At 40.1% G+C, this 72,089-nt stretch overlaps 2 protein-coding genes across 6 annotated transcripts; one reads left to right on the top strand and one right to left on the bottom strand.

Annotated features, from left to right (window-relative positions):
- Positions 1–16,040: 16,040 nt before the first annotated feature.
- Positions 16,041–27,495, bottom strand: LOC136755467 (uncharacterized). Of its 4 annotated transcripts, none has more exons than XM_066712099.1 (14): positions 27,401–27,495; positions 23,813–23,925; positions 22,487–22,638; positions 21,657–21,784; positions 19,628–19,751; positions 19,418–19,539; positions 18,967–19,053; positions 18,748–18,837; positions 18,483–18,571; positions 18,057–18,291; positions 17,599–17,721; positions 17,313–17,478; positions 16,695–16,804; positions 16,041–16,352 (listed from the first exon to the last, which is right to left on the bottom strand). In XM_066712099.1, the coding sequence occupies exons 2-14, from the start codon at positions 23,921–23,923 to the stop codon at positions 16,276–16,278; spliced, it is 1,614 nt and encodes a 537-aa protein (XP_066568196.1). In that variant the 5' UTR covers positions 23,924–23,925; positions 27,401–27,495; the 3' UTR covers positions 16,041–16,275. The 4 variants fall into 4 exon arrangements, with proteins under 4 accessions (XP_066568196.1, XP_066568179.1, XP_066568188.1 ...); XM_066712082.1 differs by lacking the exon at positions 27,401–27,495 and adding an exon at positions 26,964–27,094; XM_066712091.1 differs by lacking the exon at positions 27,401–27,495 and adding an exon at positions 24,629–26,828.
- LOC136755427 (zinc finger protein 384) lies at positions 27,481–57,791 on the top strand. 2 transcript variants are annotated; one of them, XM_066712011.1, is made up of 11 exons: positions 27,481–27,609; positions 33,008–33,075; positions 36,471–36,756; positions 37,223–37,348; positions 37,542–37,729; positions 40,503–40,579; positions 45,764–45,988; positions 50,602–50,769; positions 55,093–55,171; positions 56,641–56,799; positions 57,176–57,791. In XM_066712011.1, the coding sequence occupies exons 2-11, from the start codon at positions 33,010–33,012 to the stop codon at positions 57,611–57,613; spliced, it is 1,812 nt and encodes a 603-aa protein (XP_066568108.1). In that variant the 5' UTR covers positions 27,481–27,609; positions 33,008–33,009; the 3' UTR covers positions 57,614–57,791. The 2 variants fall into 2 exon arrangements, with proteins under 2 accessions (XP_066568108.1, XP_066568102.1); XM_066712005.1 differs by having other exon boundaries at positions 36,471–36,765.
- The last annotated feature ends 14,298 nt before the right edge of the window (positions 57,792–72,089 follow it).

Here is a 72,089-nt window from a genome sequence, read left to right as displayed (position 1 = left end):
TCCCGTCTACAGCTGCAGCACCGCGCTCTCTCACACCACAGATGCACCTTCATTTCACTGTCCTGCTCTTATGGACAAACGTACAGGAGCCGGGAAAATAAATGCACCATAGCATGGACGACACACCACGATGCAGAAGCAAACACCGAGGTATGTGTTCTTCCTCTTCTTCTTATGATGATGAAGATGTGAGGTTTAGAGAAATGGGGCGAATAAAAAATGAAACATTTTCATTTTAATCGAACTCACCTGTACCTGCTTTAGAGCGAACAATATGAAATCAAAGATAACATTGTCCTCGTCGTCCTCAAACGAAAAATTAAATAAAAGACTTATCAGCCTGTCACTGAGAAGTACAAAGTACGACTGAATAGGGCACACGTGATCCCTACAGTGACAGATAAAATAACTGACACAACTTGTTTCTATAAGTTCTACGTTTTGGTTGACTACAATATTACAAAAGCCTCTGTCCAGAGAATTGGAGAGAGAAAGAAAGTTCAGTATTGAGTAACTGATGTACTACACTAGCACTCAGTACAGTACTGCATAGTACACTAGTGTAGTATTGTATAGTACAGTATAGAGTGTAATATACTATTGTATAGTAAAATACTGTATTGGTATATTGTATTTTATATTACTGTAGTGCATTCTGCTGTACTTAAATGTATTTATATACTTTCTGCAGTACAGCGCCAATGCAATACTGCTGTATAATTCCATACAGTACATAACAATCCAATAGAGTATAGTACAGCAGAGTACAGTGCAGTACAATTCAACACGCTAGTAAAGGGAAAAGTAGCTGCATTTAATACTGAACCATTCCTAGTTCCTAATGACTGAACTTGCTAATTGCTAATTAATCAATAATTGATACATAATTAACCGGTGTTTGTAGTCTTTAAAAATCAGAAAATTATGAGAATAATATGATCTAGTCATAGATCATAACTACCCTGCAGCACAGACAAGTTATGTTAACCACAGTGAATTTTTATTTTTCATCCTAGACCCTTGTTTTCCTGATATAGCCCAATTCACAGTGTCACAGTACAGAGGAGCTGCAGTGTACCTGGGGATACTGTGCACTGTTCTCATCCTCTCCAATGTGTTACTGGCCATCTATTGTGAGTATATTTTGATTGATTGATAGATAGATAGATTGCTGCCTAACTGCCTGTCATTTTAACTCAATGCTCTGTCTTCCTGTTATCCTCAGTGTTTCAAGTCTGCAGCAGCTTCCAGTCCCAAAATGCAGCACTGAAACTGGAGTGCACACTGACAGCAAATAAGTATGTGTCTCTGAATCACACCTACACCCAGCTGTTCTTCAGATACCCCATTCTTAATAAGTACTGTCCTGTGACAAACATTAGCTCAAACAGTGAGTATTATTACTATTATTACTTCTTATAACATACCAAAATCCAGCACAAATTTACTTCTGTCACAAAGTATATAGAGGGCACCCCAAAAAATACAAAAGAGAACATTATATTAAAAAGGTCCAAATTAAAGCCATTTAATTGCAGATCATGATATGCAGGTCCTTCAGCAGTATCCACATAAATGTGATGCACTTACATCACTACTACAAACAATGGGCTCAGAGCAGGCATATTGGCCAAAATGTAGCTTTTATAAATGTGATTGAAGTACAGATAAAATATACAGTTTGGATATTTGGACAGTGACACAATTGTCATCATTTTGGCTCTGTACGCCACCACAATGGATTTGAAAGGAAACAATCAATATGTTATTTAAGTGTAGACTTTCATCTTGAATTTGAGGGTAGCTATATCCAAATTGAGTGAACGGTGTAGGAATTACACCCATTTGTAAATGTGGTCCCCCCAGTTTTAGGGGCTCAAAAGTATTTGGACAAACTTGGTTGAAGTGTGGGTTTCTTCCCTGGTGATGCTCTGCCAGGTCTGTACTGCAGCTGTCTTTAGTTCCTGCTTGTTCCTGGGACGTTTTGCCTTCAGTTTTGCCTTAGAAATCAAAACCAACCAATCAGAGAGATAACAAAAACATGAGGTGTTGCCAAATCAACTATTTGCTACATTCTTAAAAAGAAAGAACGCACTGGTGAACACCAAAAGGCCTGGAAGACCACGGAAAACAACTGTGGTGGATGACAGAAGGATTCTTTCCCTGGTGAAGAAAAACCCCTTCACAACAGTTGGCCAGATCAAGAACACCCTCCAGGAGGTAGGCGTATCTGTGTCTAAGTCAACAATCAAGAGAAGACTTCACCAGAGTAAATACAGAGGGTTTACCACAAGATGCAAACAGGAAACAGGAAGACCAGATTAGAGTTTGCCAAATAACATCTAAAGAACCCTGTACAGTTCTGGAACAACATCCTGTAGACAGATCACCCTGGATAAGGGTGTCTGCCAATAAATAAATAAATAAATAATAATAAAAAAATAATAATAACAGATGAGACAAAGATGAACTTGTACCAGAATGATGGGAAGAGAAGAGTATGTAGAAGGGAAGGAACTGCTCATGATCTTAAGCATACCACCTCATCTGTGAAGCATGGTGGAGGTAGTGTTATGTAATAGGCATGTATGGCTGCCAATGGAACTGGTTCCCTTGCATTTATTGATGATGTGACTGCTGACAAAACAGCAGGATGAATTCTGGAGTGTTTAGGGCTATATTATCTGCTCAGATTCAGTCAAATGCTTCAAAACTCATTGGACGGCGCTTCACAGTGCAGATGGACGATGACCCGAAGCATACTGCGAAAGCAACCCAATACTATTTTAAGGTGAAGAAGTGGAATGTTCTGCAATGGCCAAGTCAATCACCTGACCTGAATCCAATTGAGCAGCCTTTCACTTGCTGAAGGCAAACCTAAAGGCAAAACGCCCCAAGAACAAGCAGGAACTAAAGACAGCTGCAGTGCAGGCCTGGCAGAGCATCACCAGGGAAGAAACCCAACATCTGTTGATGTCTATGGGTTCCAGACTTCAGGCAGTCATTGACTGCAAAGGATTTGCAACCAAGTATTGAAACTCATAATTTAATTCATGATGATGCTAATTTGTCCCAATACTTTTGAGCCCCTAAAATTGGGGGGACCACATATACAAATAGGTGTAATTTCTACACCATTCACCCAATGTGGATGTACCTACCCTCAAATTAAGGATGAAAGTCTACACTTAAATAACATCTTGATTCTTTCCCTTCAAATCTATTGTGGTGGTGTACAGAGCCAAAATGATGACAATTGTGTCACTGTCCAAATATGTATGGACCTAACTGTATATAGAGATCCATATGATGCACTTGTTTATGAACTAATTTTTTCTCAACAGGGAGAGTCTGTAAAAACTGCCTGGAGAAGTGGGAGAGCTTTGGACGCAAATGTTACTTATTCTCCAAAGAGCGCCTCAGCTGGAGAGCCAGCAAGGACTGGTGTACAGCAGAGTCGGGGCACCTTGCTAGTGTAGAGAGCAAGGAGGAGCAGGTGGGAGTGATTGGGTCAGATACAGGGCTGGGAGAGAAGACTAGGTTAATTACTGCCAAATGTTATGTTAAGTGACCAACTTAAAGGGATAGTCCTGTCATTTCTAAAATCATGCTTTTATCCATCTTGTTGTGTTGATATTATTATTATATTTCTTATTAAACATCCTTATCCAGGTGACTTACAATTCATCACACACTGATATGTATATATTTGGGCTGGGCGGTATACCGTAAAAAAACGATATACTGGTATTCATTTACGGACTTTTTACTATACCTTCATATCGGTATTTTAAAGTTTTCTATGCTAAATTGAATACTTTACTAATTACCGTGTCATTCAGTAATAGCATTTAGCTACCAATAAACTGGATTGTGTTCGCGTATCCCACAACTTGCTGCGCCGGCTGCTTGATCCTGCGCTGTCTGACATGTGACGCATCTGATCAAAGAACGCCGACAGTGTTCGCGTAACGCATATTTCCACAGATCTGCGGAGATCTGCACAGCTCCACCAATGGGATCGGCGTCACGCAGAAACACTCCAAGAACGCGCGTCTTTCTGCACAGAACTGCGCTTCTCAGCGCAACCATTGTTTTGGAATGAATGCTGCCAAATATCGAAAATAAACTCCATGTGTATTGCGTGTTGACATAAACAAACAAACGTGATGAATGCACAATGAATGAAGACGAGATGGAGGACAGTAGTGTGGGTGAAACTTCACAGCAAAGTGACCCCAGTGAAGCTGTTCTGAAGAAAGGTGCGTCGTTGATAGTGTGGACATGATTTGGTTTCAAGACAACGGAGACAGAATAGGGAAACGTAATTGAATGTCAGTTGTGTCCTATTGTTTTTGCTTTACGAACAGTATAAAATACCATCATACCGTCATACCATCAAAAATTTGAAAAATACAGTGATAATGTATTTTGGCCATACCGCCCAGCCCTAATATATATATATATATATATATATATATATATATATATATATATATATATATATATATATATATATATATATACTACCATTCAAAAGTTTGGGGTCACTTAGAAATGTCCTTGTTTTCCATGAAAACATACATGAAATGAGTTTAGGAAATATAGCGAAATTAATAGGAAATCTAGTCATTGACAAGGTTAGAAATAATGATTTTTAATTGAAATAATAATTGTGTCCTTTCGTCAAAGAATCCTCCATTTGCAGCAATTAAAGCCTTGCAAACCTTTGGCATTCTAGTTGTCAATTTGCTGAGGTAATCTGAAGAGATTTCACCCCATGCTTCCTGAAGCACCTCCCACAAGTTGGATTGGTTGATGGGCATTTCTTATGTACCATACGGTCAAGCTGCTCCCACAACAGCTCAATAAGGTTGAGATCCGGTGACTGTGCTGGGCACTCCATTATAGACAGAATACCAGCTGACTGCTTCTTCCCTAAATAGTTCTTGCATAGTTTGGAGCTGTGCTTTGGGTCATTGTCCTGTTGTAGGAGGAAACTGGCAATAAAGTACCGTCCACAGGGTATGTCATGTCATTGCAAAATGGAGTGATAGCCTTCCTTCTTCAAGATCCATTTTACCCTGTACAAATCTCCCACTTTACCACTGTTTCCCAAACTGGACACTTAGTCAAGTCTTAGTCTTAGACTTAGTCTTAGTCATTAATTTTAGTCACATTTTAGTCATGCTATTTAATTTTGTTATACTGACCTAAACCTGCATACATTTAATTCAGTTTTAGTCATTGGAATATTAAACAAATTATGTTAATTTACATTTTTAACTTTATAATTAAGACACTTCTAATTTCTTAGCATTTAAATCCATACAATAATTGTGTGGCTACTTATTTCTTAACAAAACAATTTAAGCAATCAACAAATTAATAAAACGGATAAGGAATCTTAACTATTACTCAAAGAATATATAAGAATCACGGACAGACTTATATTTAAAATGCTTTAACATGCTTGTCTAAGAAATAAACACATGAACACACTCTTCACGTCACTTTAAATTCACAGTACTTTTCCACATTCGGTTTTGTTCCTGCAGTTAATATCTTACAAGACGTTTTCTTCATTTTCTCATTGTATTTGAAGTGCTGCCAGACTGTGGAATTCTTTTTCAAGTGGTGAATGAATGGTTACTCGCAATTTAGGAACTAACCAGTTGACTTGACCATGCTCAGTAGCCTAGCTACTATTTCTTAGTCATGTTGTGTATCATGATGATAATAATAACAGTAACATTATAACTTAACTAGCTTTTATCAGTGTCTTTTTGATCAAATATTTGTATTTATTTAGGAGGAATTGATCGCACTCTCAAAACTATTGGGTTAGATTCGTGTTGCGCAGATTTCCGCAGATCTGCACTGCTCCACCAATGGGATCGTTGGAATTCTGCATATCTGCACAGAACTGCAGACATCTATGCTACAAGAACACAACCTTGATTCTCCTGAATTCCCGTTGCTCCGCCTTCACCAGGCCGTGCTGTAGATCCCAATTCAGTTCAGCCCATTATAACCTGCACTGCATGGCAGCAGCAGTCACGCTGCTGGGATTAGGACATAAGAACATAAGAAAGTTTACAAACGAGAGGAGGCCATTCGACCCACTGTGCTCGTTTGGTGTCCATTAATAACTGAGTGATCCAAGGATCCTATCCAGTCTATTTTTAAATGTTCCCAAATTTTCAGCTTCAACCACATCGCTGGGGAGTTTGTTCAGATTGTGACGACTCTCTGTGTGAAGTGTCTCCTGTTTTCCGTCTTGAATGCCTTGAAGCCCAATTTCCATTTGTGTCCCCGGGTCCATATGTCCCGGGTCCATGTGTCCCTGTTGATCTGGAAAAGCTCCTCTGGTTTGATGTGGTCGATGCCTTTCATGATTTTGAAGACTTGGATCAAGTCCCCACGTAGTCTCCTCTGTTCCAGTGTGAAAAGGTTCAGTTCCCTCAGTCTCTCAGTAGGACATTCCCTTCAGACCTGGAATAAGTCTGTTTGCGCTCCTCTGAACTGCCTCTAGAGCAGCGATATCCTTCTTGAAGTGTGGAGCCCAGAACTGGCCACAGTATCCAGATGAGCTCTAACTAGTGCATTGTACAGTCTGAACATCACTGCCTTTGTTCTAAATTCTACATTTTTGACAATATACCCTAACACTCTGTTTGCCTTTTTTATTGCTTCCCCACATTGTTTGGATGGAGAAAGTGAAAAGTCCACATAGACTCCTAGGTTTTTCTCTAATGCGTTACTTCATCTAGATCTGTACCTCCCATAGTGTAATTATAGTGGACATTTTTGTTACCTGCATGTATTACCTTGCACTTGTCCACATTGAATTTCTTCTTCCAGGTGTCAGTCCACAACTGAATATTATCTAAGTCCCTCTGAATAGCCTGTGCTGCCAAGATTGTATCTGCTGAGCCACCTATTTTACTATCATCTGCACATTTGACAAGTTTGCTAACTATCCCAGAGTCCAGATCATTAATATAGATTAGAAAAAGCAAAGGCCCTAATACTGATCCCTGTGGAACTCCACTAACAACCTCACTCCAGTTAGAAGTGACTCCTCTAATCGACACCCTCTGTTTCCTATACATCAGCCAGTTCATAATCCATCTACTTACATTACCCTGAATGCCTACAGCTTCCAATTTGAGGATCAGTCTTTGGTGTGGAACCTTATCAAAAGCTTTTTGGAAATCTAAGTATATCATATCATATGCTTTCACGTGATCTATAGCTGCAGTTACATGTTCAAAAAATTCTAATAAATTAGTAAGACATGATCTGCCTCGTCTAAACCCATGTTGACTATCTTCAAGAATATGGTTTTCATTAAGATGCTCCTCTATTTTCTGTCTAATAACTTTTTCCAACATTTTACAAGTGATGCAGGTGAGACTGATTGGTCTGTAATTTCCTGGCTCAGTTTTGTCCCCTTTCTTGTGGATTGGTATGACATTTGTTGTCTTCCAGTCAGTTGACACATCCCCTGTTCTAAGTGTCATTTGGAATATTTGAGTTAGCGGCCTATAAATAATTTCCCTCATTTCTTTAAGTACTGTTGGAAATATACCATCTTTTTGATGATTTGTTTGTTTTTAATTCTGCTAGTCCCTTTAGTACCTCCTCCTCATTTATCCTGATCTCTCTTTGGGTTTGACTGGAGTGGTTGTTAACCTGTGGCATGTTAACTGTTTTTTCTTTTGTGAAAACCTCTGTGAAATACTCATTTAGAACATTTGCCACATCTTGTTTGTTTTCCAAGATACTTCAATTTTTGTCCTTTATCCGTTTCACTTCCTCCTTTATTGACCTCTTGCTGTTGTAGTAATGAAAAAAGCTCTTTGCATTAGTTTTAGCTCCAAGAGCTATATTTCTTCCTATTTCTCCATGGTTGGTTCCCTGACAAATTGAGTTAGAAAGCAGTCATTTATCATCTCAATAATTTCTATTTCTGTTTCTGTAGTCCCAACTGGGCATTCCCAGTCTATGTTTGGGAAATTGAAGTCCCCCATTATAACAGCCATATCCTTGTTACATGCTGTCCTGATTACACTGTACAATGCAACACCTTGCTGAATATCTGAGTTGAATATCTGAGTTGGGTGGTCTATAACACACTCCTACCACCAATCCTCTGGATCTTGTATTCAAAACTTTGACCCACAAAGATTCTGTTCTGTTACTGGGATGTACAGTAATTTGAGTTCTTCTGCCTCAATGTCATTTTTCACATATAATGCTACCCCACCCCCTCTTCGATTTTGCCTGTCTCTCCTAAACTGTGTGTATCCTTTCAACTTGTATTCATCCCCATCATTTTCTGTAAGCCATGTTTCTGTCACTCCTACAACATCATAGTCACATGCTAGCACTGTGGCTTCCAAGTCTAACATCTTGTTACTTATACTCCTAGCATTGAGGTACAAACATTTCAGGACTTTCCTACTAGCAGGTTCCCTTTGTTTTCTTTCCTTAGAGGAACATCTCCCATTGTCAGAGCTCCCTGCCCCCCTGGTCCCTAGTTTAAATGATTCTCAATTTCTCTGCACATACGCTCTCCCAATGCATTAGCCCCCCTTCTGTTTAGATGTAGACCGTCCGGTTTGTACAGGTCCCATCTATCCCAGAAGAAAGACCAATGCTCCATAAACCTAAACCCCTCTTCCCTACACCAAGATTTCAACCATGTGTTAAACTTTCTAATCTTTGCCTGTCTCCCTGGCCATGCACGTGGTACCGGAAGTATTTCAGAGAAAACTACCGTGGAGGTTCTGCTCTTTAGTTTTGTTCCTAACTCTTTAAATTTGTCTTGCAGAACCTCTGTCCTTCCTTTTCCTATGTCATTGGTTCCAATGTGGACCATGACCAGTGGATTACCCCAGGCTTTGGCCAGTAGCCTGTCTACTAGTTTAGGGAGATCTGCAACCTGAGCATCAGGCAGGCAAGATACCATGCGGGTCTCCTTATCACTAGAGCACACTGTGTGATCTACACCTCTAAGAATTGAGTGTCCTACCATAACTACCTCCCTCTTCTGGGGGGGAGTGGGAACCATGGTGCTCTGGTGCTCAACTGCCCTCCCATCACCCTCTGAGCTGTTACTGTCCAACTCAGTGTCCAGCAGTTGGAACCTGTTGTGCAATTCTAGCTCTTGTGGTGTCTCTAGGGGTTGTGCGCAACCTTTTCTGCGGTTACAACCTACTGTAACCCAGCAGTTCTTTACACTTTCCTGCTCTATGGTCTCAACTCTTCTAGGTTTTGGCGTGCACACTATCTCTCTCATGGGCTGATTGACCAATTCTTTTATTTCACTAATACAGCGCAGATCGACAAGCTGAGCCTCAAGATCACGAACCTTTATCTCTAGGATTTCAACCTGCCGACAACGTTCACAAATGAAATCTTCCAGTTGAGTTCATCCAGGAAGGCAATAATTCTGCAAACCTGACACTGTAGTGGCCACATGCTTCTTTTCCTAAGTCTCTTGGTTTCAGATCCCTAGTCAACTGCTTAACTTTTTGTGACTGAGAAACAGCGCAGCTAACTGGCCCCATCTGGCTCCTCCTGCAACAGAATTCCTGATAGTCCTAGACAAAATCTCCCTTCTACAACCTGTTTACTTTCGCCAACTCAGCAGCTGAACTGAATTGACTTCAATTTTGGCAAACTACAGACAATGCTAACGTCAATTAAGGCAATCTTAAACAAAATGAGCAATGCTAAGACTGGTCTGAAACTAGTCAAACAACAAGATGGCTGCCTCTCACCTGTACTTTCCTGTGTCTCTCTGTGGTAACTTGTAAATACTTCTGTTTCTGTTTGGCTGCTATTTGACAGACATGCAGGCGGTAAAATTGCAAACAGTGAGTTATGAGTTTTAGTCAAATTGACGATTTCATCTCGTCGTATTTTCTCAAACGAAAATGCAAAAACATTTAGTCGTTATCGTCATTTTCGATCATTTTAGTCAGATTTTCATCCTTGTTAACTAAAATGAAACCAGTTAGTTGACAAACATTTTTGTCATCAATTTTTTCAAAGAAATTAACACTGCATGTAAGCAGCTTTAAAAAAATGTACAATTGTTCACTGCCTGACACATCCAGAGAGACAGAGTCAGGGGCCATAGGGGGAGCAGGAGCGGGAGCTCTCTGATTCCGAGCTCTCATGTCCAAGCACAATGCACGCCTCTGGCCCGCTGCAGTCTGTCCTCCAGTGTGCTCGTGCGAAAACCAGAACTGATCTGGCAAGAGGCCGGATTGCACACTGCCACAGCCGCTGGACCTAAACACGACACACAGAATTCGTGTGGATCCTGTGATGGCAGTTGGTTGGTGCTGTCAGCTGTGAGCCTGTGTCAGCAATTGCTCTGGCACTGGCAGCACCTTAGCAGGTTCCAATGTGAAAAATGGAAACTCTGCCTTCATAGGCTATGTATAGTAAATATAAGCCAAGTGCAACACAAACCTTCACGCTAAACGAGCCCGTTCGATGGCAGTTGACAATGGTTCAGTGCTTTTTCAAGTTGAGTTTTATCCAGTTTACTGAGACACTGCAAGCTCAGGAACACTTCTGCTGATGGAAGCTTTGTCGACTCGATGCAGTCCGACTACAGAACAGTCAACAAAACTCAACGCTGTCGACAGAGGGTGGAGACGTCAGTCTGGGCTTGGTGGAATTCGAGTTAGTCGAGCTTGCAGAGTGTTGGTGGAGATAAGTTATTGTGGAGGTCGAGTGAAAAGACTGTCGACGTGTATGGAGACCGTGAGAGCATGGCTACCAGCACCCGATTGACAGTGCCTGACGTGTGTGTGTGTGTGTGTGTGTGTGTGTGTGTGTGTGTGTGTGTGTGTGTCCTTTCTCTTGCTGCATTAATAGTTGCTGTTGTTAAAAATATTTATTATTAGATCTTCTATGGGAAAGGACGAAGTATCTGAGTAACACAGATTCATACTGGATTGGGCAGCTGCACAAAGTGAAAGAAGAAGATTGGAACTGGGTGAACAGAGCAGCACGGGGAGACAATGGCAGGTAAAATGTCTATTCATTGTCTGAACTGTGCTACAATGTGGTTGTATTACTGTACTGCATTGTACTCTACTGCAATGCACTGCCCTCCCCACTCACCTTTCAGGCAGCTGCCCTTGCTCTATTCCCCTTCATCTCCTCCATCCTCAGCACCTCCCTCCTATCCCAAGTATGTATTGCTGCAGACCCGGAGACATTGGAATGTGGTAGGGGTAACTGTCAATCATTTTGTATGCAGCCAATCACTTTACCGGAAATGCTTGTCAATCACTTTATGCGGCCAATCATCTGCAGAAGATATTTGTCAATCATTTTTGGTGTGAGAAGATACTTGTCAGTCATTTTTTATGCAGCTGATTGTCTTTCTAATTTATAAAACTAGGCGGGAGAAAAAGAGAAGATTCTTGTCAGTCATTTTTTATGCAGCCAATCACCTCTCTCATAATTAAAAGTAAGGCGGGAGGAAAAATGAAGAGGAGGGAGGAAACAAATATGTCCTGGGCCCCATTCCTCCTACCTGGTTTAACTAATTCAGGCTAATCAGCCGGATTCAGTTAATATGATAATTTAAGTCAAGCTATCTCCTATGGTGATTTACTCAGCTGGACTTTAAACTTGCTTTGAGGAACGGAAAAAGACACTTACAAAGAAGTGAAGAAGGTGATTGTCTGCATAAAATGTGATTGACAAGCATTTTCTGCAAAGAGATTGGCTGCATAGAAAATGATTGACAGTTACTCCTCCCAAATTCCAATGTCTCTGGGTCTGCAGCAATACCCTTCTTTCCTATCTAGCTATTTCCCCCTGCCTTTAAACATGCCTCTGTGACTCCAGTTCTCAAAATAACTACCTTTGACCCCATCTCCTTCCAGAACTAATCTGTTATCTGCGCTGCTCATCTAATAGCTGTGAACTGACAGTTCACCGTCTGCTCTCTTCATTCCTATCTAACCACTATCTCCTGACCCTCTGCAGTCTGGTCCCCACTCTGCTCACTAAATGGAAACTGTCCTCCTATCTTAACTCTTAACTCTCACTTAACTCTGCTTGTATTGCTTCTGTTTCCAATGTCCTGTTCCTCTGTGATATCTCCACGGCTATTGACACTGTGGAACACTCTGTTCTCATTTCTTCCCTTGCTGACCTTGAAATCTCTGGCACTGCTCTTGCCTGGTTCTTCTACTTTCTCACTGCATGTACCTACCAGGTGACATGGCTTGGCTCATTGTCCACCCCTCAACCTCTCCTGAAAGGTGTACCCCAAGGAATTGTCCTGGGCTCTTTCTATACACCTGCCCTCAGATTCCCCTCATCGCATCCCATGGTTTCTCTTAGCATTCCTTTGCTGACAATCTCTTCCTATTTTTCCCCTTTTTCCCCTTTTTACCTCTCTACCTGTCTGTCTGCCATCTCCTCTTAATGCACTAATATAATCTCAAATGTAACCTTTCAAAATCATCTCTCTTCTTCTTCCCCTTCATCTTCTCCCCCTCTTTTGATCTCTCTAGCACGAATCGTCTGAAATTTTCGTGGAATCTAGAATCTTTGAGAAACCCTATACCCAGCACATCTCCACACACACACATTCCGCTTCTTCCTAAACAACATACGACTCACAATATGACCCTTCCTCACTAAGTTCTTGACAAGCTTCTCATCCAGGCCCTGGTACTTTCTAGCATAGACTACTGCAACATAATCCTGACTGGCCTCCCTGGATTTGCTGCCCATCTACTCATCCAAACTTTGCCTGTTCCATGTGCCTCGATTCTCCCATGCTATCCCATTACTGATCTCTCTCCACTGGCTTCCAGTTTCGGCTCACATCCAGTACCAGACCTTGGTTATTGCCTACTGTTGTCTTTATCAGACCACATCCAGCTACCTCCAGACTCTTAGATCTCCCGCCCAAAAGAGCACATTCTTTTTCCATCCTCATCCCTAGCTGTTGGGTTTACCTACCCACCGAGGTCAGCACACTCTAGGCCAGTGTTTCTCAACCGGTGTTCCGCGGAACAATGGTGTTCCGTACGATGGCTGCAGGTGTTCCATGAAAAAAACTGAAAATATTACAGCTAACGCTACATTTAAATTAAACCCCCATTCACGTTTGAAATAGTAAACTAAAGTTAGCTAATACAATGTTGCTCATAACTTATAACTCAATTGACAAACAGGGCTTATAAACCAATAAAACGTTTTCTAAAACCCTCTAAACCAATAGAAAATATTTTTTAAGCGGCCCTGCATTTCAGTGTGCTTCGGTTACTGTTCTCATAATCACGTTCATCTTAATTTTGGCACTGATCACCCTCCATAATAACAACACATGGCATTTAAATCCCTTTAATTATAAGTTGCTTGATCCGTGTATCTTCACAGATATAACAAAATAAACTGTAGTCTTTATAAGCATTTAACGGACTTACAATTTACAGAGAAGATACCTGTTTAAGTTTAAGAAAATGCCTTTCACGATATGATTATCAGAAAACAAACTAACGCCTGCATTAAAATGACGGTGCACAATACACTTAATTTGACACACATTATCGATGTCTGAATTAATACTTTGATTAATAATTTACAATGAATACAATGCTATATTAGCTCAGTTGTTTCATAGTATTTTTTCTCGATTGGAATAGGAGTGCATTGCAATGTTTAAGATGTCACTTGTTACATTTTAGTCAAAAACATGGATACATTGTTTATCTGTCCAGTCTGAACCTCAATTTGTTTCAGGCTGGCCATTGCAATTGCACTGATAAGTTTATAATGGTAGGCCTATTTTTGTCAGTAATTATCTGCCTGTTGGGAATGCATGGTGCACTGATTGCGTATATACAATTAGCAATATAAAAGCAATACAATCTGTGATTAAACTGCAGTTTTAAGATTATATAATGTGGTGTGCCTCAGGATAATTCCAAGTGCCTCGGTGTGCCTTCCCTAAAAAGGTTGAGAGCCACTGCTCTAGTCCATGACTACTTCTGCTCAGGACAAACCTATTCATACAGTACCTGTAATACCTCAGTCACCCCTACTGGACTTTATGCACTCTCTCATTTCACTATTATGCTTGCTTCTGCTAGCACTTTTAATCTTCTTACTGTAACTGCTTCTGCACAATGATAAAAATGTGTACTGCATTTGTTCCGGTTTTAGTTCAAATCTACTAGGACTTATGCCGCATATTGTCATATATTGCATTTGCACTTTGCATTGTATCATATTATATACAGGTAGTCCTTGAATAACGCAGTTTCAAAGAACCAGTTTTTGCCTTTACATGGTTTATACTTTACTACCCATTGTCCCAAAAACATTTTTGTAAGAATGCAGTTCATACATGGCTCCCAGTAGCATGGAGCAATACATGCTCCAAAACTGCTCTTTGTTCAGTTCCTTTTTGTCTTTGACATATGTCTTCCAGCGCTCTGATCACTGAGCTCTGGAGCAGGATGTCATCTGACACCTGCCTGATCAGCTGAGAGTCCCAGGGCTTTCAGAGGGTCTTTGGATTGGTTTGATATGACAGACCATAATAATGTCCTTTCCATTGGTCAGTACCATGCCCATGTTATGCATTTGTGCATTGGATTGCAAAAGACGCAAATACGCAATGTAAACAAACCTCATGTTTCTTTTCAGCGAAATCTCAGCTACACACCTAAAAAAAAAGCAAGTCTCTATCACAAATTGTTTCCCCACAAAATAATACTTAAAATCACTTTTTTGGAGTTTGGCCATCGATTCATAACACAGAATCGCGATTCTTACATGAATCGTTTTTTTCCCCCACCCCTACTTCAAGTTACACACCCCTTCAGCTGAATGAGTAATAAACACAGAAGCAAATGTATGCACAGCAGTCCATTAATCTGAGTGTTCTGAGTGGGCAATGTTGCAGTTCAGGCTAGGAAAGTTGTACATGCAGCTATGTTTTTTTTGTTTTTTTTATATTTCACCTTTAGGGCTCGGATTGTCGGCAATCTGAAAAAAATAATTTTGATGGTAAACAGTTACATAGTCTATTTTGGTGTTTAATATTAAGTTTGGGTTAAACTCAAGGATAGTGAAAACTGATGGAGAATGGAATCCTAAGTTTTAGGATTTATTTTGGTTTTCTTTCAGGTTTAAGAATGAAAAGAGTCTGAGCACCAGGATGGAGGATATGAATGGCTTAGAGGACACTAACAATGCAAAAGACACTATCAAGGCACCCGTTGGTCAGTCCTGTATCCGCTTGACTCCCAGTGAGAGCTACAACACAGACTGGCACCAGTCCAGCTGTGGCAACTACTTTAAGAGGATTTGTGAGAAACCAGCTGGTAGGCTATGGTAAAAACTAAAAACATAAATAAAATAAACTACAATCAGTGTCTACTACTTTGAATTGTAAACTGGATAGTCAAAGCATTCCTCTCATAAAAAAGAAGTAGTTACGTACTAAATAATAAGTAGAGGTTCAATTTTCTATTATTCCAAATTCTGATGTTATTGTGTGTGTTTGTTGGTGGATTGTATAAACATGTAACTGGCAGTGAAGGAAGAAGTAGTGACACTAAGCCATTTACTTCTAGTAGGGGTTGGTTGTACACATTTATTCAGCCCTCTAATCTGCCAATGTGAATGGTTTTTATTCACAATTTTATAAAATTGTAATTTTTTGAGTAAAGGTTATTAATTCCTTTATTTTGTGTTTTAATATGTTTATCTAATCTTGGTCACAGGTACCTTTTCACCTATTTTTCACTGTGTAATGCCTCAAATTATACACTTTCAGGGTTTGACTGTATAGATCAAGTATAATCAAGTTAATAAATGTATACATCAAGTTAATATTGTGTTACTTTAGTTTGTGTTACTACTGCTTTCTATGTGCATGTTCTCAATTTCTTTCACATACTGTGTTTGTATTTCATTCAGTATTTGTCAATTCAAGTTATGCAGAGGAATCAATACAAACACACAGTACCCTGGACTTGTGGTAGGTTGTTTTATTGTGATGATAGTGGAGGCTGACACTGACATACAGGGCTGCCCTGGACATTGCAGCAGCTTGCACTTCTTTTCATTCCTCTCCTCACATCTCGAAAGTGACCATTCAGTAATCAGTGATAGTAGATAAGAATTAATATTAGTATAAAAATGGTCGTGACCGGTGCCCGTCTATCACAGAGCAGGGGAGGGGAGGCAAGTGGGGAAGAGGAAGACACCTCACAGGAGAGTACAGCGGACCCACGAGGTCCCGGCTCCTTCGGCTTCCTCTGCTGCATTGTGGGAACTGGAGTCTTCTGCGTGGAGAAACAGTGGCAGATGTTCATGTCAGCTGTAGATCTATATACATCTGTGTTAGGGTGTTCATCTCTTTGTGTTACTGTTAGGAGTGTTCCTAGGATCTATATTAGGGTCTATCCTATGTTGTAATTCGCCCTGGATAAGGGCGTCTGCCAAGAAATAAAAATATATATATTATAATAATAATAAAATAATAATAATAATAATAATCTGTCTCTACGGTCCATTTTAAAAGATCTGTATTATTGTATTATGTACCTCTTTAATCTATATCAAAATCTGCTCATCTCTCTGTGTTAGGAGTGTGTCTAGCCTCTAAATTACCACCCCTCTCTAACCTTCACTCTCTTCCTCCTCCTCCTCCTCCTCCTCCTCAGTCTCTCCCTCAGAGCCTGACTCCAGAGCTGGGCCATCCAATCGTCTCACCCGCTTCACTGTTACATCACTCCTGTACCACAGAAAGAGAGAGGGACAGACAGACAGACACAGACATGACATCATCAGGCACAGCCCAGGAACAAAGCTAAATGCACTCTTCATAGGGATTTCTAACACACCAGAAGCTTGCAAGGTTTTGCCTGCCATGTGCCTTTTTATGTCTTTAACTGGTAACCTAACTAGGCCCTTGTAGACAGCTGGAAGGGAGTGATAAGTTAATGGTTGAAAATAACTGCTTGCTAAACATCCTTTCAACAAGACAGCTACAGTTGAGGCACTACTTATCAATTTCCTTGAAAACGCAACTCTCTTTCTTGCTGTCCAAAAGACTGGGCCACCATTGCATAATGTTGCCATGAGTGGGGGGGTGATAGTAGGGATTAACCAGAACTCATGACTTATACTGTATGAAAGCATTATTTTTTTTTATTTTTTTGCAGATTTAGACAATTGACACAAGTGACCCACATGTCAAAAAATTCTGGAATTCTACCCTAAGGTTTGATTGATAGCCTCACCTCTGCTTGTTATTGGCTGGCAGCTGCTCCCAGACAGTCAGGCCCTGCCCCCCGGTAACCCAGCGGTGGCCCCCACTCGGAGTCAGCCAGGTCGCCAAGCAGAGGATCCGAGGAGCTCCTGGCCATGACAGGCTCGCCAAGTACCGGTTTTCAGGGAGACTACGCACTGCGACAGGGAGGGAGGGCAGGAGAATAGGGGGGAGAGAAAGAGAGTGGGAGAGAGATTTATCTCAGTTCAGACACTCTCTAGGACTCTATCAGTTTTGATTATGGATTATATCCTCACAGTTCAAGCTGGCTTCTCCAGTCTCCAGGTCGAACCCAGAGCTAATCAGGACGCCCTCCGTCTGAGTTACACAGTCTGTTACCCCGGCAACAGTGCTGTGATTGGCCAGCCCGGACACAAAGCCTTGAAGAGAGATGTGAAATACAGACACACCGCATGACTGGCTAGCATTGAGAAGGCACTGACAGAAGGAGACCATATAATTATTATTTATTTCTTAGCAGACGCCCTACGGCTTACAAAATATAAGAGCAAGTGCAATAATACTGTGCAGTTATATAATAGTCTGTATGGACACAGTCCCTTTCCTTTTTCTCCTTCCCTCCCTCCAATTAATTGACTGACTTTCTGACTCTCCCTCTCCTTCTCACCTCTCCCTTTTTCCTCTCCTCCTCCCTCTCTCATCTCTCCTCCTCCTCTGAGCCACCTTCCCCTCCATCTCTACCCCTACATCTCACCTTTCCTCCAGTCCATCTCTCTGAGACTCGCTCGACTGTCTGCCACGTACACCCTCTCCCCCCGCGGGCTCAGCTGGCTGACTGCCGCCAGCCCCGACTGGCCAGGGCTCCTGTGGGTGAGGTGACGCAGTGGGGGGGGGCTGACTTCTGACCCTGATGCCCCTGACTGTGTTGTCATCTCCCAGACTGACAGGCCCCCGTCCAAAGAGCCACTGAACAACAGTGGACCGTGAGCCTGAGAGAGAGACAGAGAGAGGTCTATTGTAGGTGTCCATTCCAAAATCTGAGGGGCATGTTATTTTTCACGAAGAATTGCTTTACTTCTAAATTCTTCTACAGGAACATTAACAGGTACATGGGTACATAAGGTATAGGAAGGGAAACAGAGGCCAAACAAAGGGAATCTGGAGCCAAGACAGCAGCTACCTTCAAGTCCGTCACTTTGTCCTCGTGCGCTCTGACTGACTGACAGTTCTCTCCAGACAGCCAGCTCCACACCTCCACCTTGCCCCCCTCTGATAGAGAGACAGAGGAGAAGGAAGGTGAGATGGACAGGGAGTAAGTAAGAGAGAAAAAGAGGGAGGGGGAGGAGGAGAGAGATTAATGGAGACATTAACTTATTGGACACTACTTTGGGTGTCTCTGCGAGACGGACGGACACTCTCTCTGTCCACCCATTCCCCCGTTGTACCTGATCCAGTGACGATGAATCCCTCTCTCTCTGGGATGAAGGCGAGGGAGGAGACCCCACTGAAAGTGTAAATCGATCTGACACACTGGCCTGAGAGAGGGAGAGATAGGGAAACAAATTAAGAAAAAAAGGAATGAATGCTCTTTAATGGACTAAACCTCCCAGCATGTCTCAGTTTCCCCTCCCTTTGACTGCTATGCCAGTCTGGACGGCACTCACCCGAACTCAGGACCCACACTCTGACACAGCTGTCCACTGAACCGCTGAGGATGAAACGCTCTGAGGGACTGAGACCCAGACACAGAGCTGGAGAGGGAGAGAGACGGAGAGAGGAGGGGTGGAAGAAAGAGGGAGGGAGAGGAGGTACTGAGAAATTCCATCATAAAAAGTCAGTTTTTGGAAATGGTGATACCTTGATGCACTCAAAAGACTACACAACTGATTGATGTGGCAAACTCTGAGAATCACTGCCACTCTGACAATTTTGTATACGAGTTTAGTATACTTGTGAACTTTATAAACTAGCCTGTTTTTGGTTTTTGTTCTTGGTCTATTGTGATGTGTGTATTTTTAAAAGAAACCCTGATTAAAAGCACCTATAGTGTGATGTCTGTTGCTGAATGCACACATATTTATGTTCTTTTTGTGGAGGCCATGGGTACTACATTACCCAGAGTGCTGCAGTGCTCTGGGGGCGGTATGGCCAGGCAGGTGACCCCCCCAGTGTGCCCACCCAGGTTCCGCTCTTCTGTTGCTGTGGGTACGTGCCACACCTTCACTGTGGTGTCACGACTGAGAGAGAGAAAGAAAGAGTGTTAAAACTGAGAAACCTAGGGCGATTAGTGTTAGTACTCACTAATTGACTGACTGCGGTGGTTACCTCCCAGAGACAACACAATTGTCTATGACGACGACGCAGGTAATGATGTCACTGTGACCCTCCAGTGACCTCAGGCGGAACTTTGCCTTCTCCCATGATTCTCTGAGAGACTGGAAACCAAAATCTGGAAGAGGAAGAAGAATACAGTAACGGAAAGTGCACCCTACCTCTGTGCTGCAATATCTTTACAATATGTTTTTGTTAACAATCACCCCCCCTTCTCCTAATTTAAAAATGCTGCTGTCCAGAATGGAACACAGCTGACCACAGAACAGACTGCAGTATTTTTTAAATACCCACAAGGGACACAGGCATGTAATTGCTCTGTGAATGGTTGGTAATGGTATCCCATATGTGATTTATAGCATTATTATTATTATTAGGTTTTCACCTCTTCAAGGTGAGATGCTACAATACAGGCTGCGTCCCTAATCGCACGCTTGCTCCCTACACCCTTCCCTTGAGGGGCGGAAGTACCCCGGTGGCCATCTTAAGGGCTGTCCCAGTCCCCCAGGGAGCGAGTGAAGGAGCCTAATTGAGCTGTTTGTCCCTTCAATGCTCCCTTTGACAGACTGTAGACAACAGTGCACTGATGAGGAAGTGTTTTAGCGCTGATGTCCCAGAACTCTTTGTGTTAAAGGCAGAGACAAGTCAATTGGGAAAATATGGCAGTGGCGGTGCATATAAATGTAATGTAATGCTAGCTAGACAGTTGTAGAAATTGTTAAATTATGTATCAAGGAAATTATAATACATACAAAATATAAAATTATTATATAATCATGATTTACATATATGATTAGAAAGTTCAGCCAAAAAATGTTTAGGCACCTATCAATTAATTACTGAAGTAGTATCCTATAAAACTAGGAGGTGATATTAACGAACAATATATTTAAATTATTATTATTAATTAAATAGAGACAGATGACAAGACTGCGTAGGTTCCTTTTCAGTCAAAGGCAAAGGTGCTGAATGCTGACGCTGAAGTGTGTCCCACTGAGCGCTTTTATCTTCACCCTACACCCTCCACCCTCCTCACTCAAGTGCACACTCTGTGACGTCAGCATAACATCACGCAAAGTGTACACTTGTCGAAGGGTGTAGGGAGCAAGTGTGCGATTTGGGATGCAGCCACACAGTATGTCTGTCACAATGTGATTTTTCATATTAAACCATGGAAAGAACAAACTCCTTATGTAGTATATTCTAACACTTGACCGCCCTCTTGTGGCAAAGGCTTGCAAACTAAAAATGCATAGTAAAATCCATAATTTGCAATGAAAGCTTTCATTTTTTATTATTCTGGCAAATCAGTCTATAAAATCCATACCGATGCTTCAAAATGTTCTAAACTTGCCACACTTGTAAACACCTGTGGGAACACTTGCTATATAGAAAATAATTAATGTAGGTCACATGGTACGGCTACAATTGTGTTAAACCACTTTTCAAAATTTACAAATATTTTCTGAGAAATAAATTTTGCTATACATGTGACATGTAGAACACAACCTTCTTTCATAATCCACATTTAGATTTATTCAAACTCAGTGAATTGGTCACAGTTTGACCACAATATTGCATTTCTCTAACTTACAGCAAATTCTTCTCCAGAACCGTAAGGCCCACTGTGCTCAAATTTTAGAGGCTTTGGAAGTTTTTGTGGAATAATCAAATAAATAAATAGAAAATAATAATCAAAACAAAGACCAATGGTTTCCAGCACCTAATAATCATACCTAAAACAATAGGTAGCAAACAGATTCGGTGATAGAGAGAATCCTAACAACAGTAGTGCTTGGAAGCAGAATAATAACTAGAAGTTCCTATAAGTAATCATGTTACCATCTTCTCTTAAAAAATATTCATACATTTTTCTAAATGTTTAAGTGGTCTTTAGACAAAGGTCAAAGGTAGGTCAAGGAGGTCAAAGCTTTGCTGTAATAGTTGGCATGGTGATGTCATCTTAGTCTGGCGTCTAGTTGTGATGTCACATAACTTAAAACAGGCACTCAATGCAACCTACCTGTAGTGGGTGCTTGCGTTGCCTTTGCAGTAGCGGTGGTGACGTCCGTGCTGCCAGCCTGCTCCAGTCTGGACTGTTTGACTGGTACGCCATCGGGCAGCCCTGACACTCGGAGCCCCTGGTTGCGTCTAAATTAAGACAAGCAAGGATGTTGCAGTCTATGTTAATGTGCTGTAGTGTCCAGTCAGTCAGTGTTAATGTGCTGTAGTGTCCAGGCAGTGTTAATGTACTGTAGTGTCCAGTCAGTCAGTGTTAATGTACTGTAGTGTCCAGTCAGTCAGTGTTAATGTGCTGTAGTGTCCAGGCAGTCAGTCAGTGTTAATGTACTGTAGTGTCCAGGCAGTCAGTCAGTGTTAATGTACTGTAGTGTCCAGGCAGTCAGTCAGTGTTAATGTACTGTAGTGTCCAGGCAGTCAGTCAGTGTTAATGTGCTGTAGTGTCCAGGCAGTCAGTCAGTGTTAATGTGCTGTAGTGTCCAGTCAGTCAGTGTTAATGTGCTGTAGTGTCCAGTCAGTCAGTGCTAATGTGCTATAGTGTCCAGGCAGTCAGTCAGTGTTAATGTGCTGTAGTGTCCAGTCAGTCAGTCAGTGTTAATGTGCTGTAGTGTCCAGTCAGTCAGTCAGTGTTAATGTGCTGTAGTGTCCAGTCAGTCAGTCAGTGTTAATGTACTGTAGTGTCCAGTCAGTCAGTGTTAATGTGTTGTAGTGTCCAGTCAGTCAGTCAGTGTTAATGTGCTGTAGTGTCCAGTCAGTGTTAATGTAGAGTAATCTGCAGCCACTATGCCCAGTGAATCACTGTGTTTATATTAACCCCTCCCTTGCCCTCTTCACCCTGGTCTCTTTGCATTCTCTCGCCCTCTTTCTTGATCTCTCTCTTTGTCTCTCTCTTCTGTCTTGTTTCCCACAAAGCCCTGGGTTTCCAGTTGGGGGGTGGAAGTTGTCAGTTCGATCAATCGTGCACGAAGCTCTGCCTTCCTGGATAGCTGGGGAATAAGGTAATTCTGAGATCATTATTTGTATTTTAAATATCATTATAAACACTGTTAATTTTACATTTGCTTTTATTAAGTAATCATATAAATTCCTAATTTTATTACTAAACATTATGCACATTTAACTAAGCGATCTACATGTCTATTGAGACTTACTTGATCATGCATGCATTTCATTCAATTGTTTTAGATAACATGTCAACAAATGATACAGGTACATGTATATCATTTGTAAAACAGAAGAGTTCAATCAATAATACTGAAATCAGAAAATCAACACAGTAACATTTTAAACTATAATATAAAGTTTATGAAAATATTAAACAACATACAGTGCAAACTGAAAGTTGTTTGCAAGGTGCATGGACAAGTCACATACAGATTTGTGAAAGGAAATTTGGATGCATTATAGTTTGATAGTGTAGAAGTCCATTATAATTAGGTGTTCTAATTTCCAGCTGATTTTTTTTGTTTTTCCCCAATGTCCAGGTTTGCAGTATGGGGGGTTTCAAGGGGAAAAGCCCTTTATAGAATGTTTGAAACTAATATATTGCAATCTTTCAACTTGAGATTATCTAATAATTTGTAAGATTTGTTACTCTGTATAGTTGAGTGCTACAGAAAGAAGATCATATGCTCCCATTTTCAGTCATAACGCAAAATGTAGTGTTGGCTATTACAGCTGCAGCAAGTGCCTTGATTGTAATTTTCTCTCCACCTCCAGATCTTTGCAGTAAAAGTAATGAGCTAACAAATAAAACAATATATAGATTACAGTTTTGTTAATAACTTAAGTTAACCATAATAGAAACTATACACAAACCAAAAATGACAACATGAAAAGAACATGTTTCACTGGTGCTTTGTAATGAATATTACTTTAAGCATAGCAATGGTTTCCTAAAAATCTTAAAGCTACAATTCAATAATGGTGGAAAAAAAATACATCAACATTTTTCAAAGTTCATCCCGAATCCTGAAAATAGCGTGCAGGGGTTGAAATTCAGTCAAACACAAAAAAATCTGAACTCCTAATTATTATCAAGACCAGGCCAGTATAACACTGTCCAGTACAGTATTGGAGGTCAGTATAGTTCAGAATGATACAAGAAGTAAAGTCCAGTCCAGTATAGGATAGAGATGACCATGATGAGGCCTCACTGACCTTTGCCCTCTCCTCACTGCTCAGCTCCCGGTTCTGCACCTCCAGCCCGGCGATCTGGCGCAGCTTCTTGAGAACCTTCCGCACCTCCGCAGACATGGGGCCAGACTGCATGACTGAGAGCCACAGGGGGGGTTAATACACACACACACACACTGAAAGTCTGGACACTACTGTGCATTACGAATGACTGACTGACTGACAGGCAGAACACTATAGTAAAATAACACAGATTGACTGGACATTATGGTACACTATCACTGACTGAAAACAACAGTTCATTAATAGAGCGACTGACTGAATGATTGGACACGAAAGTACATCAACTGACTGACTGCACACTGACTGTGTTTATCACAGCACTAAGAGAGAGGAAGCTAAAAGGAAACACTTAAGAATATTAAAAGGTATATTGTTAAAGTATAGTAAGTGTACTTTTGTACAAGGAGTAACTGTATGTCTGTGTCACGGTATGCGTTTAGCAGAAACTCCTTTTCTCAGTGTTTCATCATCCCAGAGTATTCGTGTCAGTGTGTGTGGGTCTCATTTGTAAAGGCATGCATCTGAATGGGACGTCTGAGTAAAAGAAAGACACTGGCACACGTTTAGATCTGTCCAATTCAATATTTAATGTATTGACACTGCAGTTTCCTTTAAGAAGTAACACACAGAACAGTACAATTCGCAATGTTTCAGACAGATGTTTAACCATGACAGCAGCACGTTAATGAACAGTACTGCGCTCTCGGTTATATCTGTCACAGCGCCCCGTATACGTGTTTGGATCAACAGATTTGCACTGTTATTTAATTTACATACAAACGAATCTCTTCCATTCGTCTACTTGTGGGTCGCGCTGTCTCTACCCATCTCTGCACCGACCAGCCAGCGCTGTAACCTACCTGTCTACAAATTAATCTCTAATGCTGCATTCCCTCTCCTACTCGGTCTTTCCTTCATTGTTAGCAGGGGTGTAACGGGGACGTGTCATCAGCTGCCGTCAGACAGACTCTTTGACCTCACTGGACGGAAAAAGTCTGTGATTTGACCTCACCTCCCGGAAACAGGCCGGGTGTCATCGCTCGTCTTCCATCTAGTGCACGAATTGCGACACTGCGCTTGAAACCTCAATACACACGACACTGTAGTCTAAAGCAGCCTAAACAATATCTCCTAAATATTCCTAAATTATTTCCTAAGTATGTTTGAGATGAGTGACGATAGTTTTGACGGGTAGTGATAGTTACAACAGAGATAATCGTAGTAGTACTTATTATTAAGTATTTATTTTATTTTATATAATTTACTGAGAAATGGGATACCTCGATATATGTGCAAGTCGAACAAATAAAATACACGCCGTTATGTTTTATTCATTACATATTAATGACGTCTTGCTTACATTATCATACTAGAGTGATTTAACGTTGAAAACATATCGTTACAGTTCTTAGTCTGGCTTCTTTACCATCTCCATTGTTTTTAGTAACGATATTACAGTACACTGTCCATTTGTTGTGTATTTTCACACGAACAAAATGCACTAACCAATTACTATTATTATTGATTGGTTATTTATAGTCTAAATTGTAATTCGATCCTTGAAATTGAAGGATCTGACCAAAACTAAAATGTCGGCCAGCAGCGGCTCACTGTGCGGTGAAGTCATCGAGACTCCCCGGATGTTGCCCACATTTTGGTATAAAATGGTTGCTGTGAGAAATCGTTGATTTGGTGCCAAGTATTTTCTTCTCCGAATCAAAACGGCGGCAGTATTACCATTTCCTCTGAATTACTTCACATTATATGTACGTGTGTTAAAATTCAACCTATAAGTTTAATGAATATCACTGAATGTGCGAACTGTTGGTTTATTTATTTATTCGCCTTCATTCCGGCAATCATTTCAACTGTGTTGACGGTTTCCAAGCAACCCGTCTGCTAGCTCTGGCGGACCGGAGGCTGACGCCGCGCTCGGGTTACACCGGAAGATCCGCTGCGCGGCCTCGTTTTCACTGCCGAGACTTCCGTCCAATTAGAGGTGAAGATGAGCAACCCTTCTGGAAGATGGGCAGCTGATCGACCAATCAGAGCGCATGTTTTGTGCGGTGTTGGTGGGCGGTTCCTGTTGTTTGCACTGACTCAACCAGTCCTAGAAATAACCTTTAACCCCATGTTTTCCAGCGTCCCAGTCACACAGTGGGGAATTATTACATTGATACCGTTCAGGGTTTAAAAACAAAATACTAAAGCATATATATTTGTAATGTGTTTGGGGACTATGAGCAAGACCCCAGTAACACTAAATGAATGAATAAATATAGCGTAAAAATAAGTAAAGCGTCAAACACACTCCATACAAGGCGACTGCTGTGGAGACTGGATTTCAGGGATTTAACGCAGCTGGACACTGGACGATGCAGCTGGATATTTACAATGACTCTTTCGGTGTATACAGAAGTAGTAAAAGTCAACTCCCTTTAAAATGTAGACGCCTGATTCAATACAACTCCATTTCTGCTGAATCGCAACACAGGGTTTACTGCGATTCTTCACCCTTGTCTCGGTTGCAGCTCCGCTGCGGTGACTGACGCGCACGACGTGCATCAAAGGATGGCCTGGAAGCCCCTGCTGTACTAGACTGGCTCTCCAGTTCCGGCTTTATTGATGTCTGTAGATGCCTAAATCACTTAGAACTGGAGATCACACAGTATTAGTAATGCATCTGGCGAATACTTATAGCCTAAGCTATTTATAAGTCTAATAATTCCACTACTAGTAGTAATAATAAGGTTATTCAATTACAATATATTTTAGTAAGGAAATGTGTTTAGGTTTTAAAATAATTGAACGGTTATGGCCATAATTATTCTTAATAACAATATGTGTAATCAAAAAGGAAGCAACACCGTATTACCGATAAAACTACCGAGTATTATGAGTCTGATACATAACCTACATGACTTTTCTGCAATCACGTAATGTACAGCTGTCTGGAAAGCTATATGGGCACAAATAATGTGTTAAACAACCTGGGGACAAATTGAACGTCCTAAATATACTGCCACACCCAGAGAAGTGCGTTTTTGAGAACCATTCCCATTTCCTGTGCATCTGGAGCGGCTGCTCAGGCTGAGCCCCACTCGGTCGGTACCTCCGCAGCCGCGCTGCTCCTCCCCTCGGTCTGGCGTCCTCTAGCGGTACCGGGCCGCCATAGCCGCGCAGGGTGACGTCACCCCACAGTCCTGGCCCGCGCTCCGCAAAATGGAGCTTTTTATTTTTTTCACAGCAGCCAAGTCCGTCTTCAATAAGCCAGCGAGCCGGGCCAAGAGGCCGGGCGGAGCAGCGCGACGCCGTGACGAGTCGGCCAGGGCACACTAGACCGACACTGAGTTTGAACTGTTTCGGGGCAGACGCGGGAGGCGCCGTACCGAGGAACCTGGGGGTCGAGATTATCAGAGTTGCTGTTGTTGTTGTATCGATTCTCCGGAGCGGCCGCCATCTTGGAGCTGTCTTTGTTGCAACTGGACCTCACTCGCCGGAAGTAGTGTCACAACACCCGCCGTTTTCCCCTCTTTTGACCTCACTCACCGGAAGCGCAGCGCAGACAGTCGCTGTTGCCTCCCTCGGAAAAAAAAAAACGAGAGCGAGCGAGCAGGAGGAGAGAAAAAAAAGAAAAAAAAGTCCTCGCGCGGATCTGGGCCCCCGAACAATCCGGGGCTTTTGGACCAAGTTTCTCGCCGGCTCGGTTTCCTCGCTTCGAGCCGCCGCCGGGGGGAGGGGATCCGCCGCCAGCGCTGGTAAAATCCGCCGCTGCTGATGGTTATTTGTCGGTGTTTGCTGTGCGTGGCGAGCCGCGCGGCTCTATCCCCGGAGCCGGAAGTCCGCAGCCCGCGCTGCCGAATGAGGCTGCGGCTCCTCGCGCCGGGACTCGCGTCGACGACGGCTTTTTTTTTTTTTTTTTTTTTTTTTTTTTTTTTTTCTCCATCCGTGAGTTTTTTTTCTCGTTTTTTTCTCTTTTTTTATTTTCGCACACGCACACACGCGCACACACGCGCACACAGGGCAGCTAATGCACGTATCGGTGCCCGGAAGTTTTTTTCTCCTTGCAAGAACAATTGCTTGTGCTGTTTTGTCTCGCTTTCGACAGAATCACAAAAATATATTTTTGTTTTGTTTTGTTGTTTCTAAAAGACGTTGCAAACAACACGCACATTATGCAGAACTGTATTGTACTAATGACTGAGGCTGGGACACGGGTAGAGAAACGGAAATTTCAAATATATACATGTTTATTATAGTATTAATAATAGTAATTATAGTATTATTGTGTTGGGGGGTGTGTACGTCTGTGTATTAATATTGTGTCTTATTGACAGCAACGACATCGTTTCAATGTTTTGCTATTAATACTAAAATGAGATGAAGTAGATGAGATTGCTCTGCTTGTAGGATCAATACATTCACCGATTAATAACAATAACAATAGTTACAATAACAGACCGTATGCCGACTGGCTGCTGTGCGTCAGTGTCCGACAGACGGTACACACTGCACACCACAGGGTTAATACATGCGGGACACAATCACTCCCACTGCCATACACGCAGCCTCGCAGCCACTGTGCGTACATGTGTGGAGAGGCATGTTGTACATGTGTAGTTCAGATGATACTGATAGATTGCTTCTATCTAGTGCGTAAGGCAGAGTAATTGATAGCCTTGTGGGTAGAAAGGTTTTGATTACCAAATGTATTTATTTATTATAATGATGGCCTGTGTTTCTATGGTGCTGCATCACTATATTGTTCAGTGCATGTGGGTCAATGGCAGCAATGCTGTTGATAGCACACGCCATTGAGCTGCTGACGGGTTGGTATGGTGCTCTGCAGATCACCTCCAGATCTGTACTAAGTCAGTTCTAATTGCAATGAGAAAAAGATCAGGAATAGACCTTTAAATCAGCCGATTCCCTGGGTTTGTCCAGCGCAGGACTGGGCTCATTTGTTTTGAAATCTGAAACGGAGGAAATGCATAAAACATTGGGAGGATGCATGGATCTCATCTGAAGAGGTCATAGACACTGTCTATATTGACATGCAAGTTTCAGTCATGTGTTTAATTGATCATTTTAAATGTGGAAGAGTTAATTACACTGACAGGTCAGTGATTAGTTCTGTATTAATGCAGTGATTAGTTCTGTAAGTCTTCAGCCAAGTCACTATGGTTGGAAAACACTCAAAATATAGAAATTGGGAATATTCTGAAGCTGTGTTAAAAAGAAATATGCATTGAATTGGCACAGCTAGGTAGGCGTGGAGTAGAAGGCATTTCCCCCTAGTAAGTATATAGGAGGAATACATTGTTTTGGCATATTAAAAAGCAAGGTGTATAAAATGACTTTGACTGGGACCTCCGTATGTTATGAACTTGTATTATATTCTTTTTAATGTTTAAAATAAATTCAGAATGGGGTGGGGTTTGTACTTTGCAAATTGTGGATAGGTTCAACTTTTGTATTCCTCCATGAGTAATCAAACTATATATTCATACAGTGTCTTTCATACTCAAAGTACAGTACAAGAAAATACAACAAAGATAGAGAATAAAAACAAAAAGATAATAAAACTCATAGAACAATAAAAACATAAAATGATGAAAACATCAGCAGTGTTAAAAACAATCAGTTTAAGAAAATATTGTGTAAAAATGACAAGTCTTGACTGAAACATAGTCAGTGAGTGTTTATCTCTAATAAAACATGGCAATGAATTCCACGGTCTTTGAGCATTATACCTAAAACCCTCTACTTTCAAGCCTCACTCTGGGGACACAAAGTAGAGCCCTGTCACATGACCACAATGGCCACACAGGCTGGAATGGAATTCACATCTCAGTTACATATTCTGCACATTCTGTTCTTTATACGTTATCAAAATAATCTTTAAATCAATCCTAAAGCTTACTGGAAGCCAGTGCAGAGAAGCAAACACACTAGTAATGTGGGCCCATGTCTTTGTTTTTATTAAAACCCTATCACAATTCTACACAAGCTGTAGGTGTGTCAAAGCATGATCTGTGTTCATGGAAAACAGTGCATTGCAATAGTCCAATCTAGATTTAATAAGCCTAGACCTCTAGTCTAGTCTAGTTCTCTATTCATATAATATTCTTAAGGCAAATAGTTCAAATTGATATTGCATCTATCACAGTGATGCTCTGTACTAAACTGCCAGGATCCTGCAGTGTGTTGTGCTGTGTCATGTATATTTTCAGATTTTTCTGTCAAACAAATTAATGGCACCAAAAACATTATACACACAAATATTTTTTTTCTGACTAATCACAGCTTCTATATTGATTTCTTAATTGTTACTTAATTAATTTATCCTACGTGCTACAGTGATGCCTGGAGGATAACAATACAGGTTACAAAGCCAAAAATAGAGACAGATAGATTGCCCTGCATATTTTAAGTTTACAGACTTTTTCAAATCTTAAGAAGGCACTAAAATGTCTCCCAAACACATTTTTCAATGAAATCATCTGTTGTGCTTGTCCTGGTGAGATCCTGTGATTCCAGAGCCTTGTGAATTGAAGTAGTGTACACACTGACCCTTTAAACTAAATGCTTAGAGTTGCTGAGCTGCTTGATTATTATGTTTGAAAGTTACCGATATTTTAGCTTTGCAATTCCTTTGAAGTTAATTATATAATCCTGCTTTAAACGTCAGTGAAGTAATAGTGCTCAGTGCTGCTGCCCACTATCACATTTAGGAGGCAGCTGGTCACTCTGTGATAAATAAGGTCTTACATTAATTTTCCAAAAAGAATAAAATATTGAACACTATATATAAACTTATAGTCATTATATCAATAGACGCAGATACAGCCACAAGCTTGCGTACATACATATACTGATACAAGCAGAGAGCAGTTTTATTGACAAATTTATATATAAAATATGTAGAACTTTCTGTAGCTACAAATACGAGTGTTTCAGTAAAAGGTGTGTGTGTGTATATGTATGTTTATGTATTTATATATATATAAAACGTGTATTTATTTAAATGAGAACTGTCACGGTTTCTCATTGCCGAATACATACAAAGAAAGTCGAGCTTTAATGAGCTCTCATTGCCACGTCACACACTACATGTCTTCTGTAGTACTGCATAAAAAGCACACACATATGAACTTATTTTAACACCTACAACTAAAAAAATAAATAACTTGCTGCATTAGAAAAAAGGCAGTCAGATAAATATAGATAGGCTCATATGTTTATATATTTTATTCTTGTGTGTATCCAATTTCTCCCAAGGAGTTTGTTTTCTCCTTGGAGAGATAAATTACTGAATCATACAGTAAATAAATATAGTTGTCCTTTCATGAAAATTACAGTTACATGTTATGTATATTTCTGATCACTCTGGAAATGTCACCAGCGTACAGACATTGAACTGACTGTTTTTCCCCCCAACAAATAACAGATAGTAGATAGCAACCCAGTTACGAATTGCTCTGTAATCATGACTCCCAAGATAAGTTGTGAAAACTAACCCTTTTTGCACTACTACACATGTAGCCTGTGTTCTCAGTGTAGTACTAACGTTTCTTGGCCACACTGTGTTAGACTTCAGTTGCCTTTGTGAGTTTTGACTGGGAACAAAAAGAGCATTGCTCATGCATTGGGATAGTTCATTGCTTTCAGGCGAGCTGTAAAAAATTTAAAACCACAAACTAAGAGGTGCTTGGAGTCAGAGCTCGCAGCACTGTATGATTTGGTTGCCATTCACGATAGCCCTGGTGTCTGCAAACCTGAGTCCTTTGCCCTGAAGAGAGATTTCTTTCAGAAACTTGTGGAAACCTAATCCTCAGTGTTTACTGCATCCATAGATGACACATTGTGACTTTGTCTAGATTAACAAGAAAATTAATACATATGTTGGAACATTGCATGTGTGACATCACATTCTTAGAATTAAAGATAATAACTTTATTTATAATTTACAATATCTGGATATATTTAGGGTATTTTAAAGTGTGAGAAACTGTGATACTTCTCCTTTTTAACTATAGTGTGATGTTGCATGGTAATTATGCAGCAATATAGATTCAGCCCAGGTTCACCCTTTAACTGTACTCACTGCTTTCATTTTAGGGCCATAGGTAAAATATGAAGCTTGCTTATAACATGAGCCCAGGTGCCCAAACTCAACAGCCTTCTCCGTTGTTTTCTGCTTCATCACAGCCATGTTCTGTGATATACTGAAGCAATGTCTTGAAATTCGAGACTGCAGATGCATCTTTTTCCACCATGTCTGTAAAATCTGTTTTTGTTTTTGCTTTTTTCTGCGACTTTAACAGCTATTTTAATAGTCAAATCACATTTTCCACTGATTGCACTCTGGCCTAGAACATGTCAAGGTATTGCCCTACCCTTGAATAGCACATTACAAACCTGTACCCTTTTGCAGTTTTTATTAATAAGCAGTAGAGAGTGGCTTCTGACAATGAATGAAACCACAATTGAGCACAGGTTTGTAATTATTAATTTCGCAGGTAGGACAAAGTTTTAATTTGGTTTGGGCCTTAGTAAGTTACCCCTAGTGTACTCCAGTTTCCTTCAATAAAACAAACCATGTCAAGTGGTTATATGTGTTATACCTTTCTATGTGTGTCTATGTATGTTACACAACTGTGTTTGTGTATATTACCTGTGTGTATTACCAGTCTGTGTGCATTTGTGTGTTTTACCTGTCGTTTTTTAACCTGGTGTATTTTTGTGTTACTTATCTGTTTGTGTGTGTTTTACCCATCTCTGTGTGTGACTGTGCATGTGTGTTACCTGTCTGTGTATATTCCTCTGTGTGTTTTACCCATGTGTGTGTGCGATTGTGTGTGACCCCATCTGTGTGCATGTTTGTCTTTCCTGTCTATCTATATGTGTGTAACGTTTGCTACCTGTCTGCCTGTGTGTGTGTGTGTTACCTGTCTTTGTGTATGTTATCTATCTGCGTGTTTGTGCGTGTGTTACCCGTCTATGTGTGTGTATTATGTTTCTCTGTCTGTATGTATCAGTCTGTATATAATCTGTCTCTTTGTTAATTTTTGCGTTACCTATTTCTCACTGTGTGTTTTGATCATTCTGCCTGTGTGTGTGTACTGATCAGTCTCTGTGTGTTTTAATCTGCAGGAATGATGGAAGATTCCCATTTTAACTCATCGTATTTCTGGTCTCCAGTTCCCACAGTGCAAGGACAGGTAACATCAATAATGCTACATATTAATAAGACTTTTATTGCTGCTGTGATGGTTATTAAAGGGTAAGTAGCACCATTTCTAAAATCATGGTTTTATGAATCTTTATGTGTTGTTTTATTGTATAAATAAGATGCATACCTCTCTACATATTGATTCGATCATCTAAAATAAATTAATGTACCAAATAAGGGTCGATGTGAAATCCCAGCATGTTTGCACCTTAATTTTTTCACAATGTGTTGTCATAACTTCCTAGATAGTGGAAAAACTACTAGAAACTCCTAAATGCAGCTCCAGTGATTTGTGTTAAGTCAATTGAGTGTGAGCATTTCATGATCTTATTCCTTGATAGTAATTATTTAGATGATAATTAATTAATTTTTTTGAATAAGTAAACAATCCCACATTGAAGGAAAAAAAAAGCAAACATTATTTCAATTCCAGCATTTACATCTCTTGCTCTTGCCACTTGCCTATGCTGGTTTGTATGAATTGGCTAATGCACAGTAGTGTATGTTTTAATTCTTTTTTGAATGTGGGTTTACTTGCTCAAACAATCTCTTCGCATATTCATCTCCTCTGTTGTTGGAAAGTAGAAAAGAATAACGCAGTCTTTGTTTTTCCTGCAGCCATGGACACAGTAACACTTCATGTTTTCTATGGAAACTCGTATTACTCTCAAGGTTTAAGACTATGAAACACTTGGTTGACTTCATGATAATCACTAGAGATTGCCATGGGGAAAACAAATCCAGTTGTCTTGTAGTTTTTTCTGTAATCTAGGATGTTATGATACCACATCCTGACACACTGAAGGATGCTGGGGTTTGACATTGGCCATTATGTAATAAGTTTAAAAATGTACATTTAAAAAAACGCTTATATGATTGAATCGATCTGAAGAGTGGTATGTATCTTATTTATTCACTATAGCAACATTAAAGCTGTGCTATTATAAATGGTGCTAATTAAACTTTAATGTTAATTTTAATACTTTCAATACTTTTTATGCAACTCCTACTGCTATTGATGCTTATATTACTTTGGTCACTTCTACTGATGCTAATATCACTACTGCTACAGATATGACTGTTGAAGCTAACAGTCCTGTTACTTCTAATAATGCAAACATTACTAGTATTACTAGTGATGCTAATACTGCTACTGATGTTAACATTATTACTACTATTCGTGCTGATACTACTTACTATTGTAAATGTTATTGATGCTAATATTACTACTGCTACTACTATTGATGCTAAAATGACTGTTACTGCGAGTCCTACCAATACATTAGGTCTCATACTGCTCTTTATGCTACTACTACTTTTTGCTACTATTGCTATTAATGCTAGTATATATATTTCTGCTGCTATCGATGCTAATACTACTTGGCTGAAAATGATAAAAACTTGTGCATGTAAATGTAGACTTCTTAGATTCTCATGTTCTAGTTGTTTATTTTATTTTTTGTCCACCCATGTGACATCTGTTGAGATTTTTTTAAACATTTATTTTAGTTACATTCGTACGGTTATATTTGCTTCACTTCTTACATTTCTGAAGTGCCATGAAAGGGCACTGAGTAAGGAAACATGATGATTTATTATTAGTATTAGGTTGCCAAGCACAAAGTCAAGTAAGAGGCTCCATTAAAAAACATGGATGCTGAGAGTCAATGAAATGTTAGCAGTGCTTAATTTCCATATGTAAAATGTTTTTGCAGCATTTCTAGAATATAGATTATACTAGATTGGGAATTCTTGTAAATATAGTAATTCACATAAATGGCAACATAATGTGGCACCCATGTCTTACCTTTCAAATGCATTATTGTCTAAAAATGGAACACAAATAGGAACTAGCCTAATATATGCATTGTGGAAAGCTTACATTTTCCATGACCTTTGACCTCTCCAATAGGTCAAATGCAAAAATGGTCTAAAACTCATAATGGGTGCAGTCCTTGTTACAGTGGAGCACAGATATGAACCCATGCATGTTCTGTCCAAAAATGGCCGTCTCTGTTAACTTTGACCTCTCCCAAGGTCACTTGCCAAATGTACATGTTGATAAAATCTTGACATAAGATGCAATTGTTTTTTTTTCTAATTGCAAATATTGCATTCAATATCTACAGTGCTGTGTGCTTGGCCACCGGTAATTGCTGCTTGCATATTATTAGTGCTAATGTTAATGCCACATACGAATGAGTGCAAGGCCCTGAGCTGCTTCATGAAGAGGTTTGGTGGATTTCACATGTATTTCTGCTTTTCCTTTCTGCCTTTAAAGCTGCATTGTTTAATCTCAATGATATCACAGAGATCTCATGATGAATTGCATGTGCATTAATAATGCCTTTTCATTAAAACTGACTATGTAAGCTGCACATAGAAGATACAAAACAGTGCGCCTGTTAGCCATTACCTTGGTGTGTTATTTAAAAATGATTAAAACAAATCACATTAATTTATGTGTTTAACTAAACAACAGTAGCACTATAATAGTAATCAGATTGATTTGCTCCCTGCCTTTTATTTTCATTATAATAATTATGCAATGGCACTCTGACTGGCCGACTAGCTAATGAGTTTGACAGTTGCAGTTTAAACAACATCTCATTTCATGGAATGCATTTATTAATAAACAGATGATTCCCGTCAGATCAATGTGTTTTAATTGAGAGACAGAGCCGAACTAACATTAACAATGCTCATTACATGACGTGGAGACAGCAAGAATTAACATAGAAATATACAAAGCCATCTCCTTTCTGTATCACACAAGCAGGAAATCCAAGCTGTTCTCACACTGTCCGCCTCTGTCCGGGGAAGAGGACTGCACCATGTCATGTTTGTTTGTTGACCAATTTGAATTGAATTGCTCTACAGCGCAATATAGATAGTAGGGTGGTGTGGAGGATGGTTTAAAAAAAAAAAAAAAAAATCTCTCTCTCTCTCTCTCTCTCTCTATATATATATATATAGATATAGATATAGATATAGATAGATAGATAGATAGATAGATTAACAGATGCCCTCTGGAGGGAGACTTTCACTTATATAAAAACATTTTACTATAGCAACAGATAAAAAAATTACAATAAATAATATAAGCCAGTAATGAAAATAAATTAACAAGTAAAAATAAATAAATAAAAGAGGAAGTAGAAAGATGGTGATAGTTACATTAGTGCTGTGGTAGTGGGGCTAGAACATTAATACCAATAGCACAGTAAGGTCATTCATTTACAAGCACCTTGTATCTCCTGAATCTTTTTACAGTTATTGTATTTTTTGTGCACTCCCATCACTTTCCATCTCACTTCATGCCTCTCCACTTCTCTCACTCCATCTCTTTCCCTCGGTCTCCCTCTCCCCCTCTTCCTCTCTCAGATTGAGAACGCCATGTTTCTCAACAAGATGAAGGAGCAGTTGGCCCCGGATAAGGCCTCCTCATTCCCCCACTCCTCGTCCTCGTCCTCTCACTACCCTACGGCTGTGCTCACTGTGCCCCCAGTCACCATGGAGGCGGCGGGGGGAGGCAGCGGGGGTGGCAGCCGGGGGACCAAGCAGGAAGGAGGGGGGGGACCCTCACTGGGAGCGGGGCATCTGCACCCCCCCCACACCTCCCAGAACATCACTGTGGTCCCTGTGCCTTCCACTGGCATAATGACTGCAGGTAACTGGGGTGGGTGTGAGTGTGCGCCCGTCTCTGTCTGTCCGTCTGTCCGTCTGTCCGTCTGTCCGTCTGTCTGTCTGTCTGTCTGGCTCCTTCTGACTTTCTGTCTCTCAGATTGTCACTGTATAAAGAACACAAAAGGTCTTTGTGCTAATGAACTGTAGTAGTCAGTTAGTATAGAAGTGTCGGGCTGCTTATTGGTGTGTCTGTGTATCAGTCAGTCACCCAGTGTATCAGTCATTGTATATTGTACTTACTGCACTGTATTTTGGCACTTTGTACTGTATTTGTGCTCTTCTGTTTTGCTATTGTATCAATAAGGGCCTGGATAAGTGCATCTGCCAGGTAGTAAATAATCATAATAAAGCATGACATTATTATTATGCTAGTTTTGGTAGCTAGTGTCATTCAGTTAATATTCTGTTCCGTATTAAATCCCCTCTCCTTCCCGTCTCTCTCTCCGCAGCTGGTCTCGTGATCACAACCCCCCCGGGGGCCCTGGTCTCCAGCCCCCCCTCCTCTTCCCAGTCCTTCGTCACTGGACACCCCACTACCACCATGATTGTGTCTACGCTGCATCCCCCACTGACAGGTGAGAAGGGAAAGGGGGAATGAGAGGTGGAGGTGGAGAAGAAGGAGGAAGGGGAGGTGGAGAGGGTGGAGAGGAGGAGGGGAAGCGAGGGTGGGGTGAGTACAGCCAGGTGTAGGCAGGGGACAGGACAGGGTCTGGACACTGTCTGGACAGTGGCGGTAATCTGCCCTTCTCTCCCTCTCTGTCTCGCCAGACAAGCAGAAATCCGAAGATGGTGCCCAGTCCTCCCCGGTCGTCATGGCGGCACCCTCGAAGCGTGGTAGGAAGAAGAAATCGGTGCTGCCACGAGCGGGGCCGGGGGGGCCTGTCGGTGTGACCGGGCACAGTTTATCGGCAGGCAGCGATGCTCTAATTCTCGCTCACCTGGCAGCCGGAGGACAGGTAAACAAGTCACCCAGTTTCAGTTTTAATTTCCAGTTACTTGATTAACACACTTGCCTTTTACTGTCATATTAACAATGATCTCACTCAACCCTTCGATTTCCTGTTAACCAATTGACACTCTTGTCAGTGAGCTAAGTCTATACACGTTGTTTTTATTATTGTTACGTGGATGTCTTGGTCTCGATCAGGATTGGAGTGAGACGGACTGATTTAATTGATGGAATCTTTTAACAGACGAGGAATCTTTTATTTTTTCAAAACTTCCAAAATATGAATAGGAGATTGTTCAACTTCTCTGCTAGCCTAGTTATTATTGCTGCATCTATGAATAGATGTCTTCTGAGTTCCTACTCAGTTCTACAAGCCATCAGATCTGTTTACTTCAACTGTTCAACAATAACTAAGGACCTGAGAAAATCGCGATTTCGTGGACTGCACGAAAATTGTGAAATTAGCAATGTGTTAAACGTGTTAAAAAAAATTACATATATAAAAAATATGCAACGATCAGCCTTATCATTATGATCACTGACAGGTGAAGTGAATAACACTGATAATCTCGTTATCATGGCACCTGTCAGTGGGTGGGATATATTAGACAGCAAGTGTGAATGGGCAAGCATAAGGATCTGAGCGACTTTGACAAGGGCCAAATTGTGATGGCTAGACGACTGGGTCAGAGCATCTCCAAAACTGCAGCTCTTGTGAGGTGTTCCCGGTCTGCAGTGGTCAGTACCTATCAAAAGTGGTCCAAGGAAGGAAAAGCGGTGAACCGGCGACAGGGTCACAGGCGGCCAAGGCTCATTGATGCACGTGGGGAGCGAAGACTGGCCCGAGTGGTCCTATCCAACAGACGAGCTACTGTAGCTCAAATTGCAGAAAAATGTAATGCTGGTTCTGATAGAAAGGTGTCAGAACACACAGTGCATCGCAGTTTGTTGCGTATGGGGCTGTGTAGCCGCAGACTAGTCAGGGTGCCCATGCTGACCCCTGTCCACTGCCAAAAGCGCCTACAATGGGCACGTGAGCATCAGAACTGGACCACGGAGCAATGGACAAAGGTGGCCTGGTCTGATGAATCACGAGTTGGCCTCCAAATTCCCCAGATCTCAATCCAATCGAGCATCTGTGGGATGTGCTGGATAAACCAGTCCAATCCATGGAGGCCCCACCTCGCAACTTACAGGACGTTAAAGGATCTGCTGCTAACATCTCGGTGGTCTAGTGGAGTCCATGCCTCGATGGGTCAGGGCTGTTTTGGGACCTACACAATATTAGGCAGGTGGTCATAATGTTACAGCTGATCGGTGTATATTTAAGTTATTTCGTAATAACATGCTATACCTACATGCTCTGCAGTCACAGTATTTGAGTATTGTGTATAGTATTGCAGCATAGAGTAGTTATTGTGGCCATGTATCTTTGACATTGCAGCTTAGAGCAGTCATTCTTGTCATGTGACTTATGAATTCTAAGCGCTGTACACTCTCAGATCTCAAAAAATGGGAGAAACTTATCTGCAGTCGATCATGCAAAGCAATATCCACCAGAAGTATTGCATAGCCACGGAGGTAAGCTCTTCTGTACTTCCTGTAATGTTACTGTAGATCACTACAGAAAATCATCTGTTGGCTGGCATCTGGATTCCGGTTTTCACCGAAATAGCAAGACCAAATTGAATCCAGTACCGCAACTGCAGCTCTTTCCAAAGAAACAAACAAAGGTCTTGTTTTAAAAGTTCTTGTTTTGCAAGGACTAAACAGTGAATCTGACTGAAAGCTGAACTGAAAGCTGTCCTTGATACAGACTGTTAATTACAATACATTTGCACAGGCTGTTGCATTGATATCATGACTTCGATGATATCGGTGCGTTTATTTCTGACAGTGGGTCCTACATGTCCAAAGCATACAATCAAGTGCTTCAGGGATTACTACCAAACTCACAAAAGTCCATGAAAAATTATACCTTATCTGTGTAAAAAAAAACAAAAAAACAGCAATTTCTCAGCACCCTAGTTATAACTCACTAAAACAGCTCTCACTGTAGCTAATTATATAGATAGCCTATATGCCCATATGTCCATATCAAGAGAATTATATATTTTGTTACATAGAAATCAACTGAGCTAAATCCAAACGCACTTGCTGATTATGTATGAGCTCTGGAAACTTCTCTGATTGAAAGTGATATGATACGTTTAGTTATTTTCTCCATAGCTTTTCACTGTATTGAACCATGATTCACAAACTGGCTATTTTTGTTATTAAAGTATTGAGGACCACCACAATATGAAGCTTACAGCCAACATACATTTTACTAAATATAAAACATACCCTCATAGACTCGTACAAAGGAAAAACTGTAATGAGCAATACAATAATACAGAACACTTTTCAATTAATTTCTTAATATTTGGATGTTTTATTTCACATTTGAGATTTGAGATTAATGTTATAAAAATGCAGGATGAAATATGCAACAGGCCTCCACCAAATGTGCTACAGCCACATTACCTAGAACCACTGGTCTACAATATTCTATTGCCATGGAATATTCCAATCTGCTAACTACTAATTTCAAGAACTTGCTAATATTGGTTATAGTCCTGTCTGTTGATTAATCCAGGATTGATTAGCAATCAGTTCTGACTTAATTGGCCATTCTGTGGATTGGTTATTGATTGGTTATTCTGAGTGTTGATTGATTAGTGATCAGTTCTGACTGTGTATAGGTGGTTTATTGATTATTTGATGTTTGTTGTCTGTAGCACCACACAACCGACCCCTATGACCTTTCTAATGATGAGGATGACCACGGAACTAAGGACGGAAACAAATCCTACAGGTCAGTCCTGTACTTTACTCTACTCTATTATATACAATTTACTTTACTGTAATATAATCTGAAACAAGAACAGAGACAATTCCTACAGATTTATGCTGGAATACACACTGTACTGTAACACTCGTATACATACTGTATTGTATAAACTATTAGGAACAGTGTAATACACACTGTACTTCACTGTACACACTAATGTATACACTGAGCTGTAATATTAACTGAACCAAAGACAGAAACAAGTCCTACAAGTCTGTGCACACTAATATATGTTACAGTAAATGTGTGAAAACGGCGGTAAAATGTATATGTTTTTTGAGACATCCATGTATACATTTATTGGCACCACGCAAAATGTGTATTTCCCGCGGATAATCTGTGCACCTCCCGGGTTGATGTGGACAGAGACGCACATTTGAACAGCGGTAGGTCAAGAGCACTTAGCTTTTTTGGTGAAATTGTGAATTTGGCTGATTAACAGATTGCGGATAAACGAGAGTGGACCTGTATATACACTGCAATATATTCACTTATACACAATGTACTGTAATATAAACAAGTCAGGACATAACTTCCTTCAGGTCTGTATATAAAATACATGCTAATATGTACACTGAAATGTAATATAAATGAAACCAAGAATGGAAACAATTCAAGTTTTTACTGGAAAACATTGTATGTGTATGCTGCAGTATTCACTGTATTATAATATAAACAACCAAGGATGCAAATAAATCCTACAGCATCATGTGTAAATAATGTGTGTCTAAAGACACATCTGTGTGTGTATACATATGTATTGCCACATGGCTACAGAATCTCCTGAGTGTTTTTTTAGCATTTTTCAGACTGGATTCAAGGTGGGCTTTCTGGAGTAATGGCTTCCTTCTTGACAGACCTTAAACAATTTTGCCAAGAAGAATGGGTGAACATTTCATAATCCAGATGTGCAAACTGTGTAGTGACTTATCCCAAAATACTCACACTTTTAATTGCTGCCAATGGAGCATTAATTCATGGGGTGAATACTTATCTAAGTAATACATTTGAATTGACACATCTGACATATCTCGAGACATGCCTGATCACTGTTCGATTTTACCGCTTATAGGTTATGCATTATGTATAGATGATACGTGTTCACCAAATGCGTCACATATCCTGGACTATGACTAGCCCTTCAGTGAGCAGTGTTACGTGCATTATCATGCACACACTCCAGGACACGGACAGACTATGGAAACTTAATAGCATCCACAATCTGGAACAAATGAGAGGAGGCCATTTGACCCATTGTGATCCAAGGATCCTATCTAGTCAATTTTTTAATGTTCCCAAATTTTCAGCTTCAACCACAACACAGAGAAAAAAAGCACTGACACTAGATAATATTGCGTTACAGAATTATTATTACTATAATGTGAGATAATATTGAGTTAATGAGAGATAACATTGTGTTATTTAACAATAATAATTGCTTTACAGTTGCGGTCGCCCCCCAAAAATAAAGAAAATAGTAAACAATAACATAATAAAAATGAACAGACTCCAGTATCCGGATCTTAGTAAGTGATGATCAAGTTTTGTGCCTTGGTCTTCGTGTCTTCAGGGTGTGGTGTGCACGAGGGTGTCATGTCATGAAAAGTATTCGGGTAGAAGAGGGGTCACTACACATTAAACAAGTCTAGTATGGCCATTGGAAAGTGAAGGCTATTTGAAACCAATTAATACATAATCTCTTCAGTGCTGATTTCAGTAAAAGGCAAATTACTGAAATAGTGAAATCCATTATACGTTTTGACGTTCTGTGTAAAGGTGTGCTTATAAAGTATAAATGAATTGCAAATTTATTTTCTAGTCATGATAAACCTCCTAGTTGAGCAGGTTACTACTATAATTTTATATACAGTGCCTATAGGAAGTATTCACCCCTTTGCATCTTTTTACCTTTTGGGATGGGATTTTTATCCTCAGATTTACACAACCTCCTAAGCAATTTGAAGAGGCAAGCAATTTTATTTAAATTGTGAAACCGTTAATGAAAAATAAAAAATCTGTAATGTCTTCACCCCCCTGAGTCAATACTTGGTAGAACCACCTTCGTCATAAATTATAGCTGTGAGTCTTTTGGGGGTAAGTCTCTGCCAGGTTTGCACATCACAACTGTTCAATCACAGTCAAGTTGGATGGGGATAGTTGGTGGACAGCAATCTTCAAGTCCAGGCTTTGACTGGGCCACCTGAGGACATTAACTTTCTTATTTTTAAGCCACTCCAGTGTCGTTTTGGCTGTGTGCTTGGGGTCATTGTCCTGCTGAAAGGTGAATCTCCGTCTAAGTCTTAGGCCTTTTGCAGACTGAAGCAGGTTTTCCTCAAGGATTGTCCTGTATTTAGTTCCATCCATTTTGCCCTCAATCCTGACAAGCTTCACAATTCCTGCCAGTGCAAAGCATCTTCATAGCATGATAGGGGATGTGTTACCTGGCTGATGTGCCGCCAGACGTAACGCTTTGTATTTATGCCAAATGGTTCAGTTTGTATTTCAATTGACCACAGAATCCCCCCCATACATCTACATCCTCAGGGAGAGTTCTGGGAGATTTAATCCCATCCCTTCGGCCAAGTTGTGCCCCCTCCTCGCACTATGTCACACATAATAAAATATATAAAATGGATCATTAAAATTACCAATATTTCCATGAAACCCAAGGTGGTATTGGGATTGTAGTTCCTCTTTCAATTTAGTTGTAAAGGGGTCATTTTATGTTTTTGCAACTCAGTTGTATTGTTAAATAAACTGCGTGTAAGGTATATCAGTGACTTTTGTGTTTAATTATAATACAATGTACAAAAATATCTTAATAACTTGAGCATCCCCATAAATGATTCAGGAATCCAGTAATCTGTTGGATCCCTTTCAAAAAGGACACTTAGTTGCTTTAATGGGGCCTAAAACTAGGTATCAGCAAATATTAGGACATGAATGCAAGTTTGCAAAAATGTTCTATATAATTTGTCTCCATGACTGTAAAAGCACTGTCTCTCACTTGAGAACGTGGTGCATGACCCACAGGTAGAAAACCGCTGTAATTAACCCATATATTGTTTTTTGTTTTTTTGAAGTTATTTTTCTCAATTGAAATCCATTTGTTATCCTGTGGTGTCACTGTTGTCACTTCCACTCAACTATAACAAGTAATACAAATTAAATAAAAATAAACACATTTACCTTGACTAATTAGACAAATAACATAATTATGATTAGTATTTGTGGTCATTGAACTCTACTTTTACACTAGTTTTTTATACTGGTAAAGTATCAAATTATATTTTATATAGTGAATAAAGCAAGACATTATTTTTATACAGTTATTGACTTAATAAATGATTTACTAACATTCTTAAGTTCTCATAATTTATAGCTGACAGTAATTTAATTAATATTCATCTGCATGATGCTTATAGACATTATGTTATTGTACAATATATTTTCTTGTAACAGTAAATCTTTCAATTTAAATAACGTGAACATGAATTGTATATTTTCAGCGTATAACATGTATGTACTGAATTATTTGTGATTATATATATTTTTTGGCACCTTTATTCATGACTTCACAATAACCATGCTTATTGCATAGTCTTATGTCACAAATAAAGGTGCCACCACTATAATAATAATGAAAATTTGTATTATTATTATTATTATTATTATTATTATTATTATTATTAATAATAATAATAATATTATCATTATTATTGTTTTTGTAATAATGAGAACCAAGAGTGAAAAAATGTTCTGAAGAGAGTAAGGATATTAAATCCTTAAATGTGTGTAGTTTGCATATGGAATTTCTCCCATCAGATTATATTCCAGCATTTGTTTTTGACTGTAAATAAGAAATGGAAACATCCATGTCATCAATTTAACACAAAAGGCTAAATATATTTGTCAGTAGTTACCAATTCTGTAGATGCTGAAAAAAGTGTTATTTCATATGGGCAAGCTTTCACACAGCAACCTTCAATCCATGAACGAAAACTGGGTCCACCAACTGACAGTGCTTAAATTCAATAGCAAAATACAATGCAGTGGTCTTTTTATTTCAGGAAACTGTAAGTGACACTTCTGTGCACCTTGTGAACAACCTTTTTTTATTTTGTTTTATATTATGTTCACTTGTCTACTGCTTAAATATGTTCCTGCACTGATTTTGCAATTGTGATATTTTTCATCCCTAAATAATTTAAAAAGCAAAACAGTTCTATTGATAAATTATACACTTGTTCCCAGTAAACATTTTAATTTGATAATTTTCTGTAAAAATAGATGAGTGTTTAATAAGTGTCAGTAGCCATGCACAATATGTAATAATATAACTGAGATTATGAGTGTATCGCAATGCGATGACTGTTGATGATTGCTCAATACATGGCTTTAACAGGCGGCTATATCGCCCTCCTGGGGCTGAAGGACTGTAATACAGGTTAAAATGTCAGGTTCCAAAAAGTGTGCTCTGTATGCTGTGGGGCAGTACCTGGTGGGGCACAAAATGGCTGCCGAGAAGGGCGCTGCATCTCCCAGAAGCCCTGGAGGATAAATAAGCACTTGGGAGCAGCTGACCCACTGGACATCCCAAATTAGCCGGCTCCTGCATAAAGGCAGAGAGCTGGCACACATTGTATGTGGGGGGTGTAGGAGTGTGGAGGAGATTTGGCGAGACATCAAAGAGCAACAAAGAGGAGAAACTGGTAATTGACCTATTATTTTTGGACTGGGACTATTTTGCATTTGTGACTTGGACTGTTTGTCTTAGTGTTTGTGTTAGAATGGGACTGGAAGAAGGCAGGTAGGCTCCAGAGGAGCTAGGGTTTTGTTTCTAGTTTTGTCTGTTTGTTTTGAGCACGGAGCACTAAAATAAATTCACCTTTCACCATATCCCTGCCTTAGTGTGTACCTGTCAACCCCTACAGTACCACAATACATACACTTTATTGAACTATATACATAGTACTGTACTGTAACACATTAATTTACACTGCACACACTATCCTATACAGTACTAGACTGTACTGCACTTTACTGTACACACTAATATACACACTGTACTGTGGACAAAAATGGACTGTACACACTAATATGCACTGTGTACACTTACTGTAATATCCTTTCCCTTCTCTGTCCCAGGTGCAGGATGTGTGCAGTGACGTTCTTCTCCAAGTCAGACATGCAGATTCACGCCAAGTCACACACGGAAGCCAAACCCCACAAGTGCCCGCACTGCTCCAAGTCCTTCGCCAACTCCAGCTACCTGGCCCAGCACATCCGCATCCACAGCGGCGCCAAGCCCTACACCTGCTCCTACTGCCAGAAAACATTCAGGCAGCTCAGTCACTTACAGCAGCACACACGGTACCGTATAGCTCCTCTCTGTCTCCCTTTCTCTGTGCCCGTCTTGTCATGTTTTTTTCTAGCTGTGTATGGGGCTGGAGCTCTGAATAATAAACCTCTGGAGCAGGGGAGGGTGTTGAGTGGATGTCAGTGTCAATGAAAAGGATGATTGGAATTGTAGTTTATCTCTACGGCGCTGAAACCCTCCACCAGCTCTACTGCCGCTCTCTGTCCGAGTCTGTAACTTCATGCACTGCCAATTGCTCTGTTTCCCATTATCCTGGTGAGCTTGTGAATGGCCATATCTGTTGATAAGGATCATGGGCATTGTAGTTTTTGTGCTCTCTCTCCTCCTCCCTCTCTGCCGCCATACCTTCAACCTGCACCTACTGACAGAAAACTTTCAGGCAGCTTCGCCACTCACAGCAGTGCACACACTATGACACTAACCTTTAATAAACTATGTTCCCCATGATGCTACGCAGTAGGTGAGTTGGGGTAGTGGAGGAGATTTCTGTAGCTTAGCACTGTTGATTTTACTACATTACCCATGATCCTCTGTGGCATACATATCACGTGAATACACTGAAGGTGGCAGCAATAAGGCTGTAATTGAAAATATGCTGTAATTTAATATAATTTTGATTTGGAGAAGAAATACCGTTGGCTTGTTTTCCAAGATGTCAAAATGTACTGTTAAATTGTGAAAAAGCTTCTCTTCTCTGCAAGTTATTTTATTAGCACACAGATGAACATATTGAATCATGCATGTGTATTCTTCAGTAGTATTATAGATAAAACGACAATACATTAAAATGCTCACCAGAAATGGATATACGATTTGTCAAAAGAAGAGTCTTGATTTTTTTATATATTTTTTTTTAATCATTTTTTCAAGAGGTGGAAAAAACTGAAATCAGAATATCAGTGCAGTAATGTATTTAAGCTGTACAGTATATAAATACAATGGGGTGGAAATTACATTGAACATAAATTAACTCTCCGTCTCATTCAGTGTGTTATATTGTGTTGGGTAACCAGGGTCAATGTTCATGGATTGATGATGATGTTTGAAAGCTTGCCCATATGAAGAAACATTTCTTTAAGTGTCCATGAAATTGGTAACAACAGACAAATACCTTTTAAGCCTTTTGTGTTAAATTGGTAAATCCTTTTTCATTCATCCAAATTCATTCAAAGACACTGGACTGCTGTTTTCTTTCTTATATGGTAGGTAGGCTACTTGTCCATTTCTGATTTACAGTGCGCATCTAACCCTGGAATAGAATAGACTGGGACGGTTTCCAGATCCAAACTACACACTTTTTGTAGGACAAATATGCTGACTGCTTTCAGAAAGTTGTTACAGGTTGTACTTATTAAGTTTTTCATGAACTTCACAGAAGGTGTTAACACAGATTCATCATTGTGATGTCTGTGCATTACTTGGAATACATTTATTCAAACCACTGTGTTGGATTGACCAGTCTTTTGCCATGTGTCATAATCAACGAGTGCCGAAATCCGCAATCTTCCATATCCTTCTGGATTTGCTTTGTATAAATGGTTTGCCCAGATGTTACTGGCAAGGGTTACAATTTGAACTGAACTGAATTAATAATTGGCCCAATCAAAGGATAATAATTAAATATCAAAGTATATAAGGCTACGGCATTCTCCACTTTTTATTTTTATTTTTTAGTTAAAACCTTTTAAAATTTAAGCAAATTAAGTCAAATGAGGTAAATTCTTAGTTTCTGTTAATTCATTGAGCGTGATGTTGGATCAAAAAACAGCAGGCCCAAGGTTGGGAACCACTGTGCTGATACGACATTTAGTTCTGAGCTGTTTGTAAAACAAACAAAATGTGCAAAACATACTAATATTTTGCACCTGTAGGCTCACCAGTAACTATAGATACACTGTCAGACATTTTGATCAGTTCTTGAATTTTCTTTTTGTGCAAGTCAGGAATCTGGGGTAAATCCTACCTTCATTAGGAATTGCCCACCATTTACTACATTGTGTTTGCTGAGAAAAGTACCCGGGGGAATGTTAGCACAGACTGTTGCCCCAGTACAATTACAGTATGTAAGCATTTCTTTGCATTTTTTCCCCAGAGGACTCTGCAAGTGTCAGTGTCAGCCTTACCTTTTGTGTGTTTTAATATCATATATTGGTATTTTTTTGCCATTTGAGTGTTGTCCAAATGGTAAATTGCAATTTGTGCAGAATAAGTTCTGTCCTTCAGTGCATGGTACACCAGGTGGTTGTTTTTGCATGGGTTTGCTCAATTAAATGCTTGAGGTAGTTGGTAGGATCATTTTTTGGTTTCTCTGAACTTTTCTTTAAACACATCAATTTATTGAATTGCACCAAAATAACTAATCTTAATTAGTTGTTTTTTGATTAATCACGGCTTATATGTTGATTTCCTAATTACTTTGTTACTTTGTTAGTTACTTTGATTATTTTACTTGGAGAGGCAACAGTGACACCTGGAGCATAACAACCGGAATATAGGTTACAGGGGCAAATCCTGAAAAACACGGGGCCCTACCTATAAATTAACAGACATTGGAGAAAATACATGTCACGGGGTCCACAGATTATTTTATTTTATTTGGAGAAAATCCAGGTTATGCCACCAGGGGATGCTTTATCTAAATCTATTTTCTGCCCTCAAGTTTGTTTACATTAGTTTTAAATGTATCCTATTTCAGACCCACTCTATAAAAACAAAGTGTGTCATAGTCATAGTTGGCAAAGTTGTTGAGTATTCTCTTCATTACACTTGCAAAGAGTAGCCCCGTAGCATTAATGGAAACTGTCTAGTGTTATTCTGTTATTTAACCCATTACTTTTACCTTCTAGAAGAAATAATACTATGTGCGAGTAATCTCTCAAAAAGTACAATCAATGCAAAAATAAAATACCATCCTACCATCCTAAACAGACTTAAACTCCCTGTGAGCCGTGCAACTTGTTTAGTAAAAGCACAGGCACTTCCCATCCAGCGCTGTGACAGCGTTCAGCAGGTGAACCTGCTCTTGGACGAAAAGCATAGTTGGACACATTGAAACAGTCCGTGCACTCACAGCAGTCTAGCTGCCTTCTCAAACTCTCCCTCTCGTTGTGTACTTGTGTATTTGATGGCTGGTGGGTCTGTGTTACCCATGATCATTGGCAGTGGATGTCTCCTTAGTGAAGTGGATCATGGGAAGGTACAGGCTGTTCTCACTGCCTTTCTCTCCCTCCGCTTCCCTCCCACCTTTCCCCAGCTCCTCCCATCATTCAGTCAGAACAGCACTAGTCCTGCCAGGCACAAAGGGTTAGAGAGAGTCACTCAGATCAGTTTACTCTTAGTCTTAATTAATTATTTAACTGCCCCACCCCACCCTGTCAGGGTCTGACGTGATTTTTAAATTCTGGTTGCCCAGTAGGGACAATTTTACTTGCCCCCTAAACAATATACCTGCCTGACTTTTCACGTGAAGCTTATGCATAGTTATAAGGAATCTATTGGGATATATATATATATATATAGTGTGTGTGTGTGTGTGTGTGTGTGTGTGTGTATGTATATATGTGTGTGTGTTTGTATGTTATATATATATATATATATATATATATATATATATATATATACAAAGCAAAGATTTCTAGAGACAGATTTGTTTTCTCTTTATCTTTGGCAAAGCCAAATTTAAACGTGCATCATGCGTTCATCTCCGTTCACCCGCTCACATCAGCATGGATGTCATTTTTGACATCTTTTCACTGGCCTTGAATGGACATGTAGTTCATTTGGAAACTTGTAGAGGACTTCTTAGTACCAAATATGGTCATTGAAAATGAATACATTAATCGTTATACTTTATAGACCACATGTCTGCTTTCCAATAGAAACAAATCAGCTGCACTGACATCATTAGCTAATGCCCGTTGGGCGCCTGAACTTGACACCTGCCCTGGGCAGTCAGCGGTCCCTTATGTCGGTCCTTGCCCATTTACAAGCTGGCGAATAATTACATTTGTAGTTAGTGCAAGGTACCGTGGGGGGGGGGAATGCTGTTATTAATTAACAGAACCTAATAAAATGTATTTTACTCTCTCCCTCCCTCTGTTTTTCTTTCTCTCACTGTTCATTCTCTCTTTCTGCTGTTTCTGTTCAAGGACTTTTATATGGGGCAGCTTCTACTTTAAACACTGTTCAGATTTTAAAAGGGGAGGTAGACTGTTTCTTTAAACACATTTCAAAGTTAGATTTCCCAGACTTCTGATTATCCTGAAATAAAAAAACACATCACTCTGTTTCTTTCTCTTCCTCTCTGTCCCTCGCCTGTCTTTTAGCTATTTGAGTTATTGTATTTTTCCCTGGCCGACAATGAAGGATGTGATGTGATGACAGTTTCAGAGTTGTATGTTGTGTTGTGTTTTCAGACAGGCGTGAACAGGCTTGTGTGATGTGAATCAGGTATTTATACCTCTCTCTCTCTCTTTCTCTCTCTCTTTCTCTCTCTCTCTCTGTCTGTCCTTCTCCCCACCCCACCTCCCTCCCTCCCTCCCTCCCTCCTTCCTTCCCTCCCTCTCTCCTTCCCTCTCTCTATCGCTCCCCCTCTCCGTCCCACTAGAAACCACACAGAAGCCAAACCCCACAAGTGCCCGCACTGCTCCAAGTCCTTCGCCAACTCCAGCTACCTGGCCCAGCACATCCGCATCCACAGCGGCGCCAAGCCCTACACCTGCTCCTACTGCCAGAAAACATTCAGGCAGCTCAGTCACTTACAGCAGCACAACAGGTAACCCCTGCATTTGTTTACACACCCCTGCACAGCCAGACACTCGCGCCTCGCTCACTTCCCCACCCCTCCCCCATCTCTCCCTCCCCCTCTCTCTCTCTCTCTCTCTCTCTCTCTCTCTCTCTGTCCTGTATATTTGTATTTTGTGTTGCAGCAGTACACCAGATAACCCCTGCATTCATTCTACACCCACCTGCACACTTTCACTCTGCTTTCCCCAGTCCCCTCTCTGCCTTTCTCTCTCCCCCTGCTGTTTCCCACACTCTCACCCCCTTCTTCCTATTCCCATCCTCCTAGTCTTGTTTTGCAACCCTTCCGTAATAACACGTACTACCAGCTTATGCCTCAGTTCCACTGGCTTAAGCATCCATGCCGTGCCGTGCCGTGCCGTGCCGTGCCGTGCCGTGCCTGATGCATCCCAGAGCTTTTTTGTAAAACCAAACCATTGTAGCAAGTCCGTCCCTGTTGTGGGAGGAGCAGAGCGATTGTGGGTTTGGTTTGTTTCATTTTAAAAACGGAGACCGAGAACAACACTATGAGCGATACAGCCTGACGTGGAAAGGACTTTTGTGTCATTACTGTAAGAAAATGTTTCCATGTGCAACAATATCAATATAAATATTTCCTATTTATTATTATTGTTATAATTATTGTAATCATCATCAAGACATTTGCTAGTAGATATGCATTTTAAATGGTACAACTTGACTCCCTTGACTTATTACTCTTACTACAGGTTTGTATTATTTATAATGTACTTAGCAGACTTCGTTAACCAGGGCAAGTTACAGTTGAAAGAAAATACACTCGTTTCACGATTAATCATACAGTAACAGCAGCTACAATATAGCAGGTTATAATGTAACTGAAGTGTGCACGTTTCAGTCATGGCATTTATGGACGCATTTATTAAACCAGTCCTTAATGTTTCAGAGGGAAACCCAGATCTGCTGTATTTATTAATTAATTAATTTAACTAAATCGTGTACACCTTCATACTGATTGTCTCTGTGGGGCTGTTATACAACAGACCTGCACACCATCCACAGGACAACAGCCTGAAACACCAGTTTTTCATAAAATATTAATAAGATCGGCTGCTACGGATCCGATTATTATCCTTCAGTTTATTTTTAACTAGTTACGGCACTGCACCGGTCCTATGAAATCTGTGTTCAGCAAGTTTTTAATACACTCGGATATTAACTGTAAGCAGTCATTGTTTCTGTATGTGGATTTCACTCCATGCTGCTAATAAAACTGTAATTTCTTTGTGATCCCACACGACACTGGAGATTATATCTTCCGACATAATGTAGCTGATCTCTTCCCTGTCTGTCTACTAGTCAAGCACACGTCTCCGCTGCTGAAAGAGTATTTCCTTAGATGGACACTTACGGCCATGTCTGGCAGCAGATAGTTAACCGTCCACAAAACGCGTCCAGGCACTTAAGCCAGTGGAAACACCCATTTAAGCGTCCACCAGTGGAAACAGGGCATTAGACTCTAGAGAAAGCCAGGACTCCCCTTCTCTCCTTTCCTCCCCCCTCTCCCCTCTTTATCTTTCCTCCCTTTTACAATTTCTTGGTCTCTTGTTCGCTTTCCTTTGTTATGTATCTGTTTCGTGGGTGTTGACAGAATAATCATCTTAAACAGACTACATGTCCCATGATCCTCCAATGCAGCTGGTCTGGCAGCAGATAACTGTCCTACTGAAGAGGATCGTGGGGGAATGAATGTAGTTTGTTCTTCAAATGATCTTAGCGCATTTAGCTAAATGTATGAATTATTACTTATAACTACTGACTAACTATATATTTCCAGAGTTAGCTGAACACTTAGCCCTGAGAGAAGTGGATATTTATTTGATTTAGCGTAGGTAAAACAGGCTGAGTCTTTACAGTCTTTTAGTTCCACCAACTCATTAACAAACAGGCCAAGTAAGTTAATAAAACAGTGGTTATTGATTCACACAAATGGCCAAATTATACAGTTTCACATAAAGGTAACAATACTTTTGACTATAGTGGCCTGCACACCCTGGGTCTGGGTCCAATTTATATATTGTACTTTTTGCATTTAAGCGAGTAGATCACATGTCATTGTGTCACAGTGACTCTGATGAGCACAATTACTGCTCTTCACACATTAGGAAATCCTTTTCAATTGTGGAAAACAATTTGAACAGATTTGTTATATTGTGCAATACCACAGTGTGTCCACTAGAGGGGTACAGTAATCCAGTAAATGTGATGTCACTCTCACATTTAAGATTTACAAATTTTATCAACACATGATCTTCTGCTGGCTAATTCTGTTTACTGACCATTGCAATGTACAGTGTATTTGTTTATAGTATTTTAGAGACCACTTTCCATGTCATTGTATCAGTGTATTGGAATAAAATATATGGGCTCAAATTAGCGCCATAAGTAACGCATTAAAAAAAAATATATAAAAATAAATATAAAAAAAAAAACGAGAAAAATTGATGTTGAGATTAAAAAAAAAAAATCGAAAGCAAAAAAACAACAACTTGAAAGCAAAAAATGTTAAATCGAGAGCAAAACTCTGCCGCGCTCGCCTGCAGTTCCAGTCTTCGCTTGCGATGCTGCAATTTTTGCCTTCGCCGCCAGTTTCTTTGCTTTCGATTTATTTATTTTCGTTTACGTTTCGTTTGGCGCTGTTTTGTTGTGAGGGCAGGATGTACAGGGAGGTATGGATCATGTGTCTCCATTGGTCCAGCAGGTTTGAGTGACGGTTCTTCCTGACCCAATCAGTGAGCAGGTGGGCTGGTCTGATAGTTACCGCTGACTGACCTATAGACTGAGAGAAGCAACTACATGGCTTCGGAATTTAATTATAAACAAAGCATGCTTTTAATAAAAGTTCTGGACAATCGCTTTCTACATATTACATTTATATCTTTATCAATGGCGCCAGTAATTTTGTAGGTGACTGTGCATATATATATATATATATATATATATATAGTGTGCATGTGTGTATGTATGTATGTATATGTGTGTGCGTTTCTTAACATAAACTGGGACATCACATGCTCTAGTGAATACGATGCCCCTCCATTTGCCTCTTGCTCAATAACGTGATCTACAACAGTCTGGCGCTGTGTTATCTGAGCAGCTGAATTTAAGTGCTCTGCAGGTGACATTAATATGAACATGATATTAAACATGTTACTGTGCACGTAGCAGATGAATCCTGTGTTTCGTTTCAATGCTGTATGTATGGGCTCTAATGGCGGTGGGATCCAGTGATTTCCCAGCTTTTGACTGCAGGTCTCTGCACACACAGGATGTTTATAATGAGTCGCTGAATCGGCGCTGCTGTTGAAACCAAGACAATCGAGTCCCATCCCACACAGAGATCACCAGGCCAGCCCCCCCTGCTCACTGATTGGGATAGGAAGAACTGTCACTCAAACCTGCTGGACCAATGGAGAACCATGATCCACGCCTCCCTGTAAATCCCGCCCTCACGACAAAACGGCGCCAAAACTCGTAAACGAAAATAAATAAATCGAAAGCAAAGAAACTGGCGGCGAAAGCAAAAATTGCAGCATCGCAAGCAAAGACCGGAACTGCAGGCGAGCCCCCTCTGTCTCTCTTGTTTACGATTATATAAATATTGCATTCGATTTTTTTATTTTTGATGTGAACATCAATTTTTTCTCTTTTTTTTTGTTTGTTTACAATTTTTTTTTTAATGCGATACTTATGGTGCTAATTTGAGCCGATTAATAATATCGTGGTGATTGTAATGCACACTGAAATGGCGGAAGTGTTAGTGTTTGACATTGACCTCAGGTGTGACAGCAGCTTTTTAAACGTCTGACGTGTGACTTTTGTGCCTAATTACAGTGCAGCTGAGAGAGAGAGAAAGGGAGAGGGGTAGAAATGGAGAGAGTGAGTTAGTGATGGGTTTAAAGGTATAGAGGGAGACAGAGGTAGACTGGATAGCCTTTCACTATGTACAGCAACACAGACTTCGCACCTTTCTGTTTTTCTCTTTCCATCGTTGTTTCTCTTTCCATTATTTTTTCTGTTTTTGCCTGATAAGTTGTTTAAAGTCTGACTACATTTCCCATTATCCTCTGCAGTGTTGGCTCTTTTTTTTGGGGGGGAGGAGCTGAACGTTAATGGTTAATTTGTTGTTTCTGTTTTTGTAACCAAATTAATTGCTCCCTGTTTGGCTATGCACCACATTGTTCCCTGGGCCAGCTGTGTGCAGAGGGCAGTTTGTGTGAAAGGCTGGATGGGGATTGTATTTCTGACCTCTTTGTCCCTCTCTCTGTGTCTGTAGGATCCACACTGGTGACCGGCCATATAAATGTGTTCACCCTGGATGTGAAAAGGCTTTTACCCAGCTGTCCAACCTGCAGGTACAGTACAGCCCACATACGCTCTGCACAGCACTAACACACTCTGTTTTACATCTTCTAGTCCTGGTGCCCTTGTTATTATTGTTGGAAAGATGGATACAAGTATTTACCAGGACATTGCTAAATAACTCAAAGTTAGTCTAAAATATACATTACAACGTGACAGTGATGTAAATGATCTAAAGCATGCCTTCAAGTCTACAAGAACACAAAATCAGCATTCTCATATGAACAGGTGAAAGAACGTGTGTGGTTTGAACTCAAGAAACACTTCTGCCAGGTGCAGTGGTTACAAATTCTCATGAAAAGTGCCAGATTTACAAGGGTGTACTAGGAAGCGTATTTTCAGTGCCCTCAAACTCGAAGGAAGATGCACAAAATACTGATGGTGGGGATTTGAATACATATGTGACCGTTGTGTTTTTTTGTAAACAATCCATTATTTGTCAAACACTTTCCTCTGTGCAGGGTTGTTTATTAAAATAGTACCTCTTTCCATTTTGTTAGAGCCACAAAAACTATTGACATGCTGTCTGTAATACTTTTGAATAAATTGGATGCATGATTAAATGAGTGTAGCCGAGCACATCACGGTTAGCCGACATGCTAATGAGTAATTCGTTAATGACTCATTGAGATGGTGTAGGTACCGCAATGGGATGATAGTTAATGATTGCTCAATTGCCTTTCGGAGGAAGCTATATCGGCCTATTGGTGCAGGAGGACTGATATACAGGTTACAAAGCTAAGTCCCGAAAAACACAATACACTAAATTATATTATATAGTAGTTGCTTCATGATTATATATAATATATATTAATTCGAAAATGATTAATAATACATGAATAGGGTTTAAGCATATCAAAATGTAGCAAATGCTATGTTAGATCTGGATTAGAATTTAATACCTACATTTCAATATCATTAATAACTTTAAAATTTAATCTAAACCTTTATCTAAACATCATTAACAGCATATGCAATAATGACAAAATATAGTTAGTTTAACCATAGACATATACACCTATGAGTAACCTATCAGTTCTGTGAACAAGACCAACCTCACACTCCATAGTTTAGCAAGCTGGTACACAACTCGCAAATTGCTTTACTGGGACTGTTGATTTTGATTTTTGATTTGATTTTGATTTGGTTTGGTAAATTAACTTCCAACTTCTTTGTCTAAGCAGGGCCAGCGGAATTTATTTAATTTTATTTAATGATTGACAGCCATTTTTATTTCGTTTTTTTACACCAGAAGAGAACTATATTGTGATGCCTGATTGGTGTATAGTGTGGATAATGCACAGTGCAGTAGTAGACTAATATGCAGTATTTCTCCTGGTCCTGTGCCTCTCTGTCCCTTTCTCTCTCTCCTTTTCTCCCACTACCCTTTTTTCCATCTCCCCTATCTCTCTCTCGCTCTCCTTCCTCCCACACTCTCTCCCTCTTCCTCTCTCCATCGTAGTCTCACCGTCGGCAACACAACAAGGACAAGCCATTCAAGTGTCACAACTGTCACCGCGCCTACACCGATTCAGCCAGCCTGGAGGTGCACCTGAGCACGCACACCGTCAAACACGCCAAGCTGTACAGCTGTGGCATGTGCAACCGCGCCTACACCTCCGTGAGTGTGTCTGTTCTCTGTATATCTGTCTGTGTCTGCTGGTTTCTGACTGTGAGTCTACTGTGTGTGTGGATAAAATCATTTGTAAAGCATTTATGTACAGTTTACAGCGACTGTATGGAATATGTTTGGCGTCTGTATAGAATGTATGGTGTCTGTACAGACTATATACGACATCTGTATGGAATACGTGGCTTCTGTATATTATTTATGGCGTCTGTATACAGTGTTAATAGTACAGTATCTGTCTATACAGAGCATTGATATAATCAGTATCTGAAATAACCAACACTCCCACACCCTTCCCTCCCCCACCACTCCCTCCCTTGTTGCCCTCCCTTTGTCCCTTTCCCCTCTGTCTCTCATTCTCTCTTAGGAGACCTATCTGATGAAGCACATGCGTAAACACAACCCTGACCCCCTGACAGCAGCAGCGGCGGCAGCGGCGGTGGCCCAGAGCGCCCACTCTCAGCAGCAGCAGCAGCAACAGCAGCAGCAGCAGCAGCAGGGCGGAGGGGCAGGCGCGGGTGGGGGGGGTGGGGGAGGTGGGGGTGGCGGTGCAGGCGGAGCAGGAGGGGGGGGGGGTCAGTCCCAGAGCCAGGGCCCCAACACCCCCACACCCTACCATCCCCCGCCCCCCCCCCCGGGGCAGCCCGAGGCCGTGCCCTGTCCCTTCGACCTGCACCAGTACAAGACGGTGGCGGCCGGCGAGATCCAGTACAAACCAGTCAGCGTGAGTGAGCTGCCCACACACAAAGACCTCTGTCTCACTGTGGCCACCTCCACTATACAGGTGGAACACCTCAACTCCTAGAAAGAGAGCGGGAGAGAGGGAGGAAGGGAAGACAGGGTGAGGGGTGTGGAGAATGGAGGAGGAAGATGGATAGGGAGATAGGAGAGGGAGATAGAGGAAGGGAGAGAGGGACATGAGGGAAGCGAGACGGGAGAATTAGATTGAAGAAGAGCGAAGAAAAGGGAGATAGAAGAGGGAGGGAGGGAGATGGGGATAGAGGAAGGAAGAGAAGGAAGGGGCAGCAGATAGGGAGAGAGGGGTGGGGGGGTGTTGGCTACCTCGACTCTTAAAGAGAATGAGGGAGGGAGGGGAAAAGAGGAAGGTCTCATCCTCCACTATTGGAACAGCTCAGTGACAAGAAAGAGGGAGGGGAATAGAGTGGGGACAGGCTGGGAATGAGGTGGAGAAAGGAGAGAATGGAGTGAGGGGGTGGAGGTGGAGAAAAGAGTCAGAGGGGTGGGCAGAGGTAAAGATGAGAGAGCTTGGAAGAAAGATGAGTGTGGGGACGAGGGGGGACAGGGAAAGGGAGAAATTGAAGGAGTTGGTTGACAAAGATGTTAATATAGATTATAGAAAAAATCAACTAAATTAAAAAACTTTACAGAGATATTATATTAAAGAGAGAGAGATAATAAGAGAATATAATCAAAGAGTGAGAGAACAGGAAGGAAGAGAGATGCATATAATCTGAGAGCGGGGGATAGAGAGATAGATAATCTGAGACAGACGGAGACAGAGAGAGAGAGGGGCAGAGGGAGAGAAGAATGATCTGAGAGAGGGAATGAGAGAAGACGAGAGAGAATGAAGAGGAGAGAGGGAGTCTGTGTTGCGGACAATGCCTGTGCTGTGTGTGTTGGCTGTAGCTGCTCTGCGTTACTGTTTCTGTCATTAACTTTCTCTTTATCTCCTGACGTTTTTTAGTTTTGTCTGACATCCAGTTTTTGGGGACGCCTGGGAACAGAGGGACAGAAGGAGAGGGGGAAGAGGCAGGGAGAAGGAGAGAGAGAGAGAGAGACGGGGGGAACTGGGGGGGCGGGGGGTGGGGAGGGTGGGAGGGGGCGGGGACAGTTTTGGGAATGAAAGGGGTTCCAGTGTGACTGAAAATCTCCCCAGCTGTTAGCAACTGAGACACCAAGCCGTGGCTCTACCAAATCAATTGTAGTGCATCATGAACTCGACACCTTTAACCTGAAAGAGATATGCATCTAATTAACTTGAGACGGTCGGTATTTCCGAGCTGTACCCCCGACTTCCCTTCACTGAGCTGTACCCCACTGTCTCTGAGCTGTACCCCACTGTATGCATTATGCCGTACTGTGTCTGTCCTGTCGCTGTTTTAAAGCACACCGTCACTTCTGTGTTCCAGTGCCTGTGTGTTCAATCAAGGTCACTGTTCTATCCCAAACTGTCACCATACTGTCACATACTACACCAGTGTTGCTATGCTATCTCAGACTGTCACTGTACTACGTCAGTGTCACTGTCTGAGTGTCTCAGTGCCGTACCCACTGTCACTGTCTCAGTGTCTCAGTGCTGTACCACACCATCACTGTCTAACAGTGCTGTACCAGACACTATCTTTGCGCTTCGTGAGCGAGGGGCTTCAGTCACACTGGGGGAGGGGGGGGGATTATTATTAATATTTTTATTTTTTATCTGATTTTTTTGTTTGTTTATATATTTTTTATTTTATTTTATTTTTTAATTCCTCATTTTATATTTTTCCGGCTCTTCCCAGCGTGTACCAACGTCTGTGTGACCGTGGCTCTGATAACCGCTGATCACAACAACAGCCACAGTGGTGATAGTAGTGATAGTGGAGATAACACCAGGAGTAGAGCAGCTAGGCAGGGGACAGAGGAGGGAACGGGTGACACGGCAAGATGGGCAGACCTGTCCCACGATCACTGTCTAGCAGTGACTGTCTGTTTACACACACACACACACACACACGCGCGCGCGCTGCATTTCCATGTAAGTTTTAGTCATGCCAAATGTTGCGCTTTACGTGACAAATTTAAATGAGTCAGAATGAATTTAAAATGTGTTACATAAACAGGTTGTTGTTATTTTTGTGCAGGTGGGCTTGCTGCATTTCTTTAGGCACTGCATTGTTGCCCAATCCCTGCCATTGCCATGCAGGTTGCTCTTAGAATAGACTAAAGTTACAGAACTACACAAACAACAGCAGCACTAAACACACACGGACACAAAAGGAAACAGATTTGTCATGTATTAGTATCACTCTTTTTATTCCACTATTTCAAACTTAATTATTGTGGAAGTATGCCCCCTTCAAAGTGGGTCAATGTTGGGTTTCACCCGGAGGCCAGAGCCATCCTCGGAGTAGTACGGAAAGCCAATCTTGACAAAAACTGTAAGGTTTGCCTTTATCATTTTTAATTCAACCATACAGATTTAAATTTGTCGCTCGCGTGTCAAAGTGTGACGTACAGCACAACAGAAACGCACATAAATACAGATGTATTAAGGCTTTTTTATTATTATTATTATTATTATTATTATTATTATTATTATTATTATTATTATTATTATTATTGTTGTTGTTGTTGTTGTCATCAGCGGCCAGTTATATCTCTCTTGTAAAATATTATAAAAAATGTTTTGTGTATAAAAAAAGGGAAGATTTTTTTTCTCCTTTGTGCTTCTGAACAAAACAAAAAATATTTAAAAAAATAAAAACAAAAAATAAATAAACATAGAAAAAAAAAAAGCTAAATAATCAATAATTCCTGACCGTATGTCACAGAAACAGCCACTCTGCAGGCCCTGGTCCGCCCTCAGTGCACAGACAAGCCAGGGATTGGTCCACACAGGTAGGGCTAGGAGAGAGAAGGACTCTCATTGGTGCAACAGACAAAGCTGCGATTGGTCCAATACAGGTGAGAAGAGTGTCGTGATTGGTCTACATGCACAGTGCTAGGAGAGAGGGGGCATGTTATTACTTCAGCAATTAGAATGGCAGAGCAGTGTGATCCAATAAGAAGCTGAGGTGGCCAAGAGGCGCTCTGGGATTGGCTGGTTCTGATTTAGTATAATCCTGTTGTATTCCATTATGTCTTTTTCTGCATAACGATGGTTCTCAATATTATGATGATGATGATGATGATGATGATGATGCTCTCAATACTGTATAGACTTACAAATACACATTCAGAACGTGTTTCTTGTTACAAAACAATAAAAGTTAAGAAAGAAGAGCGTGTGGTGTGGCTGTATGAGGATGACACAGCTGTCCCCGTCTGTACTTGATCGGCTTTTCTCTCCTCACGTTCAGTGTTCCTACATCTCTCCCTTTTTCTTTCTGTTCCCTATACACCTCTCTCCCTGTTCCTTAAGCACTTCTTTCTCCATGGTCCTTATATGCTACTATTATTTTTATCTTTTTGTTAAAATCCATTTTGCATTTCTGTTTTTACTGATTTATGTTTCAGATGACTCATCAGTGGCAAAATGTTTAAAGGGTAGCTGTGGTGGTTTCAGACTGTCTTTTATATAATATATACTCTTTAATATATACTCGAAACATGCTTTGTTAAAATGCATATCGTTTTAATACATAATTTGGATTAGTGAATAAAGCTACGTGGTCCCATTGGCTTCGCAGTGCATCTGATCATTGCACAGTGCTGTCCACTGCAGTAAAGTTCAGACTTCAATCAAAGACTTTTTGTATACTTAGTAGAAGAAAATAAATTGAAAGTTTACCAACTACACACTTTATTTTAATTGACCCTAGAGTAGTTCAAACTGTTTTCATTATAACTTAATATTAACCTATACTTTTTTTTCTATGAAGATGTCAGCTAGCGAAATTCATCAGTACATTTGAGAACATATGACTGGATATATATGACAAAGTGAAATCAAAACAATTTAGAGAAAATACTGTTTGTTTTGTGAAGTCGTCTATTTTTGGTGCCAGTATTTTCTTTTGCTTTGCCAAGAACTGGCTTTACTTTGAAACAATCCATTATTCTGTACAATATCCCAGGTTGATTTATTGAGTTGTTGCTAGATTTACCTGTAATAAATATTTTCCTACAGATTTCTGACTATTTGTGATTCTGGTACCGTAAGCAAAGAGGCCTACAGTTACTGATTTCTAATTTTAGGCTTTTGTCACAACTAAGAGCTGAAGTGTACTGTACTGGTGATTAATCGGATTCATAGAAGTCATATATGCATGTACACAGGCGCATTGACTATTGTCTTTGTATTGTATTTTAATAACTTGCTCCAGATTAAGGCATACTCTGGTTAAGTGCTTAACCGACAGTCCTACGTCAATTATCTGAAGTTAGAATTATCCAACCTATTCACAGGCATGCTTAGCAACACTAACTTAGTTCTACTTGGCACTTGATTCTCTAGGAGTGCGGTTTGAGTTGCATCACGCACTGACACATTTACTTGGGCCCAGGGCCCACTGCGTTCACAGTCAGCATTTAGCACTTTAGGCCGCCCCAAAAGCTGTTCTAACTTTCACCCGGTGTAAATGAGGCTTAAAAGTGGTTCACATACTTTCGAGCGGCACTGTGCATTATTGTGCTTTTTAATGATGGGAGTCAGGGAAGTGTTTAAACTTATTAAGCTACAGCATTGATTTCAGCTAAAGTCCAACCATATCACCAGAGATTTGGAAGGAGCCAACTGCCAAAAAGGAGAGGTGGAAATTGACACAATTTACGATTCCATATTGAAGCAAAGTGCAGTTTAAACTGCTCGACTTTCAAACCCATAGTATTTAGGCTGGGTCAGTATGTTCACTCCTGAATTGATCTCCTTCTCCCACACTTCATCCACCACAAGAAATTAATTGTGTATACCAAATGAAACATTTCTTTCATAATTATGTGTAGGCCAATTCTAAGTAATATTACTTTAATAACACCAGTTTAAAATGATACTCACTGCAGGAAATTACATTATTTTTAAGACATAATTGCCAGCAGAATCTTAAACATTTTCAGTTTAAGCACAGTACAATACGTTATGATTATTAGGTAGATTAAATATCTGATCCATAAATAAACAGATAAAATGTTTAGATACAGCACATTTTATTTTTTACAGATGTATTTTCTACCAATTGCCACTTATAATATACTTTGGTTAAAATCAGATTTTAAAATCAAAGTCAGATTGTGCATATCTATGGGAATGTACATTTTTACTAAACCAGGCCGCCTTTCTTTATTGACTTTACTAGATACGCAGTACACTGTGGAACTAACTCTTATGGCAACTGCCTTGCATCTAGTCATACCTCCTATAATACGGTTTTCTGTAATGCCAATGGATTATAGCACTCTTCGTCCTGATAACTTTTTGAAAAAAATAATAATAAGCTGTTCCAAAGGCTTCTTGAGGTTCGGTGCTTCTGAACACTGCTTCTCTATCTCCACCCCAGATTGATACACAATGGGACGTGTTTCTGAAACCGTGTGAGAAGTGTGAGATTCACAATGGAAAGAAAAAAGGGGTTTATATGTGTTAAATATGGAAATAAAAGCAGAAGTTTTAAATGTACTTCAAAATTTGCTTGAATAGCAATATTATATGATTTAAAATATGTTTTAGCAATTTATTAACACTGTAAAGTTTCATATATGTCCATGTTCACTGTTTATGCACTGTTCCAGTTTAACAATACCAGTGTTTATAATGTGCCTGACAAAATGAACATGGACACATATAACAGCATTCTATATTGAAATTGTTTTAAAATGTATTTTAATTATACACGGAACATATAAGGAGTATGATACAGTCCCACTACACCAGCACAGGAGTTACCCGTGCAATCAACTACTTGCAAATATATATATATATATATATATATATATATATATATATATACACTCACCTAAAGGATTATTAGGAACACCTGTTCAATTTCTCATTAATGCAATTATCTAACCAACCAATCACATGGCAGTTGCTTCAATGCATTTAGGGGTGTGGTCCTGGTCAAGACAATCTCCTGAACTCCAAACTGAATGTCTGAATGGGAAAGAAAGGTGATTTAAGCAATTTTGGGCGTGGCATGGTTGTTGGTGCCAGACGGGCCGGTCTGAGTATTTCACAATCTGCTCAGTTACTGGGATTTTCACGCACAACCATTTCTAGGGTTTACAAAGAATGGTTTGAAAAGGGAAAAACATCCAGTATGTGGCAGTCCTGTGGGCGAAAATGCCTTGTTGATGCTAGAGGTCAGAGGAGAATGGGCCGACTGATTCAAGCTGATAGAAGACCAACTTTGACTGAAATAACCACTCGTTACAACCGAGGTATGCAGCAAAGCATTTGTGAAGCCACAACACGTACAACCTTGAGGCGGATGGGCTACAACAGCAGAAGACCCCACCGGGTACCACTCATCTCCACTACAAATAGGAAAAAGAGGCTACAATTTGCACAAGCCTGGTCTGATGAGTCTCGATTTCTGTTGAGACATTCAGATGGAGTCAGAATTTGGCGTAAACAGAATGAGAACATGGATCCATCATGCCTTGTTACCACTGTGCAGGCTGGTGGTGGTGGTGTAATGGTGTGGGGGATGTTTTCTTGGCACACTTTAGGCCCCTTAGTGCCAATTGGGCATCGTTTAAATGCCACGGCCTACCTGAGCATTGTTTCTGACCATGTCCATCCCTTTATGACCACCATGTACCCATCCTCTGATGGCTACTTCCAGCAGGATAATGCACCATGTCACAAAGGTCGAATCATTTCAAATTGGTTTCTTGAACATGACAATGAGTTCACTGTACTAAACTGGCCCCCACAGTCACCAGATCTCAACCCAATAGAGCATCTTTGGGATGTGGTGGAACGGGAGCTTCGTGCCCTGGATGTGCATCCCACAAATCTCCATCAACTGCAAGATGCTATCCTATCAATATGGGCCAACATTTCTAAAGAATGCTTTCAGCACCTTGTTGAATCAATGCCACGTATTAAGGCAGTTCTGAAGGCGAAAGGGGGTCAAACACAGTATTAGTATGGTGGTCCTAATAATCCTTTAGGTGAGTGTATATATATATATATATATATATATATATATATATATATATATATATGATGCATAAGCTGGCACAGACACAAAAATTATGAAAGACATGGGGAGCAATGCAGAACAGAGGAAGCTGAAGAAATGTCTTGTAACTTCACTCTGCCTGTCTCGTCCCCTCATCTGCACCTCTTCCTGGGTGTCCATCCCATCCCAACACATAATATGAGGTATTATTGCTACAGCTAAATTGATGTAACATAATGTGTTAATTACACAGACATGCATGTAGTAACTGTTCAATTAATAATTAAAGCAATTATATCTGATAAATAGACTGCTACGATGGTTGCAGTGAGTAAATTCATATGTTTTGCACAATTAAGGCACAATAAAGTTGTTGGTCAGTATTTTGAATATGGCCCTTAGTGCCTGTTGACTGATGTAGCTCTTGAAGAGGCTTTATTATCTACAGTATCATGGAGTTTTCAATGGTTTCCCAACAATGTGTCTGTTTTTTTAAATATAATTGTTGAACTATTTTTAAACGCAAACAAACCTTCAACCCTACCCATTAAACAATCCCTTGTGAAATCGGATAATATTTAACTGCTGAGGTGACTAGATAGTATGTTGGGACAGCTAGAACATATCCTTGTCCATTCCAGTCTTCTACCCAAAATGAGCATGCCTCAAAGCTAACCATATTGTGATCACAAGTTGCCATTGGTTCTCTAACTGCTGTCCCCCCGACTCTATCTTGGTCATTTGAAAAGATCAAGTCAATGCATGCTCTCTCTCTGGTTGGTTCCCTGACAAATTGAGTTAGAAAGCAGTAATTTACCATCTCAATCATTTCTATTTCTGCTTTCTATGTTTGTGAAATTGAAATCCCCCATTATAACAGCCACATCCTTGCTACAATGCAGTCTTGATTACACTGTACAATGCAACATCTTTCTGAATATCTGAGTTGGGTTGTCTGTAACACACTCCTACCACTAATCTTCCAGATCCTTTGTTCAAAAGTTTAACCTACAAAGATTCTGTTTAGTTACTATGATCTAATTTGAGTTATTCTGCCTCAATGTCATTTCTGACATATATGGCTACCTGTTCGATTTTAAAGCCTGTCTCTCCTAAACTGTGTGTATCCTTTCAACTTGTATTCATCCTCATAATTTCCTGTAAGCCATGTTTCCATCACTCCTACAACATCATAGTCACCTGCCAGCACTGTGACTTCTAGGTCTAACATCTTGTTCCTTATACTCCTGGCATTGAGGTACAGAGCTCCCTGCCCCCCTGGTCCCTAGTTTAAAATATTCTCAATTACTCTGCACATACGCTCTCCCAATGCATTAGCACCCCTTCTGTTTAGATGTACACTGTCTGGTTTGTACAGGTCCTATCTATCTCAGAAGAAAGACCAATGCTCCATGAATCGAAAACCCTCTTCCCTACACCAGGATTTCAACCACATTAAACTTTCGTGTTGCATGTATCCCTGGCCATGCACGTGGTACCGGAAGTATTTTGTAGAAAACTTATGTGAAGGCTCTGCTCTTTAATTTCTGTCCTAACTCTTTAAATTTGTCTTGCAGAACCTCTGTCCTACCTTTTCATATGTCATTGGTTCCAATGCGCACCATGACCAGTAGATTCCCCCCGGCTTTGGCCAGTAGCCCATCTACTAGTTTAGGGAGATCTGCAACCTGAGCACGATACCGGGCAAGATACCATGCGGGTCTTCTTATCACTAGAACACACTGTGTGATCTACACCTCTAAGAATCAAGTCTCCTACTATAACTACTTCCCTGTTCTGGGGAGGAGTGGGCACCACTGCCCTCCCATCACCCTCTGAGCCATCACTGTCCAACTCAGTGTCCAGCAGTTGGAACCTGTTGGGCATTTCTAGCTCTTGGGATGTCTCTAAGGGTTATGCGTGCCCTTTTCTGCGGTTACGACCTACAGTAACTCAGCAGTTCTGTACACTTTCCTGCTCTAAGGTCTCAACTATCCTGGTGTGCACACCATCTCTCTCATGGGCTGATTGACCAATTCTTCCATATCACTAATACAGCGCAGATCAACACGCTGATCCTCTAGATCACGGACCTTGAGCTCTAGGATTTCAACATGCCGACAACGTTCACAGATTAAATCTTCTTGGATTAGTTCATCCAGGAAGGCAATTATCCTGCAAACCTGACACTGTAGTGGCCACATGCTTCTAAATGTTACAGTTTTTTAAGTCTCTTGGTTTCTGTACCCTAGTCAGTTTCTTTGTCACTGAGAAACAGTGCATCGCTTTCTCAACAGCAGCTTTAAGTAGCTTTTGTCTACCTGCCACCAATTCACAACTAACTGGCTCCACCTGGCTCCTCCTGGAACAGAATTCATGCTAGCCCTTGACTAAGTCACCTTTCTTCAGCCTATTTAATTTCAACTCAGCAGCTGTACTGAATTGACAAACTACAGACAATATTAACTTCAGTTAAGAAGTTAAAACAAAATGAGCAATGCTAAGACTGGTCTGAATCTAGGAAATCAACAAGATGGCTGCCTCTCACCTGTACTGTCCTGTGTCTGTCTGTGGCAACTTTAAATACTTCTGTTTCTGTACATGTCCCTAATCAACATAGATTAGTCATTTAATACACTTTTAAAATATCAGAAATAGATTGTTCAAATTCAAGCCCATATACATTATATATTGTTACATGTAGAGCCCAACCCTGGCTTAACAACAATAAAGATGTTTACTGTATTTTTTTAACATTTTTTTAAGTTAAAATCATATTGAGATTAGATATGGCTACTGAGGCAATCGTTTAAATAATTTATGTCACACTGCTATCATCTGATAAATAAAAGTCATAGCTGAACACTTAAGTAAGCAAGGCTTCTCAAAAAGACACATTATATAAAATGTGTAAATGTAATGGGGCTCATCAGGCATATGAGGTTGTTAAAGGTGACTTAACCCCTCTGTAAAATCAGTACAGTGCTAAGCATCCCATGTTGGGAACCCCTCACCCCTAGATTTCAAGCTACGTTTTGAGTTAGCAAAGTTTTTTCCCATAATTGCAAAATGGTAACAGCTACTCCGCCCCAGTCATCTAAGAAAATGTATTGCATTTTACTGATTTATATTATTATTTATATTATATTACTGATGTATCTGTTTTTCTCATCGCTACTGGCATCTGAGAGTTCTTGAATATGAAGCTGTAGGTCTTGAGGTGTTCTTGCAAATATGATGATGTCATCTGCAAATCGTAGGTTGTGCAAATAAGCTCAGTTTGACTTGATTAATTTTTCTTCCCAGTGCATAGTCTGGAACAAGAGTTGCCGTGAAAAGTTTTGGAGAGATTGTATCTCCTTTATGCAAATATATAGATATTGTACTTCACTGCATTTTTGCACTTTGTTTGCACTTATGTTGTAATTCGCCCTGGATAAGGGCATCTGCCAAGAAATAAAAATATTATTATTATTATTATTATTATTATTATTATTATTATTATTAATAATAATAATAATAATAATAATAATAGATATATTTAATAAGAGTTGTACAGGTTTCCTCAATGTTGTGTTCTTTAGGGCCCTGATGGCTGAGTTGACATATATTGAATGAAATGCTTTCTCATAGTCAACAAAGCCCAGATACACAGGAAGCTCATATTCTCTGCATGTTTCCATTACTTCTCAAACATCATATATATTATCCATCATCTTATATCCACTTCTGAATCTTGCTTGTTCTCTTGGTTGAGCGAACTCCAGGGTATCTTCAAGGCAATGTGATAATATCTTTGTAAATATCTTCTTTGTCTCTGGTGTTGTTTAATTCTGAGACACTTTGTGAAACATTTTGCAAGAATCCCGGGAAGCAGTCACTCGGGCTGCAGGGTACAGGGAGGTAGCAACTTGTGGCTGCAGGGAGCGTCGGGGGCCCGGGAGGTAGCCGTACGGGGGGGGCGTTGGAAGGGGGAGACTGCGGCTCCAATCCCGCCATGGCCCCCCATATATATTATCTTTGGTTGTGAAATGCGATTTGTTAAAGACTATGGGATTATATACAGCTCTGGAAAAAATTAAGAGACCACTTAACATTGATTTCTGTACTTGGAGTAGTCTCTCTCTTTTTCCAGAGCTGTATATAATCACATAGTCTTTAACAAATCGCATTTCATAGGTTATTTGCTCTCCAGGATTATTTGTTCAAATTCTAAGATATTCTCATGATATCATCTGCCTTTGTAATAATGCTTTCATTTACATGGCAGACCTCTACCAGTTTCAAACAGGTGTAATCTGAGAAAGAATGGATGTTGGTAACAGACTTTAACACTGATTAACTTTGTTATAACCATTAGTGAAATAGTTCTGAAACAACACGATTGAAATGTGAATTCATTATAGCTATGGGATCCAGCTTGGAAGCCACATGACTATCAATTGAAATGTGTGTATCATATACTTTTTAGGTGATCCTATAGGTTTATATATTTCTAAAATGAAAAGTCAACGCTGGTGTAAAAATATATATGATAAGTATACTTGCAGCCAGACTAATTATCAGTATGCTTCAAGTGTGTTAATGATTAGTTAACTTGAAGTGTGCTATTTTGGAACAACTCATTTTGTACTAACTTTAAGTGTATTTAGTGTACTTTTGTGTGCTAAATTGGACAACTTCAAGTATACATAGTATACTTTAAGTATATGCCTGTATTGGTACTAATTACATGCTTGATTAGTGATATTAAAGTGTACTTTATTTGTATTACAAGTACATTACAAATTAATTATGAGTGTCTTCGAAAGTGTATTATATTTGAGTAAAAAGTATATTTGGCTTATTCCAAATACTACAAATTGGACACTTTGTCTTCAAATAACAAACTGTTATTACTTAGCTATACTTTGTACAATATACTTTAAACATTACATCGTCTTACACAAGACAGTATTTTAAATGTGTTACTTGCATACTGAAGGCTGAATTTCTTTGGGGACTTTTTTACCCAGTGCTGAATGCACTTGTTTTCAAGGCCATTACAATAAATAACATATAACTTCAATAACAGACAGAGACACGTGGTATTACCAACTCAAACAGTGTTTATTTAAATCTCACATGGTTTTATAATTGTAAAACATAACAAAATGTACCAACAATGCTATTAAATTAAAAGAACGCTGAAAGAAACAAATAAACAAATAAATATATATTTTGGAACAGCGGCCACACACAAACTATGCATTGTTACTTTTTCTTGCTGAAATGCTCATTGTTACACTTGCGCCTGATGGCCACTCTCACATCAGTGGAAACTCTGCAAGAACAGCATCTGTTAACAAAGTAAAAGAGGTAAGGTCAGAGGCCATGTTCATCCAACTTTTTCTTTCCACTATATCAGTCTGTCTACATCCTGTATTAAAACAGTACTACTTAATAAAAAGTACATGAGGATTAGCAATGAGGAATTGTATCAGTATGTCATGTCAATATTGCTTCCAGTATATAGTCAAACATGCAGTATGCAACAGAAGCGAGTACACCCATGTAAGATCACAATATAAATCAAATGATACAACACTATTCAAGTTGAACAGTATAGTATTTTATAATATGAATAGTCAAATAAAAGATGTTAGAAAGACTGTATTGGAAACACAGTCCCCAAAGTAGAAACAAACTGAAAATACACTTGCAATGAGAACAAAAGGTGTATGCATGTGGATGACATTTAAAGATGGATGCCTTTGAATACACCAAAATACTGGCTAACATGTAATTACCAGTCTCCAGAAGTACTTACTGTTGTTGCACAATTCATACTGTTACATATATTTGTAATAAAGTCACATCAATACTGTTAGTTTATAATTATAAATAGGACCAAATACTGTACTTGTTCCACTCATAAGTAATACATTTACTGAGAGGCGATACATTTATATATTTTTATTTCTATTTAATAATGCACATTGAGTATACTCACTTCTGTTGTATACTGTATTTAATGGTTATTAGGGCTGGGCTGGGTTAAAAATATTGACTTATCGATTTGAACCGATTCTCATTTTGATGAACGATGTCATTTCTTAAATCCCAATAATACATTTTTCAGTCTAGCTGTTTTCAGTTGATGAATGAACAAAACCTTGTAGCGTACAGTCTTAGCTGAGAGATTTTTTTTCCTTGAGAAAACCTTCCATTACTGTACCGAATACATATCCCAATTAATCATTATAGAATTGAATGGTAATTGGAATTTAATTGAAAGCTTGTGAATTGAAATGGAATCGTGGAAATTGGTGTCAATACCCAGCCCTAACATTTACTGGTGTTTTCCTCCCCATGTCCATGCAATCCTGCTGCTATAAAATTAACATTTTTAGTAACAATTTTCCAGACAAAAATTTAATTCAAGAAAATTACAGACCTGTTATGGCCTGCACTTTGGCAAAATCCAGCTGACTTTTTTGAGAGCCCCCTTTCCCAGATTTCCCTGTCAGGGTGGACTCTGCAAGGATTTCCTTTGTGAACACCAGGACAGCCAGTTCCCGGGCAAAAATGGTCATGCGAGATCTGTTCAGCTGCTGGAAGGCCCTCTTCGGAACAGTCACTGCACTTCCAGCCAAGGGGTGCTGTATAGAGGGAGGGAGTGAGAAAGAGAGAGAGTCAACTGACAAATTAATACATAGTTGGGACATCTACCTCTGAGGAATAAATATTATTCCAAAGTGAAAATAATGTGCTTAAATCAAGCTTTGTTTGAAAAACACTGCTAGTTGTCTGTATGTTTCACTACGGAGTGGTATGACCTGTGGTGTGGAGGTTAGCTGTGGGCAATATACCAGTAGACACAAACCAGTAGAACTTTTTGACAGCCAGTTAAAATTTTGGGACTGTAGTCTCTGTTGCGGTTACACTCGCGTGACGTTACAGTGCTGAATTGTCATTACAGTTTGTCATGCATTTTTAAACATTGCCAGTTTAACTTTCAGTCAATTATAACATGCCATTCAAATGCAATTAAATGGGAAAGGGACTCGGTAGGGAATTCGGTACTTGCTCGCTGTTCTGACAGATAGATCACTTTAAAATTGATCCATTGTACCATAAAGTTACATGGTGGAAATTCAGCATTCTAAACACCCATGAATTAACTATGGCTGTTAAGTGATAGATACATTAGCTCTTAATTGTAACATACCATTTCAATTTCATTGACTACAGTATTAGATGACATTGCAGATGAGGGGGTCCCGCCAGGTGAGCGAATCAATGACCGGACACACCACACACACTCCTTCATTAATTTAATCATTTCCGGGAGCTCTATGTGAAAATAAGGGGTGGAAAGGTAAGTTAGTGTTGTTTGACTAGTAAGAATTCTGCATCTGTGGCACATGACAGATGGATAAAATGTAAAAGCTG

The sequence above is a fragment of the Amia ocellicauda genome, chromosome 1 (genome assembly GCF_036373705.1).
Source record: "Amia ocellicauda isolate fAmiCal2 chromosome 1, fAmiCal2.hap1, whole genome shotgun sequence".
Lineage (NCBI taxonomy): Eukaryota > Metazoa > Chordata > Actinopteri > Amiiformes > Amiidae > Amia > Amia ocellicauda.
Note: the sequence above shows the minus strand (reverse complement) of the source record. Positions and strands in the feature narration are given on the sequence as shown.

Coding starts and splice junctions, on each gene's coding strand:
- LOC136755467 (XM_066712099.1), bottom strand. CDS start 23,923: ATGCAGTCTGGCCCCATGTCTGCGGAGGTGCGGAAGGTTCTCAAGAAG. Junction 19,752..21,656: donor AACGCAAGCACCCACTACAG/GTAGGTTGCATT, acceptor TTCCTCTTCCAG/ATTTTGGTTTCCAGTCTCTC. Junction 17,722..18,056: donor AGAGATGGACTGGAGGAAAG/GTGAGATGTAGG, acceptor TCTCTCTTCAAG/GCTTTGTGTCCGGGCTGGCC.
- LOC136755427 (XM_066712005.1), top strand. CDS start 33,010: ATGATGGAAGATTCCCATTTTAACTCATCGTATTTCTGGTCTCCAGTT. Junction 33,076..36,470: donor TTCCCACAGTGCAAGGACAG/GTAACATCAATA, acceptor TTCCTCTCTCAG/ATTGAGAACGCCATGTTTCT. Junction 37,730..40,502: donor ACCTGGCAGCCGGAGGACAG/GTAAACAAGTCA, acceptor TGTTGTCTGTAG/CACCACACAACCGACCCCTA.